Below are 60,035 nucleotides of genomic sequence, written 5' to 3'. Positions count from 1 at the left end.
CTTCTTAGCAAACCAACCAGCCTTAGCTTGCAAATTCTCATAATCAGCCCTGTTGCATGTGTGCTCTGGATTAAATGATTTCACAACAAAGGACTTATGATCACCATCCTAATATACATACAACTTTCACTTACACCCACACTTGCACCTAGCTTCCATTTTCTTATTTTTCTCAACATTGTACCACCTGATGCTATACCCTGCATACACTGCATACCTGTTCACCATATCTCTAAACTGTTCAGGAGAGTGGAATTTAATTCCCACATTCCATACAAGCTTCTTAGAATCAGTGTTCTTATCCACGTACTACTTTGACTACATTGGTTGTTAGTTCTTGTAGTTCACTTTCACTATCTTCAACATCTAAGTTAGGGATTAAATCTTCATCTTCATCCTCATACTCACTCTCCCATCCACTTGGTAATGGTATGCTTAACAACTCTTTTTCCCTAGAAATCCCAGCTTCTTAAGTGTTACTTGGAATTTTCTTGCTCTTTTTCAAATTGATAACTGACTGCACATGTTTCTCATCACTAGAATTACTCTACTCCTGTTGGTAATCATCATCACATCCGTCATCATTGTCCTCCAGAGATTCAGTGGACTTAGGTCAATTTCACCCTCACTAACAACCTAATCACAGTCCTTATACTCAACATCACCACCAGCCTCATCGTTAATTGCAAAATCATGATCACTTTCAGAGTTATAACCCTCACCTTCAGTGTCATACCAATCCTCTACATGTATGTACTCACATAACTGACCATCATCTCTCAAATCATCTAAATTATCTCCAACTCCATCAATTCCCAACTCATAAGCATTCTCTCCATTTCCACCAAAATCAAGAACAATGTCACCAACATCATTAGGTGTACTTAGATATTCAAGTCTAGACCTAATTTTTTCAAGCCCTTTCTGGTATAGGTTACTTGATTTGTTGTTTAATGTTGTTTTCTTAATCCTACATGGTGGGTTGGCAGACTATGAGAAAGGTTTGGGTATAATTGGAGTTTTTTGTTTTCTGGGGCTAGTCCTAATTGGTGCTCTTAAGTGGTGGTTTTTTTCCTAAATTCAGTGTTAGTAGATTGTGAGAAAGGGTTTGGGACTACTGGGATTTTTTGTTTTCTAGGGATAGTCCTAATTGGTTTTCTTAGTGAAAGTTTCTTCCTTTCAGTGGATTTTGGGATAGGCATTTGTGTATTTGTTTGACTGCTTGCCACAATTGGCACACTTGGTTTTGCTTTACTAGGGCCTTTAAGAAAGGTGACTTCTTCTGGTTCTTCCACCCCATGAATCACATACAATTCAACCATCCCATTCTCAAGACCCACTTTAACAAAATCTAACACTTCACTATCCTTCCACACTCTTACTAGACCTTTTTCCAAATCCAAACCAAGCAAAAGATAATACATACCACATGCAGTATTGTATTTTACCCCTTCCTCCTTCAACATGGCTAAAAATTCAAAGTAAATCACATAATCGGGATCAACATTATCCCAATAGTGCACTTCTCCCCCAATGTACTGCCAATCAGGAGTTAATATCCCTCCATGATTAAGTTTAATAGTAAACTTATCATTATCCATCACCTAACTCAATTTCGCAAAAATACATGGAATTACAACCAAATTAACAAAATTTATTCCATAATCAGCACGCATGATAGTACAATTAAACAATATAGCAACAAAAACACATCAACTACATAAATCAAGCACAATGCAGTAAAAAAAAAAAAACAGACTTTTTCCACTACACATTTCACCAAATTAGTAAAAAAATAAAAAATGGATCCAATAATTCATTCACAAACCAAAATTCAGTGCGAAAAATGTAAAATTCTGAGTTAGGGTAACTTACAGTATTTGACAAAATCAAATTGCTCCCGCCGTTGATGATGTCTTCTGATGTTGAAGCTCTGCAAAAATGGAGGTTTTCAATTTGGGTTGGTGAGAAATTAATGATAAGAGAGGAATAAAAATGGAAGGTGAAAAGAAAGAAAGAGAGAGGGTGTCACATGAGGTTTAGTTTTAGGATTAAAGGGAGAAAAAAAAAATTAAGAGTGAGCAAATAATAAATTAAAATAAAAGATTCCGTTCTCAGGCAACTTTTTTGGTCCGAAAATTTCATTAAAGGCACACACTACACCTGCATCCGTACTTTGTGGTGTTTTAGCAACTTTGTAAAGTTGAGGGTGCTCAATGCACCTTCGCCAAACTTTAGAGTGTTGACGCCAATTTTGCCTTTAAAATATCTATTTGACCAATCATCTCTTGCATATTATATTCCATTGAACTTTATCAAATACTCCACTTGAATAAAAAAAGAAAAAAAGAATACATACTACAGAGCCTAACCTAATATTATTATTTCCCTCCTCACATGATTGATCGTTCACCCCTCCTACTATGCTCATACTTTTGTTTAATTTGTTCAACTCAACATAATATTACGAATTGGTAAAGTGTTGCAATTATAAAAACAAAGAGAGTATCTCATCTATTCTACCCATAACATTCCTAAATCATATCCTTAGACATTATAATAGATTTTAATTAGTAACAAGAATTTAACCAACAAGGCTAAAACAAGAAAAAAAAATTGTGAAAAGTAAAATCTCGCAGCCAAAAATACCAAATAAAAACTTAGATGATCATGAATCACATCAATGTGCTTGAAAAATGTCTACAACTGCAAACAACAATTGAAGAGTCGTATGGATAATACTCTGGAAACAAAATAGATATGACACAATACTTTTTTCTTCAGATGAACAAGAATGTCAATGGAAAGATCAATAAGAAAACAAATAAACGAATTTGTTAAATTTGGAAACAATATGAAATGGGTCTGGGCAATCCGAATAAGGAGGAGGAGAGTTTGGTCCACAAACAAGGCTTTGGAGCTTCCATACTAAAACCAATTGGCAATAGTAGGAGGTACTCTTCTATCTTATAAAGTGAAATCATCTCTCCTCTTTCTCCAATGTGAGACACTCATAAGTGGGTTACAATGGGTTTCAACACTCCCCCTCACTTATGAATGTCCTCAGAACTTCAGAGCTAACTGGATAAGGCCAGATCAATAATCCTCTTAGGGACTGGACATCCTGTCGAGGTAAATCTTTATCCAGTAGCGATTAAATACCCAGTTTAGAAGAGACTCACAACCTGGGCTCTGATACCATGTTAAATTTGGAAACAATATGAAATGGGCCTAGGCAACCCGAATAAGGAGGAGAGTTTGGTCCACAAACAAGGCTTTGGAGCTTCCATACTAAAACCAATTGGCAATAGTAGGAGGTACTCCTCTACCTTATAAAGTGAAATTATCTCTCCTCTTTCTCCAATGTGGGACACCCATAAGTGGGTTACAATGGGTTTCAACAGAATTCATCTGGAATATCATATTCCACTAGATTCAATTCCCACAATGGATGTGTCAAGTAAAGTATAGCCTCAAGTTTGTATTAGCTTAGTCCTTTATAAGGATAATACAAGCCTAAAATCATATTATCACGGTTATTTAGATGGCAACGGACCAAAATTAAAGATCCCATTGTTTCTAGGATGAGCCTGAACTAAGCCTGCACATCTACTAGCATATCGGACATACATATGCCTCTATTAAAAAGCAATCTACACCAAAAAACTCAGGTTCACACTTCAATGCCTCAAGCTACCAAAACAATTTGATGTGTCAAGTGCACTGCCTCAACCAAAAGGGCTATGAAAAACTTTGCAAAACTGTGTTCTACAGAAAAGAAACTCATGCAGGAATAGCAGCTGTGGCCTTCTTTGTCTTAGCATGAAGCCTTTCCATAAATGCTGGGTTGGCTTTCAGTCTTTGTTTGACATATGACGTTCGAGCCTCCTCTACCAATGCATTAGCTTTACCAGCATCTTCAATAATATTAAGCAACGTTCTCAGGCAATCCTTCCTATTCTCTTCACGATGTTCAAACCTGAAAGCAAAATAGTCTTCTAATGAGATATGTTCCCAGACAGGCAAGGAAGATCCAATTCAAAGGGCAGCTAACTATTTTGAGAGCAACATGAAGAAATCGGATATAATGTGACTTGTAACCCACAGAAACAGATCACAAAAATATGATTGAAACCATGTCGTTCACTTCTGTTATTAGATAGTACAATAGCAACCAAATGTTGAGCAATTGACAGAAGGCAAAAACTAGGCAAGCCTAGCACAAAAGACATATCAGCAAGCAGTGAACCAGCAAAACAATCATCAACAGATTTAATCACCACAATGCTCCAAAATAAAGGAAAAGGAAATTAAAATTGGAATTATACATAAAACCCAAGTTTCACCCATATTCTTAAACTAATTGTGAGTTTCGTCCCAGGTTTTTTGAGTGCTTCTCAAATAGTCTCATGTATTGTTTTTAAGTTTTGTTTCTTTTCATTCTTTGATGTGATAACACTTAGGCCGTAAAGGATTGGGAGTAATAAATAAAGGGAGTAATAAAAGTCAAACTACGAGAAGCATAAGTGATTAGAGGTGACATTATAGGATAAAGGGTTTACTAATGAAATAAGGCAGTTGTGACATGAAGAAAGTAGAGAAATGGAGGAATTGTTACCTTCATAATGAGGGTAATAGTTACCCACCCTTCCATCAGGATAATTACTACCACAAAATGAGGGTAATAGTTCCTTTTTCTCCAACTCTCAATCTCTCACCACACCAAAACTACTCAATTTAATAATCCTTCTTACAATTACACATCACTATCTCATCTTTCCTTGCATTCACTTTTAGTTTCTTTAATTTGACTTTAAAAAACTTAGTAATACATCACTCTCAATCCAAGCATATTCATGTAAATAACACTTAGAAGTATACAAGTACATCAAAATGTTTCCCTAAAACAAAATATACTTCCTGGGATGTTTTTGTATGTGTTTAGAGTACAAGATTACACTACGCTACTAATCATATTAATTAGCCCAGCAGTGCTACTGCTCGGTGTTCCAGTACACATATTCCCAATAATTCACAGGAGGGCCAAATATTAGGTCAAAGGGCTTGTAATTAATCAAGATGGGTTAAATTTAAGATTACTATAAACCCTTCCAAAAGAACAAAAGCCTTCTACCTAAATACGGATACACTAATACTAAATTACCAATCATCCAAAAAAAAAAAAAAAAAAAAAAAAGAGTAAAAAATTTTTACCAAACAAAGACGAGTTAGCTGGGCTCTCAACCTCTACAAGTCCACACTGCTTCATATGATCATATCTAGGGCATCTGGCATCAATCCAATCAAATTCACCAATAGGTGAAAGGCTTTACACACAACTAATTTTCCATTCAAGTTAAGTCAAGGTGATGCTAACCACATTATGTAGTGACTGTTTAATTCTACATTCTTTCCACCAGTCAGACTCCTAAGACAATGTCAATATACAGAAAGCATACATAGATTAACTATTTATTGTTGAATCTTCAATTTCATAGAAAGTAGTATACAGGTACTTGTTAGTAATCAATGTTGTCTCCTTGCTATTTCACTTCACACTTTTCTGCCCAACATAATTTCATTTAAGGCTAAAGATATAACAGACCAAATTCGAAATACTTTAATAATTTCAGAACACAAAATGCACTTAAAGCCTTTGGCAATTTTAATTGCAGAAGAATAGAATTATAAAAACTACAGAGATTTATCTCAAGCTTACCTCTCACTTATGATTGTTAGCTCGTCTTTTCCAGGATGGTATCGTTTCCCTACTATTTCCCTCAAACGACGGAACTGATATTTTGAAAGTCCAAGCTCCTTCACTGTCACTGATAATTTTACCTTTCTGTTTTTAGGATGCCAAGCGTCACCACCTGGTGCAAATACCACTCGTGTATGCCATCTAAGGACTGGACCCACACCTGGTAGATCATCAGACTTCTTTTTGTCAACCTGCTCAGTCCCCTCATCGGATTGTGGAGCTCCCTCTGCCTCCACCTTCTCTATATACTCAGCTACAATCTGATCTTCAAACTCCTTGAAGTGCTGATATGCTTCCTCTGGTTCAAGCTCCTGTCTTTCACACTTATCTCCCAACTCATCGAACTTTGCTTGGACTTTCTGCTTCATGTCGTCTGAAATAATCCGTTTACATTCATTGTTTAATAAATGGAGACTTAGCATTGAAAATAAATCATATTCTATCACTTAAATTCGACTGTTAACAGCAAGGATATATAAGTAGTAAATTAGTGATAAGAAAACAAATAAATAGATTAAGAAATTGTAAGACATCATTGCTGATAAGAAACTAGCAATAAATGAAAGATTATGGATATATACCTGGGAGGAGCTTGTCCCAATCGCGCATATCCTCCAAAATCTCCTCACACTCCCTCATGTCCTTAGCAAATCCTTTTTCAGTTGCTTCCTTGATGATGGCATTCCACTTTTTGTCATCCATGTTAAAATATTCATCCTCCATCATCCTTTTGACAACTATATCCTTGGCATTGTACAAGTCAGGAATATCATCATCTGTTTTATGACCGTCCTCAAAATCCGACTCAACTTCTTCGTCAACTACATCATCTATTGGACTGAATCGGAGATCCTCTGTTATTTCGTCGTCAGTTTCTTCATGCTTCCCTATTAACCTCCTCGCCAATATGGCTTCAAAGACCGATGAAAGCGCTTCTTCATCACCATTCATGTACTTTTCTATCCTCATTTTCAGCTCTAAATTCAAACAATTATTCATTATCAGAATCATCGTCTAAAATACACAAGGGAAACAACTCAAAACATCTTAAAATTACCATCCATTTACATTAAATCAAAAGGTACCTTGATTAAGGTTTTTTATTTTTTTTTTTAACAAAAATTAAGGATTGTTCGATGCCAGTAACTTCAATTACATTTAACTAAAGATTACATAACAAATTGAAACCAGATATTCAACTCAATGAAAATCAAAATCTCACATTTTCACCATTAACAAGAATTTGAACTATCTAAGATCCAAAAAATAAATACCAATAAATTAAAACAACTATACAACTAATCTATAATACATCAAATACCCAAAAACAGTAAAACCCCAATAAAATCAAGACAAAAGGGGTGAATAAAAAACCTTCATTACTGACATCTTCGACATCAGTGGTGGGATCCTGAACCTGGGGTTGAACCAAGCTGATTTCAGGAGGAGAAGGTTTAGGGTTTTGGTCAGAAGAATCACCATCAGAAGAGAAAAATCTGCGAGAAAAAGAATGAGAAATTGGGGGTAAGATTACATTTTGAATTGATGGGATTTGTTTGGAAGAAATTGAAGGAGAAGATAGAAAGTTTCGAGTGTAGACTGAAGCATTTCTGAGAAGAGCTCTTTTCATGGCTTCTTCAGCTGATTCGGTCTCTCTTCTGCTAGAGTTACAGTTTTTCAGAGTACTCCAGTTTTTCAGGGTTTAGGCTTGATTTAGTGAAAGTAAAACGATGTGCAAAATGCTAAAATGGCTTTCTTTGGTTTAGTTGAGTTGGGTTTTTGGTTCGAATGAAAGTATGGCTTTTATAATTGGGCCTATCAAGTGTAGGAGATTGGGGATGGCACATAGGTAATGTCGTAATGATTGTATTTGGGGTGATACTTAGGGGTGGTGGCAGTGCAGTTTGGTGTGAAATAGAGGTGTCAAATTAGGTACCCAGATGAAGTTTGATTAGCCCATAATGGGTCGGGGTGTTTGGATTAGGTAATGACGGGTCAATTTATCCTAAAAAACCAAATCAAGTCGGATCAAGCTTAATTATATTAGAGTCAAAGGTGGGTCAAGATATGATCAGGTAGAAATCGAATTTGGGTCAAGTCGAATTCGGATCGAGTCATATCGAGTTCAATTAAGCTTGAATTCATATTTAATTGGGTTTATTTGGTTTAAAATGGATTTAATAAACTTTGAATCAGCTCATTTCGAATTCGGTTATATATCAGTTCAAATCAATCATGTAATCTATAATATAATTACAGAGTCGTTTTGATGAGAGTGCTCCAAAATCCAAATGCTCAACTCTTATGCATTTAAGTTGTTTTTTTTTTAAACAAACAAAAAAATAACTACCAATCCCACTATTTTATTCTTATTATTTTTTTTTTTTAAATCAATAACTACCCACTCACTATTTCTTTTTGGTTTTTTTTTTTCAAGGGACTACTACTAACATTTCACTTTTTGATTTTTTTTTGGTACGTTGTATAACATATGACATGCATAAGCACGAGTATACTTTTATCAACAATTCACTATAGCACTCAAAACCCCCAACATTTCACTTTTTTTAGAAAAATTTGCAAATTGCAGCCATTTAAAGTTCGTATTTTGCAAATTACAGTCACTTAAATTTTTTTTTTTTTTGCAAATTGCAGCCCAAAAGTTTGTAAAAAATTGTAAATTGCAGCCCAATTCAACTTTTTCATCGGTTAACATGTCAAAAAAAATCTTTGTTTAAGGTTTTAGAGGTCATTTTAGTGCTTAGGGGACCGAATTGAGTTCGGAATTAGCAAAAAAATAATTTAAGTGTCTCATGTTTATAGTTTCCCACAAATCGATATATTTTTGTTACGCAAAACGAGGCACTTATGTTATTTTTTTTAATTTCGAGCTCAATTTGGACTCTTAAGGGCTAAAATGGCCCCTAAAACCTTAGCCGAAGATTTTTCGACATGTAAATCGATGTAAAAGTTGAATTGGGCTACAATTTACAATTTATACGAACTATTGGGCTGCAATTTGCAAAAAAAAAAATTAAATGATTGCAATTTGCAAAATATGAACTTTAAATGGCTGCAATTTGCAAATTTTCCTTTTTTTAAAACACCACGTACTATCATTTCACTTTGTTTTACGAGTATTTTTTTTTGTACATAGTATAATATATGTCATGCATTAGCACGAGTATACAGTTCCTTTATCAACAATTCACTATAGTACTCTAAATCTCCAACCTTATATGCAATTTTTTTAGGGACTACCCTCCAAACATTTTCCACTTCTTTAATCATAAATGTACAACACGTTTTTGTGCAACTGGCCTTAGCGAATAACTACTTGCAGCAGAACAAAGTATGTAACTCCTAAAACAAGACACTAACCCATATGACACTAACCGAGTAACACGAGTAACCCCTATAACATTGAATGGGTAACCTCTATAACTTTGAAAAAGTAAACCCCATAATAGCATTGTGTGGCCACCGACATAAAAGAGTAAGATTCTGTTTTTTGACCTTCAAACCAAAGCATAGAATATCATATTTCAGCATAGCATAGCACAGTACAGCAGGTCTCAGCACATTATTAATACGTTTATTAATACTCAGTACAACAGAGCTAATTAGGGTTCAACAAAACCGACCATTACAGCTCAAGTCTAAATTACAACATCAAAATCAACTTTCCATATTTTAAATATAATTTTTCTTATATATCCCGTGCATTTTGCACGGGCTCACTATAGTTTTAAACTCATTGTAGAGCTATTTTCTATACAAGTATTTTATTATCTTTCAATCCTATCAACCCCATTTTTAATTGTTAGTAGAATTTATCTCTTATACTAACAATTAAACATAACCCCCATTAACTACACTTTATATTCAAAACCCCATGGTCTCCACTATAATAAAAGAAATCGTTAACTAATTAACTCATAAGTTTTGGGTCAGGTTAGTAAGGTTGCGGGTAGTTTTGAATCGGGTAAAAAAAAGGTCGGGTAAAATGAGGTATTTTTTGGGTATAATGGTTTTGGGTAGATTTCGTTTTGGGTTAATCCGAATCCAGGTCTTGAACTGTCGGGTTTTATTGGTTTCAGATAAATAATGAGTCGATACCAAGTTGGGTTTGGATCGTAAAGTTCCGGGTAAAATAGATTTCAAGTTAACTTTGGATTGATTCCGGATCGAATTTGGAGGAAAACCTTTTGGGTTCAACCAGTTCAAAAACAGTTCGGTTTCAGGTAAACCTTTTGGGTCAGGTAAGTTTTTGACACCACTAGTGTGAAACTACACTTCTAACCAAATCGCATCGTAAAATACGCTTTGGTGCGGTGCAGCTTGCGGTTTAATCATACCTTTTAAAAATTATAATTATTTTCTTAAAAACAAAACTTTTAATTTATTTCGATATTATTAATTTATAATTAAAATATATTAGTCAAAGATTAGCTCATATATTTTTGTTCTTTTACCTTTAATTAGCTATTAGTCAAAGATAAGCTCATATATTATAGTTCTTTTATATTTTTTTTAATAAAAATATAATATAAAAACTGCAAATCGCATCAAAGTCTGGTTTTGGAACTGCACCAAACCACAAATCGCGATTCATTTTCAAAAACCGTACCGCAACTTTCAAACTGCAAACCACACAAATTACAATTCAGTGCGCTGTCGAAACCGCACTCTATGGAACCATTGTCAAAATCGCAATGCAAATCGTGTGATCCTACGATCCCATTTTAGCCAAACAATTCGGATCGGATGTAGAATCGCAGAGTAAGCAGGATCGTTGTAGGATCGGTCAGGATCGCACAGGATCGGGTGGGATCGGACTATCCTGTTTTTCACTTAAATTATTATTGGATTGTACAGGATCAGTCAGGATTGAAAAGAATTGCGCAAGATCGGTCGGAATCAAGTAGGATCATACAATCTTACTTTTTACTTATTATTAAAATGAGCCTAAAGCAATCAAACTTTTCTCTAAGCTAAGAAAATTACTATCTAACTACTAAAATTATAAATTTTACCAATTTTATGGCTTAAAAAATGTTATCTAATTATGTAGCAACCTTATTATTACCTTTTTTTTTATCAATATTGTAGAATCTTACTGTAATGCCCCGTATTTTTAAAACCGTTTTATGAATTATAATTATGTTTTGACTTGAATACCTCATATTTATTGGGAAAATAATAATAATACATATTACTATGCTCTAAAGTGACTCAAAAGAATTTTATTTAGTTTTTTTATGAAAATCATTAAGTTAAAATTATGTTTTATAAAATATTTTGATATGCAAGCCAGGAATTCAATAGCCAAAAATAAGATTTTTCTACTTTGTGTGCATCCTTCTCCAAGTCAACAGAAAGACCAAAGTCAATACTTCTTCTGTAAGCATGACCAAAGTCTATTTCATTAGTCTCCAAGTCAACATAAAAGACCAAAGTCAATACTTCTTCTATAAGCATGAACTTGGTCACCAAGTTTTGACATCATACTTGACCTCTAAATTGTTGACATCAATAACATGACTAAAGTCATAAACTTCCTCTACAAGGTTGAATACTTGACCCCCAAGTTGTTGACAGCATACATGATGTCAATAGAGTTGTCAAACTCTACAAATAGATACCAAAGTTCAGCCATTTTATGCCAAACTCTCATCTTGCTCTCAAAGCTCCATCCTTCTTTTCTTCTTTCTTTCTTCTTATGTCTTTCATTTTCTTATTAGTTCATCCCGTATATGTTCCAAGCCATTTTCCAACCACTTTTAACCATTTTTAGCCTTTTGTTATTGAGACAAAGGTGTTGCTCTTGAAAATTCCTTGAGGTTAGACTCAAGAATCACCCGATTCGGAGTTATATACTATGAGATATGACCTCTGCAAGATATGTCTTCTTCTTTCTAACGTGAACCTTCCTGTGAGCTTTGCTACTTTATATTGTTTTGGAGTAAGTCTTCCGAAAACTAATTTTTTATTTTCAATTTATGATTTTTATCAAGTTTCATGTTTGATGCTTATTTAAAATACTCCATATAATGTTTATTTAAGAGATAATTCGTGGTTGTAAATCTAGGTGGAATAGTTGTAAAAATCAAGGTACATACTCATGGTTAGATCTTTAAATATGTGATTTTATACAAATGTGTTTTGTATTTTGAATGATGAACTATGTTTGAGTATTGAACAAGGATTTATGAATGTTTATGAAATAAATATTGTGAAATGTTTTATAGTTTGATCTTTGGAAATAATTTCAATGTTCTAAAAAGTTGTTTATACACATACTTGAATTCAAATTCATTTTAACGAACAAATGATATTGAAATCCCATAGATGGGAATTGGAAGGTTGATTTATCAAAGATATATATTGGATTTTTATGACTCCCACAATTCGGATATAAAATTGAAGACTATGAGTTATGTATGACCTAGTATTTCCCCTTGATAGCACTATGTAAGGAGTCCCTACTAGCTTGGAAGGTGTGCACACTTAGGTGAAAACATGGTTTACGAAAAACATTGATATTCCATTTCTATTAATCTATTTTGGGAAAGTCATTGGTTTTGAAATGTTGATAGTTTTCGAAATTCTTCTTAACATTTCTCTCTTTTTTTTAAAAAAAAAACTTCTAAACATTTCTAAATGTGAGATTTTTATTTATGGAAGGTTTGAATAATTATTATATACAAATGTTAAATCTTACGAAAACATATTTAATTAAATAACTTGATTTTACATTTTTACGTATCTAGCATTGGTATGTACTTAGCGTTTTTGTTAATACGTATTTCTCTTTTTGGCTTGGCCCTACTTATCATTATGATAAGTAGATAGGTGATGATGACTCGGCGTGATCTAAATGTGGCGTTGGGGATGAAGGACAATAATCATGTAGTCTAGCTTTCATGGTTGACGTTTTGTATGAAGAGTTCTCATGTGTTTCAATTATGAAAGCTATTATCAATATTATTATTAATATATAATAGTTAAGTATGTATTTTTTCCGTTGCAAGCCTCTTTTTTGAAAATCCTTAAGTAATCACGTGGCGATAATGATCCTAAGTTACTCTCTTAATCAGGTTTTGTAATCATTATTATTGGAGCTAGAGTTATTTGGGGGTGTTACACTTACGATTCTACGATTCAATTTTACTAATTCGGTCCTACTCCTCTCATCGATCCAAAATAAGATCCCGATCTTGATAACCTTGCTTGGAACCACTAATTTAGTTATCGGGTTTTAGGGTAGAATCATTATATTGATTAACAGTTTACCCATGTAATTTGATGTGTTAAGCATTTATTTACAAATAAGCCATTTTATGTACATTTCAATTACGTATATCAAGGTGACAAAAATAGAGATGTAAGAAGTTAACCGACCCGAAACTTTAACTCGAACCCGATGCTGCCATGTTATCAACCTGATCTAAATTTAATTTGACTTGTCACGCACTAACCAATCTAACCTGACTTGTATTCAACTCGACTCAAATTCAACCTATACATCCTTTATCTTATATAGTTACATTACTTACAACCTTACATAAATGCTACTTTCTAAATATGATTCTACTCCACGACATGTTATCAACCTAATCCAAATTTAACTCACCTTGTTACGCACTAACCAATCTAACCTGACTTGTATTCAACTCGACTCAAATTCAACCTAGACATCCTTTATCTTATATGGGAATATTACGTACAATCTTACATAAATGCTCCTTTCTAAATATGTTTCTACTCCATGACATGTTATCAACCTGATCTAAATTTAACTCGACTTGTCACATACTAACTGATGAGCGTCATTTATGACGCTCAAAAGAATAAGATTTAGGTCCTTTTTTTTATATTTTCTTTCTTTATTTTCATATAATTTTTTATTTATTTTCCCTTGTTTTTCCATTTTAATAACTCATTTTGGGTTTTGATTAGTTTTTCATGATTTTAGTCCTTTTTTTTAACATAATTAGGAGATATATTAGATTAAAAGGCTAAAGCCTTAATATTTACAAGGTAAATCCCATTGTTTTTACATTGAAAGTCGAAATTACCACAAAAGCTGCTTACAACATAAGCATAGCAAACATTCGAAACTAATCTCCCAAGGAGATGAATATGTACATCATATACAAACCCAAAAGTACCAAAAGATATCCACATTCCTACAAAGATCCCCAAAATCCAAAGACATCCATAGAGAAGATCCTTTGAGCATTAGTTCTGCTGAATTGATGATGAAGCAACTCGTGCTTTCTCCACTTCATATAGATCAGAAACACAATCAGGAACTAGATAGTGAGTCTTGTACCCAACAACCATCTCCCTTCCAAGCATTGCGAGACGGTGAGCCAATTCATTCATTTCACGAGGTACATGAGTTACAACAGCCACCTCAAAAGATCTTAAAACATCAGCAACATCACATATGGCAGCTGCAAGCTCATGGTGAGGATTAGGTCCAGTAGCTAAAAGCATATCACGAAGAGCTTTTGCATCAGTCTCCACTATGACCTTCTTGATCTTTAAGTCTTCAACAATGGATAATCCGTCATTTAACGCATACAGTTCAGCAAGAAAAGGAGAGACAGAGTCGTACTTGCAAGAAAAACCCACGTACCAAGACCCATCAGACCTTCTAATCACCCCTCCTCCTGAAGAGACAGCTGAATTCATCCATGCTCCATCGGTATTGATCTTGAAATATCCTTCCCTTGGAGCTTCCCATCCTGAACTTGATGACATCTTGCCCTTGCCTTTCCTATTATTAGAGTCCTGCAGAATACCATTTGAAAGTTTAAAATCAAAGAAGAATTTGGTAAAGAGAGAAATAGGACCTATAATTTTATTTTCAAAGACAGTGGAGTTTCTGTGCAACCAAAGATGCCATAATGCTGTCACAAAGATCAACTTCCATTTTTTATCCAAACCAAGATTATAATCTATCCAAATATTCCAAGATGAATTTTTAAAAATATTGAAATCAAATTTATTGGAATATAAACCTTGGCAAAAATATCATTCCATAAAATCGAAGAACTAAAACAATCCCTAAAGATATGAATGTGTGATTATGAATAGATATTGCATCTAGAACAAATATGAGAAATTAGGGGCATGTAGGAAGCTAGAGTTTCAGCCACTGGTAAAATAGAATGAGCACAATTCCACATGAACATCCTATATTTAAAGGGAGCTTGTACTTTCCAAATATTCTTCCAAGATTTTGTATTAGTGGAAGCAATACATTTTCCTTTCAAGAGATAATTATAGGCTGATCTCACATTAAAAATACCATCCTTACTTAGATCCCAAGTAATAAAATCTTCCATAGTAGTATACTTAGGTAAAGGAGTAGCTTTAATCAATTGTAACATGTGAGAAGGAAGAATATGTTCAATATCCTTGAGATACCAAGCTTTATCCTTTATAATATTAGAAACCATCCAAAGATTCATACGAGAAGGAATAGGACCTATGACAACATCCTTTAAGGGAGAATTTCCTACCCAATGATGATGCCATAAGGAAGTAGAAACCCCATTACCTATACCTACCCTTAAACCCGAGGCAAGCAACTCTCTTCCTCTCAAAATATCTTTCCAAATTTGGGAATGGTTAAGGCAAGCATGACATTCAAAGAGACCCTTTTTCTTCAAATATTTTTCATTAAAAATCCTTACCCATAATTTATGTGGCTTAGTAAGAATGATTCATCCTAACTTAGCCATGAAAGCAATGTTCCACAATTTCAATCTTCTTATTCCTAATCTCCCAATTTTCATAGGCTTAGTGACATGATTCCAACCTAATCTAGTTGAATATTTAGTTTTATCAACTTTATTCCACAAGAATTTTCTACAATTCCTCTCAATGTCCTCACAAACAGAAACAGGAAGTAAGCTAGTTTGCATTAAATAAACAAGAAAAGAAGAAAGCACAGACTTTACCAAAGTACACCTACCTGCCATGTTTAATAATTTGGATTGCCAACCTTTAATTTGATTAAAAGTTTTATCAAGCAACCAAAATAATCACACTTTTTCAATTTATTAGGATGAATTTCAACACCTAAATATTTACCAAAAGAGGTAGTAGAAGTGAAATCAAATTCAGTGATGATATCCTTTCTTATATTGTGATTCATTTTCCTAGGGAAAATAGCAGTTGATTTACTCTGATTAACTCTTAATCCCGAAATATCCCCAAAATCTTGTAAGACTTGCATGATCATTTGAATGTTACACTTAGATGCATGTCCAAAAAGGAACACATCATCTGCATAAAAAATGTGAGACAGAGAAATTGAATTTGTTACCTTAATTGGCTTCCATAATTTCTGATTAACTTTGTCCTCTATCATTAGAGAAAGTCTCTCTAAACATAAAACAAAAATGTAAGATGACATAGGATTACCTTGACGGATCCCTCTTGTTGGCTTAAATTCTGAAGTTATTTCTCCATTCCATAAAACCGAGATTTGAGGAGAAGAAATACAAAACATAATTAGCTTAACAAAATTAATTGGAAAATTAAAACCAATTAAAGTTTCCTCAATAAAATTCCATTCAAGGCTGTCATAAGCCTTAGTTAAGTCAAGTTTAAGAGCCATAATATTCTTCCCAACTCTTGCCTTATGAAACATATGAGACATTTCTTTGATAATAATCACATTATCTTCAATTCCCCTCCCTTGAATAAAGCTAGATTGTAGGGGACTAACCAACTTATTCAAAGTGGATCGAAGTTTAGTGGAAATGATTTTTGTAATCAATTTATACACTGTATTACAAAGCCCTATTGGCCTAAACTGAGTTAAATTTTCTGGTTTTTCCACTTTTGGAATCAAAGAAATATAAGATTTATTAATATCAGGATTACAGGAACTATTAACAAAGCTATCAGCACAAACCTTGTGAAGAATTTTTCCTAAAGAATCCCAATTTGCCTGAAAAAACCTAGGCTGCACACCATCAGGACCAGGACACTTCATAGGTTCCATATTAAAAAGGGAAACTCTAACCTCCTCCAAATTAGGAACAAAATTAGCTAAAGAATTATTCTGACTAATCGAAAGTTTATTAATAGGGAAAAAATAACCAAAACCTCCCCTATTATAAATTTTAGATTGGAAAATATTTTTATAAAACTCAGTTGCCATATTTTTCAAAATTGAATCATCACTAATCCAATTTCCATTAGAATCCTTAAGGCATAAAATCTTTCCTCTACTTTTTTTAATTTTGGCAACAATGTGAAAATATTTCGTATTTAAATCACCATTCTTGCGCCAATTAATGCCAGATTTTTGTGCCCAAATAATTCTCTCTTTGTCATATATATATCTTTTAACTCTTTTAGGAGATCTTTTTCTAAGTTAATTAAGAAAAACGAATGGTTAGTAGCCAAATATTTCTGGATACCCCCAATTCTAGCTAAGAGTCTATCTTTTTTATATTTTAGATTACCAAAAATATTGTGATTCCAATATTTTATTTTATCTTGAAAATTTTGCATACCCATCATATAATCATCAAACGGTTCCTGCCAATTACTAACAAAAAAATCCTTAAAACTAGGATGAGATAACCAAACCTCCTTACAACGCAAAGGAAAGGAACCACTTGATTTAGGATTACTACAATTAATTAAAATTGGTGAATGATCAGAATATGTAAACGGTCAATGAAATACCTTTGTATGCGGGAATTGCTCCACCCAAGCAGCATTACCTAGAGCACGATCGAGACGTTGCCTAATTAAAGTATCCCCTTCTCTTGCATTGCTCCAAGTGAAAGGATTACCATTGTATCCCATGTCAAAAATACCAGCAACATTAGTAAAATTAGTCATATCCCTACACTGAGCATGACGAAAGCGACGACCTCCAAACTTCTCAGATTGAGAAGTAACCTAATTCAAATCCCCAAAGAGAAGCCATGGAGTGTTTGGAGGAGGAAGATCAACTTGCATGTCTCTCCACATCTCATGCCTTTCTTTGCGAGTGGAAGGAGCATGCATCCCAGTAATCAAGGCTTCCTTATTCAAATTTTTGAAGTGAAATAATGCATGAAAAAAGGAAAAATCCTCTTTAAAGTCAGCAACATCAACCACATTCTTCCAAAAAAGCCATAAACCACCTCTTTTATCATTGGCTTCTATGGCTTTAAAATCATGAAAACGTAACTGCAACATCACTTGTCTTGCTCTCAAATCATCAGACTTAGTTTCAAGAAAGACAAAAACCGCAGGACGATGAAGATTCACCAAATGTCGAGCATGCGGAATGAATTCATCTCTACAAGCCCCCCTAACATTCCAAAGAATGAACTTCATCTTTAAATTTGGTAAAGGCCTTTGAAGAGTGACAGAAGGTCGATCATTCGGTTGATGGTTCAGAGGAAGATAGTACACTTCCCAATCCCTCCAAAACTCGCCCATCCCTATTGGCAATACATCCTCTAGAGAGAGCGGGGTCATCTGAGCTACAATTTCCCTCGGTCCCTGAAGGAATCTGTGATACCTGATTTGCAATTGCATCCCCACCACTGCCTCCTGAGAGATGAAGGTTGCGATAAGGTGATCTGCCATGTTTTGACCTCTGGTTTCTAATCGCAAGTGAAAAACAAGGATTCTTCTTGGAATTTGAAAGGGGAAGGTACGATCCCTTTCCTCCGCCCTTAAGATTGACAATGCTTCCTGCCTCCTTTTCAACGCATCCAATAGTCTCACTACTCCGGTGAGCTCCGTCGGAGAACCCGGTCTTTTCTTGATCAATAAAGTTTTGATCATCGGAGATGATGGGAACAACTGCAGAGTCTTCGCTTTCGAGCCCGACCCCGACCCCTGCTGCAATTCGAAGACTAGAATTCCCTGAAGAATTGGTTCCTTCCTCGAGCTTGAGCATTGAATTCCTGATCCGAAATCTTTCTTCTCTGGTAAGTTATTATGGGAAGTGCTTGAGGAGATGGAGATTGGTTCTGGTCCTGCATGGCTAGAATTTAGAGAGGCTGATTTGTTTAATTGGAATTCTGAATTGAATTCTAATATAGCTGTGGAAGGGAGTTGATTCTCTACGGCTGCCTCACCAAGAGAACTATGAGAATTCGGAATTAACGGCTCAGATCCTTTATCAATTTGCATTTCTTCCAAGTGTTCACTCGAAATTGACACCTTAGCATTAATGCCACTTGTTGTTTCCAATGGCTTACTTGTAGAATCATCCATCTTCATTACTGCTAACTCCTTATTATCCTTGCTAAAAGTCTTCAAATTCAAATTTTGATCAACTTCCCTGCTATTAGCCCCTTCATTAATTACTTCATTAGCTGAAGAGACATTAACAATTTTATTCAAAACTAAATCACCATTATCCTTTATAATCACAGGATTTGAGATATCATTATTAACAACTTCCTTTTTTTTTTGTAAACAAAAGTGTTTTTATTAGAAATGAAATCTCTTTTATTGCTGTTATTATCAACAATACTTGTCTTATTAACCATTTGGTTGATACTATCAACTTTTTTTTAGAATTAAATTTAGTGTTATTTTTTTTGGTATTATTGTCTACCAATTTAGGAAATGGCCTTCTTTTGTTAGTGACTAAAGTCCATGGGCCAAATTCCCCATGTGAGTCATTTTCATCCAACACTTGATATTGATTGGACTTAGAATTTGATCCAACTAAAGTGTTGGGCCTTGATCCAACTATTTTATCAATCTGAGATCCAACAAGGATGTTAGGCCTTGAATCAATTGATTTATCAGTAACAGAGTCTCCATTAAAAGAAGAAATCAAATTAGAATTCTCCACTACCATGGCTTGCTGTCCAACAGAAGCTGACTTACATTCCACCTCACTTGATTTGCTTAACATGCATTGAGATTGCACATGCCCCACCTTGCCACATGTAAAACACAAGTTGGTAATATTCTCATAGGAAATTGCTTGCCACGCGCCACCTATCCAAACTTTAGACACCAAGGGTTTTTTTAGATCTATCTCAATGCAAACTCTGGCATATCTTCCTCTAGTGAGTCTATCAGTTGCATAATCCACACGAATTGGATTCCCAGCCAACTTAGCAATCTCGAACAGGGCTGATTTATCAAAATATTCTACAGGAAGTTCAGAAAAACGAATCCAAAATATCATCTTATCAAATGGATTTTCTGATGCTCTGAAATTTGGCCTCCATTTTGTCATCATTAAATAATGATCAAATACAAACCAAGGACCTCCAAACAAGGCTCTTTCATAATCATCCTCCATTGTAAATCGAAAAAGGAAAACATTATGACCCAGATCAATCGTTTCCAATCCCCCTTTCACCTTCCACATTAAACGAGCTCTGTTTAGCATAAAAGCAGGGCGAATATTTGCTCCCAAGCACTTACCCATCAAAGTTAGACTCCACGGTTTCCTCAATCGATCCAGAGTTAATTTATCAAACCTGACAGATAAATTTGTATCCGGACCTAAATCCTCTTCCTGAGACCATTCAGTTGATGTGGCAACAATTTTTCTTGCTTCTTCAAACCATTGTGAAGAACTTGCAACAACCTCTCGAAAACTAGCTACTGAGAATGACTTTTGACTTAAATCAAGCATCTCCTGATCTTCATGATGAGGAGGGTCTGGTGGCTGCTTTGAATCCACCATAACTTAAAACAGAGAAAACTAACACTTCTTTCTTAGAGAGAGAAAAGTAGAGAGAGAAGAGATGCCTATGAAAAATTACTATGTATCTGGTTGGGAGCATGATTTTAGTCCTTAATTCATAGTTTTAGTTTTATTTGTTTTATTTTTTATTTTTACTTTATGTATTTTCATTTTATTTATTTTATTTTATTTGTCTCCTATTTCTCCCTCATATTCGGTTGTTCATGTAGGTGTTTGCTCAGGACAAGACACGATTCAAATCGGAGTTTCGATGTTCAAGCTTGATGTTTCGAGGTCTTAAATTCAAAATCAATTAAGTATTGCAACGATAACAAGCCGACAAGTCTCATCCCATCAAGCAGCCACCGCACCGCAGCAGCAAAGCAACCCAGCCATCCTTGGACGCGGGTATGCCAGACGCGGGCGCGGGATCGCGTACACCAAAACAGCAAATTTCAGGCAGTAAGCCACCGCGGTCCGGCCGCGGGCTCCAGCACCGCTGGCGCGGCTATAGTGCCCTGTTTCGGCCAGCAGCTCCCCTGTTCCATTGTTCTCGGAACAACCACAAATCAGTCACAAGCTCCTCGCAAACCGCAACACAAATTAGCCTCCAACATCCCGAAACAACCACCACCTTCCAACCGCACCTACCAGCCCTGCAACACCGAGCTGCTACACCCCCTTACCGCGCTAAAATCATCGGAGCAGCTCTCTTATTTTCGCATCCCGATTCGAACACTTCCGGCCGCCCATTCGACCTCCAAGTGACCCATTGATGCGTGCGCACAAGCTGGGTGTAAATTGGCCGTTGATCTTGATTAATTTGTTGGTCAAAAGATGGTGATGCGCATGATTGGTAGAGTGAGAAGCAGGGGATTAATTCCCACTTGAAGAGCCGCTATATTCGAAGCCTCTTACTTCTTAATTTGGTTTTCTTTTCTTTTAATTCTCTTTTTATTTTCCTTTTCCTTTTATTTTCCTTTTACTTTCCTTTTCTTTTCTTATTTACTTTTATTTTTATTTCATTTCTTTTTCTTTTATTTTCTTTTATCTTTTATTTTCTTTTAACCTTGTAAATATAAATACCCACTTTTGGGGTAAAATGAGAGAACAATTAGAGATCCAAAATTAGACCACATATTTTTAGCTTAGTTGAGAGCTTCTCTCTCTAGATCTAGGGTTAGTTTTAGGAGTAAATTTTAGAGAGAAAAAGTGAGGAATTTCAATGATTATTTGAGAGTTTGAAAATTCAAGATGATAATTGTATTAAAGATTTTCATTATCAATCAATGAGCATTATCAATGAATGGGGATTTCTCACTCTCTCTCCTCTTTATTGCTTTATTCAATTTCATGTTTGTTTGATTTGGTTTTGATGTTTGATGCTTGATTAGTGTAGTTGTTCTTGATATATTGTGAATTATTGATTTCTTTAGTTGTTTGTTGATAGATGATAATATTTAAGTAGTTGTTTGGCTAGGAATTGAGTGAAACTTGTATGATTGATTGATTGTGATTAATTTGAGAATTGTGTTGATTGATTGTTGAGATTAAAGTGATTAATGGAAGTTTGCATGTGTGTAATTCGATTAGGCCTTGAGAATTATGCTAGATTGCATTGTAATTGCTAATGACACAACCAATTGATTTAGGAATTGCAATTATTGATTGGTTTGAATTGTGATTCTCTTAGTTTGTTATTCATAGTGAACCCTAGCTTAACAATTAGGAGATAGATTTTTGATTCCAATTGATAGCTCTTATCATTAGTCTTCACAACCTTTGACTAGCATGATCTTCCCAAGTTATTGCAATTGTCATGATTACTTTTTGATTCCAAATGATTAATGATTGTAAATTACTAGCTCTTCCTTTTTCACAATTTCATTACCAAACAATATATGCAACATGTTAACTAAAGACTAAGTTAGTTGATTTTATTTACAATCATTAATCACGTAAGAATTACATTGCAAAATTCGTTATTCTTATTTAATAATATTCGTGAAAGAACAATAAATAAACAAGATTCGCCTTGTCTTATGTTATAAAACAACAATTAATTATTCAAATTATAGTCTTGATTAACGAAAGAGTACTATGTGAATTAATTAATTAATAGTATGTTTAAAGTGATCAGACAACACTAATTAATCAATTAAAGTTATTTAAACAATAAAATAAAAGTGATTTATCTAAGTGCTCAGGAAACTAACCGTTCTTCTTTTATGTTAAATCTCCATTTTCATGTGTTTATGGACTTTCTTTCTTCTTTGTACCTCCAAGGACTTCAATGGATTCAATTAGGGTTTGAAATTATTTGAGAAGTGAGAAGAAAAAGTAGTATGATAGTAAGAGAAGTTGAGAGATTAGGGTTGTGAGAATACTAGGGTTTTAGTTATGAATTTTTCGGTCCCCGCAATGCTGAACGAAGACCCCTATTTATAGGCGTAGGGATCTAGGTTTAGGATTTTAGAGACACGCCATCAGGTGGAGCGCGCAACTCCCTCAGTTGCGCTGGGTGCTGCGCGCATCTCAATGAGTTGCGCTGGTTTGCGGTTTGCCTTATACGAAAACGCGTTTTTACAACTTCCATAACTTTTGATTGCGGGGTGAGACTAAGGCGTGTCAAATATCATTGGAAATATTTGAATGTATACTTTCCAATGCCGTTGAAATTTGGTTAAAATATGTTATGGATCAAAAGTTATGGCCGTTGGAGGGCAAGGGTATCGGTTTTAGGGCCCGATTTATTGTTTTGATCATAACTTCTTTGTTTTGGCTCGGAATTGGGCTTATAATATACCGTTGGAAAGCTCTTTGAAAGGGATATCGATATGTATAGGCTTTGAACGGGAATTTGATGGTTGGTTTATCTGTTTGGCTCGGTTTTCAACAATGTAGGTTCCATTGGATCCAATCATTGCATTTGACGCATTTGGGTCCGTTATTAATCAAGTTTAAACATGTATGAACACATTTTAGGCCTAATTAGTAATCAAGCAAGGTTCTAAGATAACTTGGTCTCAAATATGGGTTTTAACATACTTTATAATGATTTTCATAGTCCATAAACATTTCAACTTTGATCTAACATGAAGAACTGATTTTTGTAACATCATCGCACTTCCTTTCGGGACAAGAGGCCAAAAGTAGGTGTCTATAGTTAGCCCCCACTTTGATCGAGTCTAGAATAGACGATGATCAAAGTAGTCAAGGAAATAAATCCGAGACTCATTCAGTGAAGATCCCTAAGAATAGAGAATCTTTCAGAAATATTAAGGATGTCGAAACGATCCTTGGTTCGCTAAGTGTATGAAACAAGTAGCTATTAAGGCTAGAAATTTTTTTTCCTAGTCTTAACGCGCTAAAAAAATCTAGATTGATCCTTTGCAATTGTAGAATGCTTTTACAAGTAAAGGTGTTCCGGGTGATGTCAAGTCATGAGAAGAGATCGGTTTTAAAAGGATAAAAGGGGAAGATTTCCTCTCAATCGTGTCATCGTTGGTCTAAACTCCCTCGATATGTCATTGAAACTTTATCCTGACTTTAACAAAGTAAAATATGAAAAAGGGTTTTCGGTATTAGAGCCGAAATGGTCCGATATTCAAGCCGGGTCTGGTATTCGAGCCAGAAGTCCACAAGATAGAAATACATGTCTCAGGACTGGAGGCATATATCCAAATTCAGTGAGAGGGAAGAAAGTCAGCAACTCTCTCATCAGTTTTGTCCACAAGATGAGTACTCGTGTCTCAGGACTGGGGGCACGTGACTACATAGGCGTGACATCGTCTCGTCGCTTATTTTATACAGGGGATGAATTTGACACCCTAAATGTCCGGTAAGTTAGTAAGCGCACTAACTACCGTATTTGCTCCCATTCAGGAAGTGCCTGTTCCTGAAGGTTCGACGCGCCTGTCAACTCGTGAGATACCGCCTACAGTAATTCTCTACCTTTTAGTCCCGAGAGGTAGATCTCGTAAAGCTTGGGCTGAGTGAAATTTTATGCAACACTTACGCCGTACAATTTTGCGCCGTACGATACGCCATTTTGCATTTTTACGCTGCATGAAAACGCCTTCCTTTTTGCTTCGGACGTGAAAAAAGAAGAAAACTCGGATATTTGTAACGTCAGTATAGTAAAATGACAAACTTGTCTATAGGTGCTTTTACGTAAAGCACCACCACGGAACGTCTTAAGGCACTCTTACAAAAAATGTTCAAAACATATGCTTAGGGAAGGCACAAAGCACGGTGTGCATGCAAGATGATGCAAAAAACTAACAAAGAAGAAAAAAAACTACAAAATGCAAAGCAATTTAAAAGATTTTGATAATTTGCGTGCCATTACGTCTAATAACGAGCAAAAACCGTTGAAAAAATGATCAAACGGATCAAAATCTGGATACCAGTCATTTTAGTGACTAGTATCCACGCGCAACTCAGTAGGTCGTGTTGGCCAGGCGCGCGCATCGTTCTGAGTTGCGCTGGTCTATCACGCGCAACTAAATCAGTTGCACGCGACATTTAAGTCAGCAAAAAGAGAATCGTTGAGCGCAATTTTTCATTTCGCTTTCTCTCTCCTTCCTTCACGATTTTTGCTTCTTTCTCTCTCTAAAGAACTTAGATTTTCTTGTTTTTTGAAACTAAAGGAAGTAGATCTCATCCCTCATTCATATTTTCTATAATTCGTTCATTCTTGGCTGAATTTGGGCGATTTTCGAACCGTTAATCTCCAAATTTTGAATTTGAGGTTTTTTTATTCGACTTGTTTTCATGAATTTGTTTGTTTGTCGTTGTGACATGTTTAAGAAATATATTGCAACAAATTTCATGTAAAGTGACAAAGTATTGATCCTGTATGAGCATGCCAAGCACATATATATTTTTTGTTTTAATTTTGACTTTGTGCTTGAACTTTATTTATCGCATAGACTATACTTGTTAATTTTAATGTAAATTGAAGTGTTTAGAACAACAATTATGCATTAGAATTATCAATAAAATTTTAAACTTTTATAATAGCATGAATTTGTTCTTGCGACTCGTGTTTATTATTATATATTATTTTTCATGTGTAAGTTGCAAAATTGGTTTTAATATTGATAAAAATAACCGATGGTTATTATTATTCACTTATAAAACTTTGATTTCAAGATTTGCACAAAGCTAGTTAGTTTAGGAAATTCTTGAAGAGATCATCAAACTGGTGTAGCTTGGTTATATTTCGTGTTCATAAGCCCCCATTTTACATTTTCGAATGTTGTAGCCCCCAGTGTTGGTTAACTTCGATGATTTGCTTGTTGTAAATAATTAGACCCTTTCATGTTGCTTGAAATGGGTCCACAAATCCCGTGTTTTTTCTTATTATGATAACAACTAGGATCTTGGAAACGATTAAACTAGTGTGTTTAAACCGTTTTTGACCATTGATAGTTTTAACAAAGAAATTTGCTAATTCTAGTAATATTGGTCATTCATTAGAACAAGTAAGGAAAAAACGAAATGTTGTTCAAATTTTTCGTCTATTCTTGCTACATTTAAATTCTTTCTTTTAAGTTTAAATTTGTCACTATTTTGAATCTCGAGAAAGTAGATGTTATCCTCCTTGCGAAATTCCAATGTGTGCAACAATGGAGAATAATTTTAAATGAAGACTCCTTCATTTAGAATTTAGGATTCTTTTGTTTACATTCTAACTCATGAAATTGTTTGTTTTATGTTAATAAAGTGTCTTGATACAATTTTCATGATGAATGATTGAGTACTAAACTTTCATATGAGCAAGTATGTATCATGATTTTGTTTCTTTTGCTCTATACTAGTCATACTCTCTAATCTCTAGAGTAAATTGAAGTACTGAAACAACAATTATGCACTAAGATTAGTTTTTGCAGTTGAATTTGAAAATGGCTCGAGATGTAACCTATTTAATGGCCAAGTTTAGTTGCAAACTTAGTTTTCGAAGGAACAACATGATTATTATATCATTTTGATTCATTTGAAAATTATAAGGCTCGAGATCTACGTAAACCATTTGTAGTTTATGCGATTCTCGAAAGTAGCTCGAATGGCATGAATATCTCATTTTTTTGTTGATATTGGAGCCCTCATGTGTCGGGTTATGTGCATTCTTGCTATTTCGCAAGTCTTGGAGCCCCCAATTGGGGGTAAATTTTAATGACTTTATGTTGTTTAGGCCATTCATATTATATTGAGATGGACCTGTGTATATATCCTATTTTTGTTTTTGAAATATTTAGGACAGTGATATGGCTTTCACATTTTAGTTAAAGTTATTTTCAAGAAGGCAAGTTAGTTTTTTACTTGTTTGTAGACCAAAAACAATTGTGTTTAAGGTTTAGTAATCTTACCTAATGTCTAAACGTTTGTAAAGATCATTGCGGTGATCTTATTCTTCAAAATTGATTTAGAACATCAAATATTTTCTTTGTTCTTATCAATCTTTGATTTTGGTCTTGTAGGTGGTTCGCTTACCATCCCTTAGCCAATAAGCGAGAACAATTACGAGTCAAGAAGAAGTCGAATATTAATTCATTCCTTTTGGAAATATTTATGTATATACATGTATTATCCAAACGGTTATTGAAAATTTGAAAATTTATTTATTTTGAGAAAACAAAAATTCAGAAAGGAAATTTTGAATACTATTTTTATTAGAAACATGTTGTTTTGAATAAGAATTCAAAATTTGAAAAGGGTCCAATACTTTGTTTTGAAAAGAAAATTTTTATAGTAGGAAAAAATCATAATCATATAATTTTCAAAACTGGACCCAAAATGGAAAGAAAAGTCTACCTCGTAATTGAGTGTGACTTTTTTGTCCAAGATTGATGAAGGTAAGTTGTAATTCGCAGCTTATTTCAACAAAGATATGAAAATGTGAGCAAAATTTTGTATATCTAATTTTGTTTATGTTCTACTTTTTAGTGTTTGTCATCATTGTCATATTTTGCTAATTGAAAGTGAAGTTCTTTCAATTAAATAAGCACCATAGTCTGAAAATGAATGTTTATCAAACTTAGGTTTGGTGGAGTGTTAGAATAATTTATAAAATTTTTCTAATCACTTTCCAAAATATAGTCTCATTTTAAAATGCAAGTTAAGGTGAGACTTGTATTTTTAGTTTGAAGCCCCAAGTGTAGACTTAGGTGACATATGCTAGGGGATATTTCTCATGTTAATTTAAGGCCCCAAGATTTGTATTTTCAATTTGAGGAATATTGCATATGTTTATCATAAACTGTTTGATCAAGTAATATAATTAATTATCTTGGTCAAATAATAGGAAGTGGTATTCTTCCCTTTGTCATTTAAAGTTATTAAGATGGTTCGTAATAAGCTTTGCATGACATTGATTTCGCAGCATAAATAGCGTATTCAAATATGTAAATAGAGAGAAGTGGGGATGTCCTGTCTTTTTTAAGCCCCCAATTTGAGGCAAAGAGCGGAAAAATTATACTATTTTTGAGTATTTTAGTTGCCAAATGGGAGGGATCATCCCGACTTACCCCCTAAAAAAGAAATGAACAAAAAAGACAGATTTGTATAAAAAGGAAGGGGAATCCAACTTTCCCATAGAAGAACAAAGAAAGAAAATTAGATATGTTTTCGAAAAGTAAGGATTATTGACTTAATATTTGAATCATCGTGATCACTTGGCAGTGAGGTATACGTGTGATAGTGATAACGATCTTTTTTTTTCATGTAGCGATCATGTTTAATCAATATTCCTCGCTTAGAGAAGATAGAGATATCCACGTAGGCGGACATTTTAGTTGCCATGACAAGTGAAAAGACAATGCTCAAGAGTTGTAAAAGACATCTAAGTTGACGTCAAGGTTGTCGATATATCAAATCAATTTATTGTGTTAAATCTTTTTCTTTCTAGCAATATATATAGAACTGAATTACTTGTAATAAATAGCCTATTATTAAAGAAAATAAGATGATTGTGTTTTTTTTTAAAAAAAAGAGATAGTCATCTCATTTTTCTTTGGCAAATAATATGGAAAACATCGAATTTAGTTTGATTCGATTGCTTTAATAACATGATGTAATCAAGCCAATGGCTATCAAATCATCCAAAAACAAAATTATATGATCTTGTAATCATAACTCAACACTTCATGCATTTTATATATGGGCATGACTACTTAATAGTAGGTCCATATGTGCAAAGGCCTAAGATTGGCCATATTTTCATGGAATGATGACTTTGGTATATGGTTATGGTCTACCTCAAGGAGGGTCTTTCCAAGGTCGTAACGTGGCTAGGCTTGGGGTTATGAACAATGGACAGGTTCAAGTATACTCCCAAAATCCCTTACTTTTGGCGCTTCTCAAATTTAAACCTTTCTTCTTTGTGTGGAAAATTCCTACATTAGGTGTCTTTTCCTTGTCATCTATCATTTCTTTTTTTTTTTTTTTTTGATTAATTTTATTTTGGGTTTAGAACGATTTTTTTTTTCTTTTTCTTCTGCATTTGATCTTTCCTTTTGGGTTTAGACTAACTTTGTGTCCCCCTCTTATGTTTCGTTCCCCCAGTTTCCTATTTGTATCTTTGCACCATTCCCATCCCAAGGTATGGAATAATGTAGGTTGAATAACTAAGGCTCAATTGACGAGGGTCAAAAGGGCTGCTAAAAAGATGGATTTTCTCTAAGGTAAAGAACATGGAATTATATTTATGGAGTTTCAAGTTGCCTCCTGTGTTGGTGAAATCATCATATCCTTTCTTTGTGGGCCTAAGATGGGCCTTTTTTCATTCAATACATCTTGTAAGCCAAAGCTTATCAAGATTCTTAAAGTGTTGAGTATGTATGCCTTTTGATATTGTCTATTTATATGTATACATTTTATTTAATTCAAGTCAATAACAATAAAGAGATTGAAAAGAGAACAAGATAGACGTACTTGAAAATATATTTTTTATTCATTAATTAATGAGAGTACAAAATAAGTAGATTCAACAGCATGAATCCCGTAGTCTATCATAAAACAAAGTAAAGAAACGAAACAAGACCTAGGGTGCTACATCTTGAATTGTTGATAAATTCTTGAGATTGCGTCTTCGAGCTTTGTCCGTTTCCGACGTAGGTGAAATCCTCTCTAAAAATCAAGTCCATCTATATGATTCATGGTTTCATTTATCAAGTCCCTTTCAATTAATATTCCCACAGTATAGACTTTTTAAAATGTGTCTAAACCAAGATATTGTAAATGGCACTTGTATGGTGGAGACATATTGTCTATGAACTTTGGGACAAGTTCATGATCCACTACTACAAAAACATGAATATAGAACGCCTGAAACAAGCCATATAGAACGCCTCTGAGGCGTTCTTCTGAGGGGGTGCCCTATAACCTCTACATAACGCCTCTTTGAGGTGTTCTATATCTAACATAATACAGATCGCCTATCTGAGATAGGCGCTTCATATTCTAGGTATAAAGTAAATAAAAAACAAGGAAAAGAAAACAGTCATCTTACGATAGGCGCTCTGTAGCGGTATAAATAGAGAACGCCTACCACAGATAGGCGCTCTCTTTTCCTTACCTTTTTTTTTTAAAAAAAAATATTATTATTTAATAAAAAAAAAAATAATAATAATAATAAAAAATAAAATACCACAACAATAACATTTTATTTAACAAAAAAATTAAAATACATGTATTTCAATTACAATAACTGAATTCGTTGAAAAAAAATACATTACAAGTTCTCTAATACTATTGATTAATTATTTATACTGCTAACAACAATTGCAGCCTTTAGGGTTTAGAGAAGAAATCAATGCAGATTGTGTCAATGCCTGCGGTTGTTCAGCAAAATTTCACTCTAATATCTGTAAAACATGAAAAACAACAAGTGATAATGACCTATTTGCATATTACTATGTAACATGCATATTAACCGGCCAAATAACGCTCAATAACTGAATAATCATTTTGAACATGTAACAAAAATCCATACATAAGCAACAAGAATAGGTCAATAAACAAAAAGTAATAAAAGTGTAAACTCACCTCTAAAATACAAGTGTTCGTATTTCATATATCAATTGTTAAAACCCACAAAAATGATCAAACATCTCACTTAATCTAAATGAAAATCAAAAATTTTAAATTTTAGATAATTGAAATTCAAAACCATTTCTAAAGTGATAATCAGACAATTAAGATCTAAAATTACTTATTGAAAATTAAAACCAAATTTTAAAATTAAAATCAGAAATTTTAATTAGAAAAAAATAAAAAGTTTGAATTAAAATAAAAAAAAACTTGGATCTAAATTATAGATAAAAATCGTCAGATGAACACCACCTAAAACACGAATTGATGAATGACGATGGTTCAATAGAACCAAGGGCGTCATTCACACAGCCCAGAAATACCACAATCAGACTTTTGCGACCAAAGAACCTAAAAATCATCACGATCTTACTTTCGCAAAACAAACCACCCAAAAATCATCACGATTTCAATTTCGCAAAAAAAACAAAAAAAAACCACCATGATCGAACCTTAAAGCACCGCGCCGCATCGGAGTTAGAGTTGGAAAGCAAGGAGTGATGGTGGTATAAAGGGTTGTTGTTGTGTGTGTGCGTGGTGGGGAGAGAAGTGACTGCTAATTAAGGGTTGAAGCTAGAGGAGAGAGGGGTCAAGGTTAGAGGAGGGAATGAGGAGAGAGATGAGGGAAGTGGGAAGTGGCGGCTTAGGAAATTATGAAGTAGGGTTAGAGTGGAATTGTGGAATATGAAGATTTTTTTTTCCTTTTTTTTTATTTCTCAATATATTATACTTATAGAACGGTTATCTATAAGGGGCGATCTATATCATATAGAGTTATATTTGGATATATCATATAGAGTTGTTAATTTAGACAGGCGCTCTATAGGTTTCAACCTACGGAACACTTATCTTACATAGGCGCTTTGTATAATGCTAGGGATCGCCTGTGAAACTTAACAATTATGTATTGTGTGTTGCTTATTCCACATTTTGTGGTAGTGATGCAGAGGTCTTTGTGGAATAAGAGCAACCTTTGATCGCCACCTAGAAAAGAAGTCAATGAAGCCTTCTTCTTCCCCTTGCTTAAGCAATTCGAGATCACGCAAGGTAGTTGTGAGCTCGATGTTATCTCCATATTGGGTTAAAAACGCCTTTACAACGTCACTCCAAGTGGAAGTTTGTTTTGCATCGAGGTTATAAAACCATGATCTAGTAGTTGGGTCCAATGAAAGAGGAAAAGTACATGCATATAGGCTTGGCTCAGCCCCTTTCAATGCCATAATTCCAATAAAGCTCATTAAGTGAGTCCTAGGATTGTCTGTAACCTTAAAGGTTGGCAAATCCATAGTAAAGAACTTTTCTGGGAGAGTCTTGCCACTAGGTTGTGGTGCAAGCTCATAATTGAAGTACTTATTCTCTGAGTTAGCTCGAAGGACAAGTTTCTCCAAGGCCTCTACTCTTTCGGCTCTTGCTTTTTCTTGCAGAATGTTTTCTTTTTCTTTTTCTACTTTTATTTTAGTCTTTTTTGCTTTTTTATGAGCCTTCATTTGGGTTTCTTCTTCTCGTAGGGCCTTTAGGTTTTGGAGTTCCTCTCTAAGTTTCTCCAATGCTGCTGTGTCACTCATGATTGGACTATTATGCGAATGTGGAAGATGATTTAGTAATATGTGTCATGAGAAATTGAGCGCGTTCACTTAAACCTTTTTAGTCAAGCATTCAAACAATGAATCAAAGTCAAAATGATTGTTTTGCTTCTTTTTTTTAATCCTTGTAATACGAATTCACTTTAAGCAAGTTTGTTGATGAAGAATGTAAAAAAAAAAATTTCACGAACAATCATTAATGGAATGTCATGATTTGTGTTGACTTCAACAAGGTAATCATCTAAGGATTTTACTTTAAATGAATTATTTTCGAAAAAGGTAGAAGAGAAAGTCAAGAAAGTTGGATTGAAAATGCTCATCAAATTTTAGGAATATTAATCAACCTGAACGTACTCCTTAAAATGATCAATATACTGTAGTATTTGTTGATCATTTAGATTACAATAGAGATCAATATCTTTTTTTTTTTTAAAAAAAAAATTATGATTCTCATACTTCTTACCTTTAAAGGATAATATATTACTATTTGTTTAAAAAGAATGATGGCCTCTGAATGTAAAATCCAAGAAATAATTAAATCATTTTCTCGGTTTTATCATTCATTATCTTCTCTCTCTCTCTCTCTTTTTTTTAGAATGACATTTCTTTTTTTTCGTTCTATTTTTCTCTCTCTCTTTTTTTTTTTGTGTGAGGCAATCATCCCAAGTAAAGTTCTCGGGATTTTCTTTTTAAACCATAGAAGGGGTAAATAAATTATACTCTTAAATCAAGGTTGACCAATTACAACTAAAAAAATGATGAACACAAAAATAGACACGTTTAAGAATAAACATATTGATGACGTCCTATTAACGGATGCGAACTTCTAATGACGAACCTCATAAGAAATAATGTCATTAGCTCGATTATCAAGTACGTAAATGAATCATCATAATAAAAAAATAGTATCGCGTGCAATTTACCGTCTTGCGCTAAGGTGGAGAGTGCATCTTCAAGAGTAACATCTACCACATGCGGTTTTTTTTTTAATGTTGCGAAAACGCAATTTTATTTTTTTTTATGCGAAAACAAAAAAAGAACGATAATTTTTTTTTTTTTTTGCAAAAACGCAAAAAGACGATAAAAAAACATGTTTATCGAAAAAAGACTATCGTAGTAAAAGTTAGACAATGTTGTTAGCCAAAGAGATATTTTTAGCACCTACTTAACGATTAACCTTGAAGCGGTAGTTTCGTTTTCTCCGTATGATATTGCTCGTAATGAGTCAAAGTCAACGTTGAACAGTGGGCGCGCGCATGACACAGAGTTGCGCGGAGGTGCCACGCGCAACTTCAAAACTTGCGCGGAGGTGCCACGCGCAACTTCAGAACTTTGACAGTTGCGCGTGCCACCTGGTAGGTTCAATTTTTTTTTTTTTTTTTTTTTTTTTTTTTTTTTTGCGAAAATGCAAAAAGAACGATAAACATTTTTTTTTTGTCGAACCATAATTTTTGCGATTTTTTTTTTTATTATATCTCTAGGTAACAAGTTGGAATTAGTTAGATTAGACATGAAACACAAATTCATGTAGTCACAAAAGCACATAAAAGGAACCGTCAAAGCATACAATGTCATTCTAAGGTCAAGGCTTGCGTATCCAAAGGTACCATATCTTAAGGGACGATACACGAATCAATCACTCAACGTGTTGACCCACGACATAGCCCTCGCAACATTTTGTTGGCGATATGGGTGGGATGATTGTTATTGATTTTGGGATAGAAGCCTAGTGTTGGCAACCCCTAGTCAATGAGTCAATCCCCAATGGTTAAACTGTGCTATGATTATGCACGATGCAATGTTGCTTGTTTGGTTTTTACTTTTGTGAAAAAGGAAGATATATGCGTTCGAGTCTCGCTCTCTAACTAGGGATTATCCAAGTTAGTTCTCGTTACAATCCATAGGCAACCTAGTGTTGGGAACCTTGAACCATAACTACGAACTAATCTTGTAACCTCTAAGTCCCCAGCGGAGTCGCCACTGTAAGGAGGGGGTTCCCATCGTAAGGAGTCCACTCCTTAAATGACCATGGCCACATAAAAACCTACGGCTTTACACTTGTTAGGGTGTATTAGGATTTGAATTCCTGACTGTTTGGGAGACCTTGAATTAGAAATGATACTCTCATCACGCTTTTTTGTAAGAAACAAGTAGGAGTCGCCAATGAGTTTTAGGAAAACTCATAAACCTCGTTCATGCCTTTCTTCCATGTGGAGTTAACGGAATAATTAGCACAAATCATAAGTTTACCCATGCCCAAATTGATCTACATAAACCAGAAATGAGTTCGGGAGCGAGGGTACTAAGATAATGTAGATCAATTAATAGTATGTAGATCTACATAAACCAGAAATGAGTTCGGGAGCGAGGGGATTTGCTATCTTAGCCCTAGTACGACCTCTACTAGCTCTTCCTTTTTCACAATTTCATTACCAAACAATATAAGCAACGTGATAAATAAAGACTAAGTTAGTTGATTTTATTTACAAGCATTAAACATGTAGGAATTACATTGCAAAATTCGTTATTCTTATTTAATAATATTCGTGAAAGAACAATAAATAAACAAGATTCGCCTTGCCTTAAGTGATAAAACAACAATTAATTATTCAAATTCTAGTCTTGATTAAAGAAAGAGTACTAAGTGAATTAATTAATTAATAGTATGTTTAAAGTGATCAAACAACACTAATTAATCAATTAAAGATTTAAACAATAGAAGAAAAGTGATTTATCTAAGTGCTCATGAAACTAACTGTTCTTCTTTTATGTTAAATCTCCGTTTTAATGTGTTTATGGACTTTCTTTATTCTTTTTACCTCCAAGGACTTCAATGGATTCAATTAGGATTTGAAAGTATTTGAGAAGAGAGAAGAAAAAGTAGTATGATATAGTAAGAGAAGTTGAGAGATTATGGTTGTGAGAATACTAGGGTTTTAGTTCTGAATTTTTTGGTCCCCGCAATGCTGAACGAATACCCCTATTTATAGGATTAGGGATCTAGGTTTAGGGTTTTAGAGCCGCGCCGTCAGGTGGCGCGCGCAACTCTCTGAGTCGCGGTGGGTGCAGCGCGCATCTCAATGAGTTGCGCAACTAATTGAGTTGCGGCGGTTTGCGGTTTGCCTTATACGAAAACGCGTTTTTAAAACTTCCATAACTTTTGATTGCGAAGTTGGATTAAGGCGTGTGAGATTCAATGCCATTGGAATTAGGTTAAACTACGTTATGGATCAAAAGTAATGGCCGTTGGAGTGCAAGGGTGTCGGTTTTAGGGCCCGGTTTAGTGTTTTTATCATAACTTCTTCGTTTTGGCTCAGAGTTGGGATTATAATATACTGTTGGAAAACTCTTTGAAAGGGATATCCATATGTATAGGATTTGAACGGGAATTTGATGGTTTGTTTATCTGTTTGTCTCGGTTTTCAACAATGTAGGTTCCATTGGATCCAATCATTGCATTTGACGCATTTGGGTCCGTTATTAATCAAGTTTAAACATGTATGAACACGTTTTAGGCCTAATTAGTAATCGGAAAAGGATATAAGATAACTTGGTCTCAAATATGGGTTTTAACTTACTTCATAATGCTTTTCATAGTCCATAAACATTTCAACTTTGATCTAACATGAAGAACTGATTTTTGTAACATCATCGCACTTCCTTTCGGGACAAGAGGCCAAAAGTAGGTGTCTACACTATGTCACACTTGTTTATGAAGAATTGAATTTGACGGCAATGCAAGTTGCATACTGGAACCAGAGATTGAAAGAAAGATGGATCTCTACAGGGGATCTCCCTACCTCTTTACTCTACTCAAGGGTGAAGGTTAGACAAAAGAGAAACCAGATTTTGACACTAAAGAATGTAGATGGAAACTGGGAGGAGGACTCGATAACAATAAAAAATTTGGTGGTGGACTCAATGAAAAAAGTGCTTTGTACTTCTCAATCGTTACACCAAGGTAATGACACGACAATGGTGTTGAGGGAGTTAGATATCCCAAAGATGTTACCTTCACAACTCGCCCATTTGGACAAAGATTTTACTGACGAGGAGATAAGGAGAGCGATGTTTAGCCTCAATGGATCAAAATCTCGGGGCCAGATGGTTTTACGGCGGAGTTTTTTATAAAAACATTGGAATACGGTGGGTCAGATAGTTACTCTTACGGCCAAGAGTTTCTTAAAGACAGGTTTTCTCTTGAAAGAACGGAATCATTCCATTCTGGTTATGATTCCTAAAGTTGAGTCGCCTGAGAACGCTTCTATAAGTACGTGTCCAAGTATTTAGTTAGCAGGTTGAAACATGTTATGCTGGACTTGATCTCAAAGACTCAACAAGCATTTCTTACTGGGAGACAAATGACAGATAATATTATTTTGAGCCATGAGGTATTAGATATGATAAATAAGAGGAGGAGGGGAAAAATTTTTCTGGCGGCGGTCAAGATTGATATGAGCAAGGCTTATGACAGGGTAAATTGGACGTTCTTACTACAAGTTTTATAGGCCTATGGGTTCCCTCCTCACTGGATTCACATGATCCATCAGTGCATTTCTACAGTTTCATAAAGAGTTCTACTAAATGGAGATATGTCTCAACATTTCAAGCCCACAGGAGGATTACGTTAGGGAGATCCTTTATCTCCTTATTTATTTCTTTTCTGTATGGATATACTTTCAAGAATGTTGGATATAGGTTGTGCTTTGAAGATGTTTGAGAGCATTAAACTAGCAAGAAGAGGCCCCTCTATTTCCCACTTATTTTTTGCAGATGATGCCCTTCTCTTTTTCAAGGCAACGGAAGGTAGCTGTCAAACTGTCACTAATATCTTACACAGGTTTTGCAAAGTTTCTGGACAACAATTAAACTTGGGAAAATTGCACTTCAAAGTTAGCCCCAATACTCCTCTCATTGATCAAAGAATGTTTAAATACATTTTGTGCATGAGATAGGTTAGTCAGCTGGATCCGCATTTGGGGGTGCCTATTGACATGGTAGGAAAAAAGGCAACAACCTTTCATTTCATTGTGGATAAGATTAGTAAGAAGATTGTTGGGTGGAATGCAGTTCCCCTCTCCCAATCCCAAAAGCTAATTTTGATTAATTCTGTGCTGATAGCATTAATAGCCAATGTCCTTACTTGTTTTGAGATGTCAGTTTATATTGCTAACAAAGTGGATTCACTTATGTCAAGATTCTTCTGGGCGTCTATGGGGTGACAGGGTATGCATTGGGTTAATAGAGACACAATTCAACTTCCTAAGGGTATGGGAGGATTAGGATTGCGCAATTTGGTTTGCTTGAATAGTGCTCTTCTTATGAAACAGGTATGAAGAGTAAGTAACAATCCTCATCTTTTGTTGTCTAAGGTGTGTAGGGCACGTTTTGTAAGTCATATTCAAATAAGGAAACCAGCGTCGTTGGGAAGAAGGCCCTACTCTTGGGGAATGAGAGGCTTAGTTAAAGTTGGGAACATTTTGGTTCAGGGGTGTGGATGGAAGTTTGGGAATGGGGAAACAATTATGGCTACGAAAAATAGGTGGATGGAAGGGAAGATATCGACAACGCACTCTTTGGATACGACGAGCGAGATTTGGAATTGGAAGCCTAGGGATTTGTTAGACCAAGATGGTACAGGGTGGAATCACAGAAGACTCAATTCTTGTTTTAATCTAAGGGATGCGACTCTTATAGCATCAATGGAAGTGCCAGTGACGGAGGTATACGACTACATGTACTGGTTAGATCATAAGTCTGACCGTTATACGGTTAAAACGGGTTATGCTTTTGTTAAAGGTTTGGAGTCTTGGATAGGAAATGGGGCGGTTTTGGAGTTTTATAAAGTTTTCTGGGCTCTCCATATACTTCCCAAATGGAAACTTTTTGTGTGGAAATTACTCCATAATGGTTTGGCGACAAGAGGTAACCTGGGTAGAAGAGGGTTGGATATTCAAGTTTACTGTGATCTTTGTGAGGATTGGAGGAATATATGCAACATATGTTCAGGTTTTTATACGAAGCCAAAAGATATTTGGAGGGGTGGAATACTAGGCATCCACTTAGAAGATAATGCAGACCAATCCTTTGTAGATTGGTTTCTGTACTATATCCAGCTTTACCTTAGCTTGGATAGGAAACAAGGCCATAGGATTACCTTCTTCTTAGCCACTTTGTGGGGTTTGTGGAACGCTAGGAATAACAGGGTTTTTAGGAGATCAAGGTTGAATGTGTAGTCAACTCCGGCAATTATTTCAGAGGGATTGCGTCAACATGATCTTTTTACCGGTAATGGAGAGACGACCTTACGCTGCCTGCACCCTCTAGAGAGTTTCCATGATCACCCGCCAGGTTTCATGCGGGCGATTCTATCTAATGATGGAACTTAAGAAGGGTCAACTTTGATACAAGTTGATGGGTTCTGGAATAAGCAGACAAGGAGATCAGGAATGGGGTGGTGTCCAGATGGGGTGGAGGAAGATGAGTTCGACGGTATCAGAGATGCGACATATGGCCTAGCTCAGTTCGCCGTGCAAATTGAGATGCATGCTTGTATCCATGGTCTTAAGTGGGGAGCTCTTCAACATCTAACATCGATAACAATTTACACGGATTCGGAGAATATGGTTAGGATGTTGAGGAATAAAAGCAACATCGACGTTGATCTAAGATGGACAGTGGATCAGATTCTTCGTTTGGGATCAACCTTCTCCTGGTGTAGCATTCAAAAGGTAGACAAGATCAAGGTGCAAAAGGCACATTTGCGGGAAACGACGACTAATACTAGTTTACTGTCTTTTAATAATGTTTAGTGGTGTTTAGTAGTGTAGTTTGTTTTAGCATATGTCAAAAAAAATAAGAAAAAAAAATACCCCAAAAAAAAAAGTGATACAAATAAATAAATAAAACAGAGGGAGTAAAATAGTACATACAATTGAACATTAACCTTCTAATTTAATGTTGATCAAACTTACAAATTTAAAATGTTCATCCAGGGCATTGCCCATGCCAATAACTAATTTAATATCTATAATCTATTCTATATTAATCCGTAGTTTATACACACGGATGTACAGTGCTCATTGTACACCCGGATATATATAAAAAAGGCGGAAAGAACATCTTGTGTTTTATAAAGAACATACATGTATTTGACAAAGAGCATGTTTGTATTTGACAAAAACATGCATTACCAAAGAACATACAGATATAATAAAAAGAACGAGATAAAAACTTAATAAAATTTTCTGAAAAATTACACATTAGTAACGGAAAAAATTTAGAGGTGATAAAAAATCGAGTATGGCCGGGCCATATCATAATTTCTCGTGCCCAAACCCGTAGAAAAGTAGCGGGTTATCGGGTTTTTTTCGAGCCCGGTTCGAGTTTTAACTTAAAATGCATTTTTAGATTTGCCCAAACCCACCCTATTTCGGGCCGGATCGGGTCGGGATGCGAGTCATGCCAATGTTGATCTCCTCTTAAAAAATCCTTACCAAAGATATTATTTCCCCCAAAAATAGTTTTCTATCTCTCCAAAAAAAATTCAACTTCCCATGATAATTTAGTTTTTTTTACTCTAATATTATTTTCAATTAAAAATAATTTAAGATTTCAATATCAAATTTCAAAATAACATATGTTAAAAGAACATAATTTATATTGTAAAGTACATATAATTAATACCTAAATAACACACTAATCAAACTCAAAGAAGATAAGATAATAAAAGGAAATTAAATATGACATGAGATGATAAAAATAGAATTTGGGCGTCACTACGACCTTAAAGAACATACACGTCAAATTCAAAGAACATACTTTGTATTATTAAACCCAAAAAAACATTTATGTTTATCAACATTTAATTAACATAAGTTATAATGTAAAAAACATATAATTTTACTCAAAGAACACACTGATCACACTCAAAGAACATATTAAAGGTATGTACTTTGTCAAACATAGGTATGTTCTTTATTAAACACTACATGTTCTTTCCGCCTTTTTTTGTTTACCCGGGTGCTGGTGCACCCGAATGTATTATCTAATTTTCAATTCTATATACCTTATTGTCTAATGTGTAATCTAATCTAATCTGATCTAATTATTCACTCTGTACTTCATATATAAAATAAGCAAATTCAAAATTCACATAATTGTACTCACGTACTCGTACATTACAATTTACATAGCCTGCACCAGCCACTAGGACAGTAAGACACCCCATTTCCCAATAAACTCTGCATCAGCAACTGTCCTTTATCCGTACACCATACGCCGTACGCGTTCCCATCTGGCACTTATATATGAACTCAATAAAGTAGGAGTACTTGTTAGAGGTTACAACTATGAAGGTGTTATTAATTAGTGCCCATAAAATACTAGTCAAAGTCAAATGATCCAAGCCAACCCATAAAATTCTTCCCTCTAATCTCCACGTCAATACCAGAATAATGTGTACACACATACTTTAGACTATCATTATCATTATTGTTCATTAGAATCCTCAACAACACTAGATTATGCATATACTTATATTTTAGATATATACTAGTTCTATGTAATGATGATTTACAACGAATTGTTGACTTAAAACCATCTTAAAATTAATATGATGATATTCGATCATAACCTAACTTATATGAAGTACTATGTTGGTTTCTTCAACACTTGACTTTCATGAATTGAACTTCTTGTGTAATGGTAAATTAACTTCTTTGTGCAAGTTCTATTCTAAATTTGAATTTAGTTATTATATATACTGATTAATGGTTGCATATCTAACAAAAATAATAAGAACCATCGACTACCCATGCATAGCAACATTTTCCTTGGTTTTCGTTGAACTTCCACGTGGTACAAAGTACAACAGGTAATTGATGTCCACAATACAACCTATCACGGGTACCACTTGAATTTAATTTATCATTATTGAACGATGACGATGATGTTGAGCTCATGGTTGAATTGGGGAAAAATTGAATTCAAAAATTTTTAGGGTTTTCAAATTGAGGAAGAATTGGAAAGCTTGGTTAAATAAAGTGAGAGAAGAATCAGAGCAAGTAAATTTGAAAAGAGAGTATCATTATGTGATATTTAGGTTAGGGTTAAAAAAAATTACAAAAAGAACAAAATAAAATAAAATATTCACCGGCTATGGTGAAATAATCAGTGGCCGGGATGTTCATTAAAGACACACTTTACACCTCGTCATTAGTTAGTGATGCTTTGACAACTAGAACATGGTGTTGGGTGAATTCAGATCATCTCATATTTTAGAGTGTTGAGGCCAATTTAGTTTGCATCTATCAAAGGATGTTTTATAAGTACATATACTTTAAAAGGAGTACTTAAAAGAAAATTAAAGGATTAAAATTCCCCCAAAAAGTAAGATTCTGAGCCTTGCAAAGGTTTGCCTTACCTTACCGGTCTCTCCTTGTCAGGCATAAACTTGACCTTGAAATCTTCTTTACAAACAAAGTTACATCTCCAAACAAACTTCATTTGATCAGACCAAACAATCTTGTCTAATCGGGTGGCCTAGGTTACAATATCATCATGCCACAAACAACTTGTCTTCAAAACATTGTAACTTTCTTGTTTCTTGTTAGAATTTGGCATGTGACCTATTTTTGGAAATCTCTTTAAATTTAGTTTCCAACAAAATTAAAAATCACTCCATGTTCATTTGAAGATCAAAAGTTATGAGGTAAAAAGTGAACATGACTTAGTTTTTATCGATTCTAGCTCTTTTGTTGACGTTTTGCTTCATTCTAGCTCAAATTCATCCCAAACAAATTGTTGCAATCCTTGAACAGCTTATTTCATTTATACTTATCACTTGAAATTCATCAACTCAAACGAAGAATATATAGTAGCTAGAGCACAACTTAAGCTCATCATACTACAACCATTCATTAAGTTGGCCATTTTAACTTCATAAAATAGCTAAAAAATTAACAACTAGAGAATGAAAAGCATTCTTACAAAAAGAAGTTCGTTTTCATTATAATTCAAAGGACAAAACATGTCAAAGACTACACATGTGAGTAATAACACCTTTTGCTCTATAACTACAAAATTTTGTCCACTTATTCTTCAATCTAATATAAGACATGTTAATTCAACTTATACAAACCAGGTAAAAATGTAGAACTAAATTGTTTGCCGACGTTAAATAAGACCCTAAAATCTGAAAATGAAGTTGAGCTACCCTTGTACGGACTACGTTTGCATGTTGTACGGAGTTCATACTAATCAATGAATGCTACAGTACTAAACATGTGTTTGATTATTACATCTGTACTGCTTGTTTCGGGGTTTTCTGATGTCCTGCGGGAGAGTTACAATTCCGAGACTGGAACCGGACGCCTGTACCTGCAAAACAAACGGATGCTCCGGATGATTGGAGATCCGCCTCCGACGGTCAAGTTAGTACTTGATTAAGGAGTAATTAATGCGGAAATTAAAGTGATTGGGTCTCTCTAGGTGAGAGTGTTTAATGTGTGTAATCTGCGTTTTTAGCGTAATCTCCCTTAATGAGGATTAAGGGAGGTATTTATAACCTCGGGAAACGTGTCAATCTAGGTTTAGGTTAACCTTGGGCTGATTGGGCTTCCCTCGGAAGTTGGGCCTAGGTGACCGGTTATCCCAAGTGTCATGGGAAGGACACGTGTCGTGTCGTAATTGGTCCATAGTGGACGGATCATTGCTTGACACGTGGCAGGCTCCTATTGGCCTATGTGACGGACACATGGCGGAACCTGATGGGTCCACTTGTCAGATGGTGATTGGTGGGGAAAAATCCCCTAATCACTGCTTGTGTATGTTCATCTCATCCTATCTAAACCGCCCAATGTTAAGTCAAGTCAATAACACAATAAGTCATCCAATTCACTGTTAATTTAGTTTTTTTTTTTTTTTTTTTAAAGATGATTAATTTTGATTTCACAAAGTATTGTATGAGTCTATTTCAAAGTGAATCCTCCCACCCGAAACTGATACACAGTGGTGGGGCTGGGTCGGTGCAAGGTGGGCGACAGAATAGGGCTCCCCAAAAAAAAGGTCCCGAAAATTAGTATATACTCCCTTCATTTTTAAATACTTGCTCCATTTTTATTTTTTGCACTATTTATTTGTTCTACTTTGACTAATGTTTGTGATTTATACATAAAAAAAATATACCCTTGTAAGTACTTGTTGGAATCGTCTCAATGAATAGATTATTAATTTTTAATTGTTAGAATTTATATTAAAGATTAGCATCAGCATACATGCCAAGAGAAATGAATCAAGTATTTAAAAACGAAAGGAATATACAATTTGTTTCACTAATAGTTGTACAAAACACTAGTTGGATCAATAATCATGCTGTATTTATGATAATTTTGAGACTAGGGTTCAAAACTCACTCGACTCTATTTGAATAGGGACCCCAAAATTTAGGCATTTCTAGCCCCGCCCTTGCTGATACATGATAATATGTTCAATAATTCTTTTGAACTTTTAAAAATTTATATGAATGTCCAATTTTTTATATTAATTGACAAGAATTTGTCTAATAAAAACTTATATCTATATTTTAAAATTCAAAATAATCAAAAAGCTGTATGAAATGTACGTACCCTATAAATTTAATAATAAAAAAAATGTAGTAGTAACAGAATAAGGCTTTTAATAACGAAGAAATAGAGTTTATTGCATATTTGCATGCATATATAACTTATAAAACATCTCATACTTGTAATAAGTCTCATGCCAACGTTGAATAAGACTATAAATCTGAAAAATAATGTGAACTAAATACAAGTATAACTTATATGTTGTTCTAAACGAATAGTCCACCTTTCAATTCAATAAATCAAGCTTCATAAGTTTCTCGTATTTCCTTTGAATGATGTCATTAGCTAATTATAAAGAACCTTAAGATAAACAAATGATTAAATAATTACCAAAATAATAATTTTCGTTCTTAGACAAAAAACGTGCATTATTAAAGAACACATTTTAAATTCTTTCAAAAAAAATAAAATAATTTCAAACAAGTAGAATATAAAAAAAAAATTAATTAATTAAAATATTAAAATTAAAATTAAAAAATAAATAAAAAAATATTCAAACCGCCCTAAAGAAGAACACTGTAGTGTAGCCAGCAAGTTAAGAGCGGTGAGGTAAGACATGAGCAACTGTAGACCGCGTATTTTAAAGACCCTACTTTGTAAGACTCAGGAAAACATCTGACTAACTATTGTTCTTACAATTAATGCAAATTTTAATTAAATTATTATTATTATTATTATTATTATTATTATTATTATTATTATTTTATTTTATTTTTAATAAATTATTATAGTCTGTATACAATGATCCCACATCACTTTCATAGAACCTTCATTTTCTTACAATTTTTATTACCCAATTCTCTGTCATACCTCGTTATATATATAACCCTTAACAAGAATCCCAAACACCAAAAACAAAATACACATTATTAAAAAAAAAAAATATTCCAATTCTATAACCAAGAAAAGCAAGCAAGTCAATCCAAAAAAATATGGTAGGAAAAATGATGAGTCTAATGAAGCTCAAGAAGTTTGTAAAGAAGCTAAGGTGGTGCATGAAAGTGTTACAATTGCAACCAATTCGAACGATCCCTAGTAACGAAGAGTTGGTCGAGATCCTAGGCCAAAACGCGGCATTGCCACCAAAAGGGCATTTCGCGGTGTTAGCAGGGAAGCGTGACGATGGGGAGGCCGAGCTGAGGAAGTTTGTGGTGGAGTTAAAGTTTTTAAGAAACCCTACACTTCTAAAGTTGTTAAAAGAAGCTGAAGAAGAGTATGGTTTTCAACAAGAAGGTGCATTGGTTGTACCTTGTAAGCCTGAAGAGTTACAAAAGATATTATTGGAGGAGAAATTCTAAGACAACAACAAATTTTTATGTTTATTGTTGATCAAGTTTTTGTTTAGTTGATGCAGTCTAGTTAGATTTTAATTTCCAAATACACACTAATTAGATTAGCATAATTCTTTTGGATTATAAATGTAAAAGATGCATATGCATTCCTTTCTTTTAGTTTTTGATATGGTTTGTATTATTTGTAAATGATACCCAATCCTATGCATGATGCATTACATTTTAAAATGCTCACTACTATATTTTGGGATTAAATACACATATGTTTTTGTTCTTTTTCATTCATATATTTATTCGCAAGTATATGGTGTTTCAAATAATTATTTATGTATATATTATTTTGCTTTTGTAATTAATTTTCATTTTATTATTTACATGAGTTACACCACATTTATAAAAAGAAGATTGACTATAGTTAGGGCCTGTTCTCATACGTTTATTTTCAGTTCAGTTCAATTCAGTTCAGTTCACTTCAACTCTGCTCCTAATTTCCTTCTTTTATAAAATATTCATTTCAATTCAGTTCAGCTGATTTCAGTCTATTAGAACGGGTCCTTAGTCATGGTTGCCAGGATATGCACATTGTTAACTGTTAATCATAGCAACAATGCTTTTTTTTTTTTTATTTTTTTTTATTTTTTTGCTTATACCTTTTATTGTTGCATTGTTTTTTTGTTAAACATATGAGATATCGGAATATATATGTGTGATATATTTTCCGTAGATATCATTAAGAGAATAAAATGTTTAGGTTTATTTTATGTTAAGTTATTATTTAGTGAATATATCTTTAAGATTTATAGTTAGGCTATCATATGTTTTAGAAAGATGGTTTCCTATCTTATAAGCTTAGGTTTTGTATAAATACTAGAAAATTTTTCCAGGAATAACACCACCTTTCAGCAGTCTTCCAAAAATGGAACGACCTTTAGATTATTTCAAAATGGAATGACCTTTGACACACATCCGCCATAAATGAAACAAAAATCGGTAACCTATTTTACAAGTTACATTTGCCAAGTGTTGCATTATTATTTGTTAATATTGTATTTTATTTATTTTTACATTTTACAAAAAAATTAATGGTTTTAATAAAAACAATAAAAAAAATCTTAATATCAAAATATAAAATATAAAAAAAACCCTTCATCCAGCCCCCTTCCCCTTTCACCGGAAACCACATGCCCCCTCCACCAGACTCCTCACTAGAAAACCCCCTTTCCCAGATCATATCCTTGTTTCCGGCCCCATTCCCCTTCCATCCCTGTTTTCGGTACCCCCTCCCCTTCGTGTCCTTGTATCCGACCCTCTATCCCCTTCCATTTCCGTTTCCGTCCACCTCTCCATTTCTCATCCTCGATTTCGACATACCCTGCCCACTCTGTCCGCTATTTCGGCCCTTCTCCCTTCCTTGTCCTTAATTACGGCCTCAACTCCTACCTCGTTCTCAATTTGCGCAATCTCCATCCTTTTCTGATAGGTTAGGGATTTGGGGGAATGGGTTTTGATAATAAGGTGGTTTTACGGCAATAGGGAAGAAGGGAAATGGTTCTGAGTGAAGGAGTTATGTCTTCGATAAGTGCAATTACTAGATATATCAAGGATCACGATTATGGAGATAATTAGTTCATTCTATAGGGTCGTCAATGTTTGGTGCTAGATATGACAATTGATCTTTGGACTAGCTTAATAGCCCAAAGCCTTATAGAATGGATCCTACAAGGTCACACATAAGAGTATTGGGTTAAATAAGTTAGAGGCCCATTATTGGGCCTCATGAGTTCATGACATACCATATTGATAATTGGGCTTGAATAGTTAGAAGAGTCTAATGGGTTTTGGACTTGACATGGTTTTATTTCTAGATATGATCTATAAATATAAACCATGTCTAGGGTTGCATGACACAACAGTTGACATACAATAAATTGTCACACAAGCAACCAAGCTTCCCAAAACCCTAACTCTCTCTACTCGGCCCTCTCTCTCTCCTCCCTGTCCGTACGACCCTCCCTTGTGGGTGGCGCGTGTGGTGGCGCGTGGGTGGTGTTGTGGTGTTTTCGTGGCTCAAATCTCCATTGAAGGTTGATTGAAGTGTTCAGTCACAACTAACTAGCATTAATGGAGGTTTAATCCGTGCTCGTGGACTAAGTAGAGGAATCACATGTGGGGTTCTTGTTCTCCTTATTGTTCTTGTTTGATCACTTGTGGAATCACGCTTCAAAGGTATAATTCTTACTTCTTTATGTGTTATGCATGAGATCCTTGGTTTAGGTGCTTTATGAATATGATTCATATATTTCCGCAAATTAGTACCTATAATCTCCTACAGTGGTATCAGTTAGCCTCTTACAATTACATATATTGAGTATTAATTCTTTGATAATCCACAATTTTAATTCAATTAGGAAGGAGAATAATTTAATTATGGGTCAATTATTATATTAAATGTGATTTAACATATAGAATCATTAAAAGTTGTTTAATTTGCTCCATATTAGCCCTAATTTGATCCGAAAATTGCCTTATAAAGTTCAAAAAATTCGAACCCCCCCATCCTAATTTTCAAAAAATTCGAAATCAACCCTAATTTTTGAAATTTTGTGTTTTGATTTTGATATAATTCGATATTATGTGTTTAAAGAATTTAATCCTTTTGATTTCATGTTAAATTGTGAATTTTTCATGATCAATTATTTAATTTAAAAGTTAAATTGAATTGGGGATTAAATTCATGAAGAACCCTAATTTTGAAATTGAATATGATTTAATTTTAAAATTAGAAGGACCACATTAATTTAATTTTAATAAAAATATCTTGTTTTAAATTAAAAATAAAAAAAAAGAAGGAAATTTAGGTGTGGCAGCTGCGGCTGGGTGGCGCAGCCACGGCGACTGCCGCATCGGCGGTGGTCCAGGAGGGAGGGTGGGCTGGGCATGGGTCGGACAGGAGCAGCGCAGCAGTGCACCACCCTGTTGTGTGTGTTGTTGCTGCTGTCCTTGCGTCGCTTTAGGGCAGCGTACACCGCAAGGTGTACGACCACCGTGGCCAGCTTCGGCTGACCACACCACGGTGGTTGACGCGGTTTTTCCAAAAAAAAAAATTTACTTTATTTTGGATAAAATCAGTTTTTAAAATTAGAAATTAAAAGATAAGTTTTGATTTTGAAAAAGATAATTAACAAAGTTAAAGTTGTTAATTTTGTTAAGATAGGATAAATATGGAGCAAAAGATTCTATTTGGATAATAATTGATTAAATAATATGATTATTCCATAATTATTTTAGGATATTAATTGATTTAAAATATGTGATTGACAAGTAATTAGGATAGAATTTCCTAAAAGTTAGGATAATCATTGAAAATAAATACTTCCTCCGTTTTATTAATATTGCAACAATGGACTTTTTGCACTATTCATCACTCTTGTTTGACTATATAATATGAGTTATATGTTAAGCAAAATATAGTCAAGTGGGATCTTGTTGGATTCGTCTCATATAATACTTTCACAATATCAACTTTTTATAATTTTTACTCATATACAATTATAGATATTTAGCATATAAAATGTGTTTTGGGATGCGTAATTTCCCCCTTGTTGCAATATTAACAGAACGGAGGAAGTATGATTTATCTTCCATAGTTAAAATAAGATTTGATTCTATCTCATACCTAAATTAAAATATATGATATTTTATAATTGGTTATGAATAATATATGATATTATCTAATCACAGTAATTAATTAAAATATGAGATATTTAGGAGACATGTTTCCTTAATTATGAACATTCGATGTTGTAGTTTAGGAAAGCATGATGAGTGATTTATTATATGGCATTTTATAATATATGATGTTATTTATTGCTATATAGACTAGTATGGCCCATAGATTCTAAAAACGATATGTGCATCGTTTCGTATTTTTGTAATCTAAATACGGTCTGCGTACCGTTAAGTATTTTTGTAATTTATTTTATTTTATTTAAGTAGTAGATAGAATAGAATAGTATTACAGGTTGCAGTTAATCCAAGAATCCATGAAGTGGAGGCGCAAAGGAGCAAGATGGATGAGATCCATGAAGGTTCAAGTGGGAGCTTTTGCTTTATTAGTTTTCTTAGGATTAAGGGGCCATACTATGTCATGTTTTTTTATTTATGCATTAGTAGATTATGCATGTTAGATTTTATTTATATTGTTTGATGATGCGCTAGAGTTCACTAAATAATCACAACATAATGAATCTAGGTCCCAGTAATATTGAGGTAGCTTTTCCAATCAAAAACCCGATGAAACCTTCATTATTTATGATGGGTCATGCTAAAGCAGGGTGTCATATTATATCTTAGGGGAGTGGGGGTAAAACAAATTTTACACTTTTGATTGGTTATACTCAACAAGGTTACCTAAAGAGTTTAGTTACTTGAAGCTAAGGGTAATAATTAAACATGTGATAGATAATTATTCAACCAAGAATTACAAAGAGTTGTAATCAGTAAAGAGTTTACTCACCTTGAAAATTTAATAGTTGATGGTAGGGCCAAAGTCCGGTCAATTATTGCACAAATAAAGGATCTTGGAATCATTCATTCAATAGGGATCAATTAAATTCAATGAATGCTTTAAAGTTACCATTTTTATAATCGCTTATGGTACTTTAAATTTATTAAACATAATTATTGAATTTTGCCTCGTTTGTTTTTGTTTGTAGATGAATAACTTATACGACAACATTGTTTTACCAATGAAACTTAACTTAAGGCTGAATCTCAGAAACTTCAGGGAATGGGAAAATGAGTTGAGAAAAGTTGTCACAAGCCATGGGCTTGAATCTCGTTTATATATTCCTGTTGAGAGCAAGTATACAGAAAAATATGAAGTTGAAACGCATGCTGAAATTGTTTTAGATGCAGAGAAAATCAGAGGGCTCATTTTAGAATCTATTCCAAGTTGTTGGAAAAGAAGATTCAGGCACTATGAGCTAACCAACTTGTACAAATGTCTTCGTGCTATTTGTCGAGGTGGCATTGGGGCATTAGGAAGTGGAGGCTTCAAAGATCATAATGTAAGAGAGGTCGTTAACTCGATCTCTCAGATTTACTATTCCTAGACTGACAGCGTTAGGTATGAGGCTTACAATGTTCATTGTAAGATAATGGCTAAAAGGCTCATGCCTGGTCAGTCAGTCAGGGCCCATGTCAGGGAACTGATTGAAATGTTCAATTAGATGGATGTCCTTGGGAAACTGATCGATGATGACTCTGCACATGATATTATCTTGTTCTCACTCCATGATGGTTTTGACATTGTCAAGCTCACTCATAATGATGAGGGATCGTCGGTGACATTGATCAATCTGTTGCTTAACCATGCTGAGGAGTTCTTGAAAAGGAGAGGAAGCGAATGCTTCTTTTGCGGTAGTTGGCCATGCCATAGACCAGGGTGTCCCCACTATACACCAGTGAAAACAGAAGGTAAAGAGTTACTTGATGTTTTTGTTGTAGAAATAAACCTTACTTCATATTCCACTTGGGTATTTGATACCGGTTGTGGTGCTCACATCGTTAATAACGTGCAGGGCTTGAGAGAAAGTAAGAAGTAAGCAAAAGGGGAAGTAACGCTTCGAGTAGGAAATGGAGCAAAAGTTGCTGCACTTGCTATTGGAAGATATCACTTAAAACTTCCCTCTGGACTTATTTTGGTGCTTAATAACTGTTATTATGTACCAACAATTACTAAAAACATTATTTCAATTCCTGTTTTAGATTCTGAAGAATTTTCATTTGAAATAAGAGACAAATGTTGTTTTATTTCGAAAGAAAACATGTTATATGCTAACGCAAAGTTAATTAATAGTTTGTATGTCTTAGAATATACAACTCATATCTACAATATTGATCATAAAAAGCATAAAACAGATGGTTCAAACCCAACTTACCTTTAGAATTGTAGGCTTGGTCACATCAACCAAAAGCGCATCCAGAAATTACATAAGGATGGACTCATTTCTTCTTTTGATTATGAATCTTTTGAAAATTGTGAGTCATGCTTGCTTGGGAAAATGACTAAGTCACCCTTCACGGGTATAGGTGAAAAAGCTAGTGACTTTTTGGGACTCATACATACGGATGTGTGTGGACCAATGAGTTCTAAAGCAAGGGGTGGGTTTAATTAGTTCATTACTTTTACTGATGTTGTAAGTAGATATGGTTATGTTTACTTAATGAAGAACAAGTCGGAATCCTTTGAAAAGTTCAAAGAATTCCAGAATGAAGTACAAAACCAACTTGGGAAAACGATTAAAGCATTGCGATCTGATCGTGGTGGTGAATATTTAACCCAATAATTTGTTCAACATCTGATTAATCGTGGAATAATTTAATAGTTAACTCCTCCAGGAACGCCACAGTTGAATGGTGTGTTAGAAAGGAGGAACAAGACTTTACTAGATATGGTAAGGTCCATGATGAGCTATACTGATCTTCACATATCATTTTGGGGATATGCATTAGAAGCAGCTGCCAGAGTACTAAACAGAAGCCCATCCAAAGCAGTTGAGAAGACACCATATGAGATATGGACTGGAAAAGTTCCAAAGTTGTCTTATCTCAAGATTTGGGGATGTGAAGCCTATATAAAACGCTTACAAGGCGATAAGCTACACCCTAAATCAGACAAATGTTTCTTTGTTGGTTATCCAAAAGAAACAAAGGGGTATTACTTCTACAATCGCGAAGATAACAAAGTGTTTGTTGCTCGCGATGGTGTCTTTCTAGAAAAGGAATTCCTGTCTAGAAAGCCAAGTGGGAGTGAAGTGGTTCTCCAAGAAATTTGAGACGAGCAACAAATGGATGTGGATAACACCACATCAGAGGCGAGGGCGCATGATTCGATTAATCATGCGTCGGAGCAAGCTAATTCGACTAGCAAGACTCCTATCGTCCCACTTGAATCTAGTTCATGCGAAAATCTTCAAAGAGCTGGAGAGAACATTTCTATTGTTGCTCCTACCCCACGTAGGTCTGCAAGAATCAGAAACAAACAGTTTGTTGAGGTTCTGATAACTGAGGATTCTGAAATCTTCTTATTGGAGAATGAAGAACCTACAACCTACAAGCAAGCTTTGTCGAGCCCCAACTCAGATAAATGGCTTGAGGCCATGAAGTCTGAAATGGAATCAATGTCTGAAAATGAAGTGTGGGCCCTAGTTGACTTTCCTGATGGGGTAAACCCTATTGGTTGCTGAGTTTACAAGATTAAAGCAGACAAAGATGGAAATGCCTACATCTATAAAGCAAGACTGGTTGTAAAAGGATACAGACAGATTCATGGTATTGACTATGATGAAACCTTTTCCCCAGTAGCTATGCTTAAGTCCATTCGGATTCTTCTAGCGATTGCTGCATTTTTCGATTACGAAATTTGGCAGATAGATGTCAAAACCGCCTTCTTAAATGGGTTCTTGACGGAGGAAGTGTATATGATACAACCTGAGGGTTTTGAAGATCCAGAAAATCCTAGAATGGTATGCAAACTTCAGAAATCCATTTATGGATTGAAGCAAGCATCCAAGAGTTGGAATCTTTGCTTTGATAATGCAATCAAACAGTTTGATTTTGTCAAAAGTGAAGAGGAACCTTGTATATACAAGAAGTCTAGTGGGAGCAGCATTGTTTTCTTAGTCTTGTATGTAGATGACATACTACTCATGGGAAATGACATACCAATGCTTGAGTCAGTGAAGGGATGGTTGAAGAGTTGTTTTCCATGAAGGACTTAGGTGAGGCTGAATACATATTAGGGATCAAGATCCATCGAGACAGATTTAGAAGGATGATTGGATTAAGTCAAGAAACTTATATTGATAAGGTTCTTAACAGGTATTCCATGAAAGACTCTAAGAGAGGATTTCTCCCCATGTCTCATGGCATTACGCTTAGTAAATCTCAATGCCCTAGCACGCCAGAAGAGATGAGACGTATTGTTGTTAAACCTTATGCTTCGACAATAGGGTTAATCATGTATGCCATGATATGTACAAGGCCGGATGTTGCATATGCTCAAAGTATGTTTAGCAGGTTTCAGGAAAATCCAGGAGAAGCACACTAGACAGCTGCCAAGAACATCCTTAAGTACTTGAGAAGGACTAAAGGAATGTTTCTAATATATGGTGGCGAAGATGAGTTGGTTATCAAAGGTTATACAGATGCGAGTTTCCAAATAGATAGAGATTATTTCAGATCACAATCTGGATACATTTTTTGTCTGAATGGAGGTGCAGTGAGCTGGAAGAGTTCGAAGCAAAGCACTGTCGTAGACTCTACAACAGAATCAGAATATTTAGCTGCTGTTGAAGCAGCTAAGGAAGCAGTTTGGATTAAGAAGTTCCTAATTGAGCTGGATGTCATACCAAGTGCTCAAAAGGGAATCGAGTTGTATTGTGATAATAATGGCACCATTGCTCAATCAAAGGAGCCTAGGTCACACTTCAAATCCAAACATGTAGAGAGGAAATATCACCTCATTCGAGAGATCGTTGACAGAGGAGATGTCAAGATGTGCAAAATTCATACGGATGAGAACATTGCTGATCCACTTACTAAACCCCTTCCACTTCCAAAGCATGAGAAACATGCTAGTGAATCTGGATTGAGGCAAATGATGTAATTAGAAGTTGTATTTATTTTTAGAGAAAAATAAGTTACATATACACTCATTTGCAAAATTATGTTTAATCAGCAATTTTATTATTTAATTTCTCTTATTTAATGATGGTTTTCGATATTAAATAAAATGTCCAAAATAATTATGGATTGATGGGCTCATTAGGTTGATGACCTAGTGAATGAAACCCCACAGGTGAACAAAATCCATATATTATTTAAGTTCCTAGTTCAGAATCATTAAACTGGACATAAATGATTTATTAAATTGGACTAGCATGTAAGATTGATTGGATAGTGCAGTTTCATGGGCTATAGGAGCATAGTGATGATGCTCGGTCACTCGCATGGATATTCATGAATGATGCATGATCGAACTATAGACCTACTTTGAAGTTAAAGTATAGAACTTCCGGATATATTAGTGGATTCCTTTGACATGAGTGGAACACTAATTCCATTCAATGATTGATTTAACTGTGGTACACTCAAACGTCCAGCCGTAACTAGGGATTATAAAGGGTGTTTCCCGGTTGCTTCATGAGTTGAGTGGGAGCTTCGGTTGCCACGATATTGGATTGAGTCTACATATTTAATTAGGAATGTGTCTTGGCCCCTTGAAGAGGGAGAATTCAGAAAATGCATGGCCGTGCTCAAATGCATTACATAGTAATCATTTGTTCTGTGAATCTAACTCAGTATTTCAAGAAAAGATTTGTAGACTAATATGATCACGACATGAGATGCAATCATATTATAAAATCGACACACATTGACTTAAGGAATTAGAATATTGCGCACTTGTCTCAGACAAGTGGGAGATTGAAGGAGTTATGTCTTCGATAAGTGCAATTACTAGATATATCAAGGATCACGATTATGGAGATAATTAGTTCATTCTATAAGGTCGTCAATGTTTGGTGCTAGATATGACAATTGATCTTTGGGCTAGCTTAATAGCCCAAAGCCTTATAGAGTGGATCCTACAAGGTCACACATAAGAGTATTGGGTTAAACAAGTTAGAGGCCCATTATTGGGCCTCATGAGTTCATGACATACCATATTGATAATTGGGCTTGAATAGTTAGAAGAGTCTAATGGGTTTTGGACTTGACATGGTTTTATTTCTAGATATGATCTATAAATATAAACCATGCCTAGGGTTGCATGACACAACATTTGACATACATTAAATTGTCACACAAGAAACCAAACTTCCCAAAACCCTAACTCTCTCTCTCTTTCTACTCGACCCTCTCTCTCTCCTACATGTCCGTACGACCCTCCCTTGTGGGTGGTGCGTGTGGTGGCGCGTGGGTGGTGTTGTGGTGTGTTCGTGGCTCAAATCTCCGTTGAAGGTTGATTGAAGTGTTCAGTCACAACTAACTAGTATTAGTGAAGGTTCAATCCGTGCTCGTGGACTAAGTAGAGGAATAACACGTGGGGTTCTTGTTCGATCACTTGTGGAATCATGCTTCAAAGGTATAATTATTACTTCTTTATGTGTTATGCATGAGATCCTTGGTTTAGGTGTTTTATGAATATGATTCATATATTTCCGCAATTTAGTACCTATAATCTCCTACACTGAGGTCATTTCTGGGAAAGGGATTCTTAGTTGTTTTCGATAAGGAGAGAGGGCCGGAAATGGGGAAGGGAAGGGGACGTTGAAGGAGTTATGTCTTCGATAAGTGCAATTACTAGATATATCAAGGATCACTATTATGGAGATAATAAGTTCATTCTATAGGGTCGTCAATGTTTGGTGCTAGATATGACAATTGATCTTTGGGCTAGCTTAATAGCCCAAAGCCTTATAGAATGGATCCTACAAGGTCACACATAAGAGTATTGGTTTAAACATGTTAGAGGCCCATTATTGGGCCTCATGAGTTCATGACATACCACATTGATATTTGGGCTTGGATAATTAGAAGAGTCTAATGGGTTTTGGACATGACATGGTTTTATTTCTAGATATGATCTATAAATATAATCCATGCCTAGGGTTGCATCACACAACAGTTGACATATAGTAAATTGTCACACAAGCAACCAAGCATCCCAAAACCCTAACTCTCTCTTTCTCTACTCGGCCCTCTCTCTCTCCTCCCTGTCCGTACGGCCCTCCCTTGTGGGTGGCGCGTGTGGTGGTGCGTGGATGGTGTTGTGGTGTGTTCGTGGCTCGGATCTGCGTTGAAGGTTGATTGTAGTGTTCAGTCACAACTAACTAGCATTAGTGGAGGTTTAATCCGTGCTCGTGGACTAAGTAGAGGAATCACATGTGGGGTTCTTGTTCTGCTTATTGTTCTTGTTCGATCACTTTTGGAATCACGCTTCAAAGGTATTATTCTTACTCTTTATGTGTTATGCATGAGATCCTTGGTTAGGTTCTATATGAATATGATTCATGATTATTTTCGCTGCGTAGTACCTATAATTCCCTACAGACGTGGCTCCGGGAAGAGGAGGGGGAATAGAAACAAGAAAGAGAAAGGGAAGAGGGTCAGAAAAGGCCGGTTGGGGGCTGGTGGAAACCAATGAAAAGGAATGGAAGGGAAAGGGGGTTATTTTTTTAATTTAATTTTAAGATTATTTTTTTCATTTTTTACAACAAAATTATTAAAAATAAATTAACCAATGATATTGTGACACGTGTCATATGTAAACTATTAAACATGTTACTAGCAGGTCATGTTCCATTATAGCACATGTGTGTTAAAGGTCGTTCCATTTTGTAAACTATTAAATAGGTTACTAGAAGGATGCTACTGCGTTACTGAAGTCTGAAGCCGGTATAGGCGTTCGCTAAGACTCAGGATATTGGTGCTCGTGCAGTTGCTCACATTTTCATCAGGATCGGGTTTGCTATAGCTAGAGGGGTGGGGGCCCATATTGTATCTCGACTTCCCACCAATTTCTTGTAAATTGGTTGACTTTGTAGGTTTTTTGATATTTTTATTATTATAATAATAATAATAATAATAATAATAATAATAATAATAATAATAATAATAATAATAATAAGATGTGTGTTGTGCTACTAGTTGGGTGCTCCACTGTTCAATGTCTCAACGCCGGGCTCTACTTGTTCAAGGGTTTTTACAGGGGATATTTTTGGTAATCACACGGTGCCATATGCTGGTATTGTGGGTATTAAATCCTGGCATAATATTGTTCGGGATATGCTTGTTGATGTTTGCTATAGGTCTGGGATTTCAGCGAGAAAGGAGGTTGACATTGGGTTGTCCGGAGGGAACGACGCTGCCCTTATTAGACCTGCAGATGTGTTACTTTATTCTTGGAATTGTGGTCGCGATGTTTGTGCTGATTTGATAGGGTCTTCTCTTTTGACACAATCTGGACTATCTAACTTTGTTCCTCGACGGGCTGTGGCTAATGCAGCTAATCGAAAGCGGGTCAAATATGATTCTAGTGGTCGCGTAATTGGATATGCATTCCTTCCCTTTTCCTTTTCTACACTTAGGGAATTAGACAAGGAGGTTGTTGCGTTGTTGAAACGGGTTCAGAAATTCTCGATGACTCAGGACATTGGGGCTCATGCCGTTGCTCATATTTCTACTAGCACTGGCTTATCTATTGCTAGAGAAGTGGGGGCTCAGATTATATCTCGGCTTCCCACTAATTTTCTATAGGTTGTATAACTTTATCTATTTTTGAGACATATATAATAATAATAATAATAATAATAATAATAATAATAATAATTTTAATAATAATAATAATAATAATAATAATAATAATAATAATAATAATAATAATAATAATAATACAGCTCATCGGAAGCGGGTTAAGTATGAAGCTCGATGTCAGGCGATTGGATATGGTTTCATTCCCTTCTCCTTTTCTTTGCTTGGAGAATTAGAGAAAGAGGATGTTGCGTTACTAAAGCGGATTCAGAGGTTCTCGACGACGCAAGACATTGGGGCTCGTGCTGCAGCTCATATCTTCACTAGGGTAGGATTTGCAGTAGCTAGAGGAGTGAGGGCCCAGATTGTATCTCGACTTCCCACTAATTTATTGTAGGTTATATGACTTTTGTTTTTGAGATATAATAATAATAATAATAATAATAATAATAATAATAATAATAATAATAATAATAATAATAATAATAATAATAATAATAATAATAATAATAATCATACTCATAATAATAATAATAATAATAATAATAATAATAATAATAATAATAATCATAATCATAATCATAATAATCATAATCATAATAATAATAATAATAATAATAATAATAATAATAATAATAATAATAATAATAATAATAATAATAATAATCATAATCATAATCATAATCATAATCATAATCATAATCATAATCATAATCATAATCATAATCATAATCATAATCATAATCATAATCATAATCATAATCATAATCATAATCATAACCATAATCATAATCATAATAATAATAATAATAATAATAATAATAATAATAATGGCAGGGGAAATGGGCTCACTAAAACTTCTTGAATCAATCATCTCTGTGACCGTCATTGTTGTGCGGATGCGAGGGATATGACTTAAAACATTTTTTTACTTCTGATTTTGCTATTTTCTTAGGGGCGAAGTCAACTTTTCAACGTATGGGAATTTGGCTTTGTGGGGAGTGTTTCAAGACTCATACTTTTCGTACGAAGTGTCGACATGGTCGTGGTTCGGATTCTATTGGGGTCCAACCTGATTCGGAGGATAATGTTGTTCGGTTTGTTCTTTATGGTTTTGCAAAACCACTGGGTCTTTCTTCGATGATTTCTAGTCTTGTTCCTAGTGTGCCTCATGTGCCTCATTTTGCTTTCGATGTTGCTCTCCTTGATAGTTTGCTATCTAAGCAGTTTCGTTCGGAGTAGTTGTGAGTGTTTTTCGGGTGTTAGGCATCAACGGTAGGAAGGGAGTATCTCCGCTGCTATTCGTTCTTGGTGTGAGCCTGGTGGTTCTATGCTGCTTGTGCGGGACACGTTGGCTGACTTGTCTCCACCTTTATTAGATGGTGATGATGATCATGATTTATCTGAGCATAATATTAAGCAGTGTAAGAACGATTTGTGATGGACATTACACTACTGCAGTTAAGGTTCTTTTGTCTTCTGGTCTTGCCCCATACAATGATGCTACTTTTTCATATTTACAAGCTAAGAATCCTTCCTTTTCCACTCCTATGCTACCAGATATCCTTGTTGATCATCACCTTATCGCATCTCCTACTATTGTTTTGGACCAGATTAGGGTTTTTGCGCGGGGTACGTCATGCGATAGAGACGGCTTTGAAGGAACTATGTCTTCGTAGTGTGCAATTACTAGATATATAAATGGTTCAAATTATGGAGATAATTAAATTCGTACATTTGGGTCGTCGTTATATCATAGCTAGAGGTACTAACAATCTTTGGGCTAGTAAAATAGGGCAAAGCCCAATTGGACGAATCCTATAAGGTCACATAAAGGGCCTAGATCGAGCACGAGAGGACGAGGCCCATGATGGGCCTCATCCCCTAGTATGGTCGGCCATATAGAGAAGGTTGGAGGTTTTTGGGCTTCCCTACCTAGTCTAATTATAATGTGATTATAAGTAGACTAGTTGCCTAGGTTTTTGAAAAGCAAGTCAATTGATCAATAAGATCAAAACCTGAGTTAGCAAACACGAGACAAAGCCCCTAAAATCTCTCTCTCTCTCTCATAGCTCTCTCCTCCTCCCTTGATGTGGGTTGTGGTGGTTCATGGTGATCGGTCAGTTAATTTAAAGTGGCGATTGTGGCTTTCCCTTTCACTCGACCAATCTATTGGTCGACGGCTCGTTCAAAACTCGTGGACTAAATAGAGGAGCAATGCTTGGGGCTCTATTCTCTCTCTGATTTTCCAGTCAATTAGCTTAGTGGAGATCACGCTTCAATGGTATAATTATGCGTCTTGTGTGTTATGCATGCGATCTTGGGATTAGGTGCTTTATAAATATGATTCATGATTTTCCGCTTTATAGTGCCTATAAAATCCTCTAAGCTTGAGAGCTCAGCACCTTCTGGATTGCTTGAGTGGTGTTGTAGTTACTATTTAAGATGAGTTTGTGGGATTTATTACGTAGGTGGTTAATCTCTTTCTCTCAGGGAAATAACCTGCTGAGTTGGGGTAGTATATTGCTAGTGCTCCTCTCACGCCACTTGTTAAGTCTGGTGGTGGTATCAGCCTATTTTTGTGGGTATTGTTTGGTGGCGTCTGGTTTCAAATGTTGGGGTTGCTATAATTGGTCCGCGTCTCGGTAGCTATTTAGGAGGTCTTCAGTT

At 34.9% G+C, this 60,035-nt stretch overlaps 3 protein-coding genes across 4 annotated transcripts; 2 read left to right on the top strand and 1 right to left on the bottom strand.

The window, feature by feature from the left end:
• Positions 1-3,439: 3,439 nt before the first annotated feature.
• On the bottom strand, positions 3,440-7,535 carry LOC110713514. Of its 2 annotated transcripts, XM_021891961.1 has the most exons (5): positions 7,362-7,535; positions 7,136-7,257; positions 6,343-6,738; positions 5,720-6,134; positions 3,440-3,979 (listed from the first exon to the last, which is right to left on the bottom strand). In XM_021891961.1, the coding sequence occupies exons 1-5, from the start codon at positions 7,367-7,369 to the stop codon at positions 3,784-3,786; spliced, it is 1,137 nt and encodes a 378-aa protein (XP_021747653.1). In that variant the 5' UTR covers positions 7,370-7,535; the 3' UTR covers positions 3,440-3,783. The 2 variants fall into 2 exon arrangements, with proteins under 2 accessions (XP_021747653.1, XP_021747652.1); XM_021891960.1 differs by having other exon boundaries at positions 7,136-7,535.
• A 28,331-nt stretch (positions 7,536-35,866) lies between these two features.
• LOC110713501 lies at positions 35,867-38,367 on the top strand. Its single transcript, XM_021891946.1, has 3 exons — positions 35,867-36,238; positions 37,357-37,461; positions 37,621-38,367. The coding sequence occupies exons 1-3, from the start codon at positions 35,867-35,869 to the stop codon at positions 38,365-38,367; spliced, it is 1,224 nt and encodes a 407-aa protein (XP_021747638.1).
• Positions 38,368-44,687: 6,320 nt separating this feature from the next.
• LOC110713500 (auxin-responsive protein SAUR32-like) lies at positions 44,688-45,053 on the top strand. Its single transcript, XM_021891945.1, has one exon. It carries the CDS (start codon positions 44,688-44,690, stop codon positions 45,051-45,053), a length of 366 nt encoding a protein of 121 aa, XP_021747637.1.
• The last annotated feature ends 14,982 nt before the right edge of the window (positions 45,054-60,035 follow it).

This window comes from Chenopodium quinoa, unplaced genomic scaffold (genome assembly GCF_001683475.1).
Source record: "Chenopodium quinoa cultivar QQ74 unplaced genomic scaffold, ASM168347v1, whole genome shotgun sequence".
NCBI classification, from domain to species: Eukaryota; Viridiplantae; Streptophyta; class Magnoliopsida; order Caryophyllales; family Amaranthaceae; genus Chenopodium; species Chenopodium quinoa.
This window is presented reverse-complemented; position numbering and strand designations above follow the sequence as displayed.

What these genes read in the sequence shown, in the direction of transcription:
- LOC110713500 (XM_021891945.1), top strand. Translation starts at nt 44,688, where the DNA reads ATGGTAGGAAAAATGATGAGTCTAATGAAGCTCAAGAAGTTTGTAAAG.
- LOC110713501 (XM_021891946.1), top strand. Translation starts at nt 35,867, where the DNA reads ATGCAAGTTGCATACTGGAACCAGAGATTGAAAGAAAGATGGATCTCT. An exon ending in CAAAATCTCGGGGCCAGATG is followed by an intron (nt 36,239 to 37,356) that starts GTTTTACGGCGG and finishes ATGGGGTGACAG; the next exon opens with GGTATGCATTGGGTTAATAG. An exon ending in GTGCTCTTCTTATGAAACAG is followed by an intron (nt 37,462 to 37,620) that starts GTATGAAGAGTA and finishes ATTTTGGTTCAG; the next exon opens with GGGTGTGGATGGAAGTTTGG.
- LOC110713514 (XM_021891960.1), bottom strand. Translation starts at nt 7,391, where the DNA reads ATGAAAAGAGCTCTTCTCAGAAATGCTTCAGTCTACACTCGAAACTTT. An exon ending in CGAAGATGTCAGTAATGAAG is followed by an intron (nt 6,739 to 7,135) that starts GTTTTTTATTCA and finishes GTTTGAATTTAG; the next exon opens with AGCTGAAAATGAGGATAGAA. An exon ending in TTGGGACAAGCTCCTCCCAG is followed by an intron (nt 6,135 to 6,342) that starts GTATATATCCAT and finishes GGATTATTTCAG; the next exon opens with ACGACATGAAGCAGAAAGTC.